We start from the raw sequence: 72089 nt of genomic DNA on the forward strand, positions 1-72089 counted from the left end.
TAGGAGAACCTCAACCGATTATTATTTATTATTATAGCGCCATTTATTCCATGGCGCTTTACATGTGAAAAGGGGTATACATAGCAAAAACAATTACAATAATCTTGAACACAATGTGACAGCGACTGGTACAGGAGGAGCGAGGACCCTGCCCGCGAGGGCTCACAATCTACAAGGGATGGGTGAGGATACAGTAGGTGAGGGTAGAGTTGGTCGTGCAGCGGTATGGTGGAGCGGTGGTTACTGCAGGTTGTAGGCTTGTTGGAAGAGGTGGAACAGATGATCGAGCTGTTACTGAAAAAAATCTCTACACAAAGTCCAACACTGATATTACCGCCATTTGGTGACATATGGTGGTAGATACCTGTGCTGCAGAACAGGTAAGAGATTATAGTACAGTTACAGATAGAACATCAGCTGTAAGTCACTTTCTGATGGAGTCATTCACTTTTCCCATCTTTTCCACTGGCCCAGACCTCCATGACAACTTCTCCCAGCCAGGACTCGTCTGCAGAGATTACAACAAAGACACATATCAGGCACTGTCTCCATCTATCCCCAACCTGCACAAACTCCTTATCCTGCTGATACCCCAATGCTGATCCACTGCTGCCACATGTGTCCCTATTACTGCACCTACAGTGTGCACTCTAATTTTCCTCCTACTGGAGCCCTAGATTCCCCTTTCATTGCACTCGTAAAAGTATGATGTCAACAAAAGTGCCCCACAAACACTAAGATACCTCTACAGTGAATTCCTCCACACGCACAGTATGATGACCCTACTGTACCCCACTCCTCAACTGCCCCAGAAAAGTATGATCCCCCAACTGTGACCCACACGGCCCTCCATGCAGTATAATGCACCTACATAAAATATAATAGCCCCACACCTCTCCACACTGTATAATGGCCCCCACACAGCCCTCTACACAGTATGATGGACCCCACACAGACCTTCACACGATATAATTGCTTGCATACAGTTTAAATGCTCCCACATAGCCCTCCAAAATTATAATAGCCCCCATATAGTCGACTATACAGCATGATGCACCCCATAGTCTGAACAGCATAATGCACCCCATAATCCGTACAGCATAATGCACTCAACAGTCCATACAGCATAATGCACTCAACAGTCCATACAGCATAGTGCATCACATAGTCCTCAATACAGTTTTATAGTCACAACATTGTTCGAAAAAAAAAAAAAATACAATACTCACCTCTCCTCCTCGTTCCCCACTGCTCCGGTCTCCGCAGCTTGTCTTGTGAAGCGTCGCACATCTCAGCATAGAGGATGCCATGTAGTGATGTCATTGCACCGAGATGTCAGACGCCGAGGAAGAATGATGGGAGAGGAAGCGTCAGCTGATGCTCCTTCCTCCATCGCTTTCAACTGTATCGGCAGTACTTGTGGGGGGGTAGGAGAGAGGGGCTGGTGCCGGTGCTGGCCCCCCCATCCACCCAGCTCACAGGCCCCATAGTGGCAGTGCAGGGAGATTGTGTCTCCCTGCTCTGCCGCAGAGTTTAACTGTATCGGCACATGCTGATACAGTTAGAAGTAGCGTAACGCCGGGTGGGCCCCTCAGAGCATGGGGCAGTGGCGGCTGCATTCTCTGCCCCCCTGGTAGCTACTGGTCCCATCATATGACCACCATTGAACAACCGTCATACAAAGGCTGACTATTACCACCATACTGTGACTGAATAACATGACCAAACACAGACTAAATAATACCGCCATATGGTTGCCAAATAAAAAAAAAATCCTATGGGAATCCTGACAATGCAGGAAATGTTACCAAGGGCTCTGTGCACAACATCTTTTCAGGCAGATTTCACAGCAGAAACTGCCTGAAAAACCTTTCAAAAACTGTTCAAAACAGTGACCATATTCATTGCTATGTAAAGCTCCTCGTTTGGCTCATGTTCAGGCTTTTGAACATCTTTTAACCACTTCAAATTTCTAAAAATGCCAAGAACATAAAAGAAGTGACCTGAGCGTTGTTCTGGAGTTTGCAGCTGGGAACACGCTCTGTTACTTTACAATACAAATCAATGCTTGGAAGACAATCGGACGTTTTTTTGGAGAGTCTGTTGTCGTTTTTACTGATTGTAATTTATCATTGTCACAATAATTTGCAGAAATTTACCATTTAACTCAGTCAGTGTAAGGAAAGGATTTAAGCTTTTTTTTTTTTTTTTTCTTTTCCAGAAAAGAAATAAATAAATTTGATTAGTACAGAATACTGGACAACCAATAGAGTCTAAGACCAATTTATTTATCAACATGACCGAGGTTAATCAATCCATCCAATAAATGCCTCCCACCATTGAAAAAAAAATACACAAAACCCCAAATATAAAAAAATGTAAAGTGAGGAAATGGTTGCACCAATCCGTTAACATGCTGCATGTTATAATAGACTATGGCTCTGAAAATAATCCACACTTACATAATGAGGTACAGGAGTCTGGACATGGCGTCTCTTCTACAGCCATGCTGTATGCAATAACGAGGGATCATAGTTGTGCGCACATTACAGGGATGCTGCACATTTGAGCCATCTACTAAATGGGAAATTTAAAGGGGTATTCTCAAGTTTGGACGTTATTACCCATCTGTGGGATAAGGGGATAACTTCCCGATCTCTGAGGGTCAAGCCACCGGGACCCCCACCGATCGAAGAGACGGGACTCTGAAGAGCCCGATATGAATGGAGCGGTGGATGATTAAGCACACTGCCGCTCCATTAATAGAACCGCTCAGCTATCTCCGGCAGTCCCATTAAGAATGAAGGAGCGGCAATGCGCATGATCAACCACTGCTGTTCTTACATGGCTTTAGAGCCTCAGTTCCTAGGATCAGTGGTAGTCCCAGTAGTCAGACCCCAGCTGGATAGGGGATAACGTCCAAACTTGAGAATACCCCTTTTAAGGGTATACTCAAAACATGGTGTGTTCAGGTTTTGGCAAAATAACTATTTTGTGTTTCATGAAAAATTGCTGCAAAAAAATACATTTTAAGTGCATTTTACCCACATTTTAACATGCTTTTGTCCAAGTCTTAATTCACATGGCAGAACTATATCCAACCCAGTCTCCGAGTCCACACTACAGTCCATAGGTACTCTGTATGCCACCATGTGGTGCCTCCATACTGTTACTTATTATTGACAAGTTTTCCCACAGAACTAATGTATCAAGGAGAGAGTGGGTTTGTAAGAAGACTTCCAAGACCTACAGCAGTACAGGAAGATCACATACAGTCCTATAGGTATTGTATTATGGCTCCATACAACTCTAAGGGTGCATTAAACCAAAATACAGCCATGTGCATGAAGCCTTATCCAATAATAAATGGTGCAATAAAGTTACCAGGTATTCATAGAATTGTCATACTAGCAAAGTCTAATATCAATTTGCTTGCAAAACGCTAATTTCTTTGGAGGAAATTGTAAATCAGCAGATTATGTGATTGCGCTTAGTAACAATCAGTTTTTCACTAGCTCTACCAGCCATTATTCAGCACCTCAAATGTTTTGTAATTGTCATGATTTCCACCGGCAAAACCACGATGAGTAAAAAGTGAAATTTTAAGATTTTATAAGAAGGGGAACCCATGTGCTACCTACACGGGGCTTCTTCCAGATTGGTATTATCACCATTTTAATGAGTGAACACTGTTCTCTACAAGAGCAGAGCTAGCAAGCCAGGGAGTGGGAATGTATGTAAAAAGGTTATCCCGAGCTAGTAAAACATGGCTGCTTTCTTACAAAAACAGCGCTACCATTGACCACAGGTTGTGTTTGGTATTGCAGCTGATCTCCATTTACTTCAAAAGTACAGAGCTAACGACAGACACGACCTGTGGGTAGGCATGGTGCTATTTTGGTTCTTTTAAGTTCCTTTAAGTAGGAACTGTACTTTCAACAAACTTTTCCTAAACAAACAGTACAAGTGACTAAGTGCTGTGAAGTCGGAATCAAATGGACTGACTCCTAAAATATATAATAAATTGGGTTCTGTAGTACAATGCAGGATGTGCTGTAAATGTTTTCATAATAATTTGGGAAAGTTATGAAATGTCCTATAAATGTCTGTTCTATTCCTGAGCTAAGGATCTCGCCTTTTGGTTGAGATGAATCCGTGCTGAACTTTATGTACACACTCAGTAGTGAAGCTCCTCTATAGATCAGACTAAAAAGGCAGAAAAAGGCACCTGGAATGAATGCCTGCACTCATCTCAGAACTGCTAGAATGAACAGGAAATAGCTTGATTATTGTATCATAATGGTGATGAAAAGCCTGATGTTACCATTTTACTACAGTAAATGTATCACTTAAACATGAGCCATGTATGAATGAAAAACAGCTGTGCGCAGTCATTCTTAAGCCAGGATGGACTGCCAGCACAGTGAGGGATCAGATTACACCTCTTATTATACTCTATGGAGATGAGAGGGGAAGAAAGACTTACATATTTACATAGTACAGTTGAAAAAAAAAAGACAAATGTCCATCAAGATCAACCATGGGAGTAGACAAAAGGAAGGGGTATAGGTACAATCACAAAGCATGATCCAGTCTGCTCTGAAAGAGAAAAGGTTTCCGTCCTGATCCCGAGTGCAATCAACATTTAGAACAAGAATTTTACACACATAAGTATGTTATTTTCTTCTCAAAAACCATCTAAGCCTCTTTTAAAAAAAATAATAATAATGACAGTTACCATTGTGACCAGCTGTTGAGGTAGACTATTCCACAGATTAATAGTTCTTATAGTAAAGAAGACCTGTCTCCTCTGGAGACTGAACCTTTCTTTCGCCAGACAAAGGGAGTGTCCTCTTATCTATGGACATGAAAATCATGTACTCCCCAAGACTAAATAAATTTAATTCTCATAATCTTTCCTTATAAAAGTAAGAGCCTTCATGCCGTTTATCAGTTTTGCGGCTCTTCTTTTCTAACTTCCTTTCTATGAACTGGTGACCAGAACGGAACTGCATATTCCAGATAAGTGGCAGTATTATGTCCCTGTCCCATGAGTTCACACCTTTTTTAATTCATGATAATATCCTGCAGGCTTTAGAAGCTGCTGATTATATAACAGAATGCCGTGTTAGTCTGATCTACAAGTACACAGAGATCCTTCTCTATAAGTAAGGCTATGTGCCCACGTGGCAGATTTGATGCAGAGCGTTTTTACCTATAGATTTACATGCGTTTTTTCTGACAGATAGGAACCGTTTTTAAATGCGTTTTTCCATGCGTTTTTTTCAAGCACTTTTCCAAACGATTTTGAGCATCACTTGGAAAAGTCCTCGACAAGTTGGTCACACAATATAAATCCATGCAACTGGCATGGATTTATATTGTGTGACCAACTTAGATGCATTAAATGCAGCATCTATAGTAAAAAAACAAAAAACAAAACCTGTATATTCACCTCTCCGGCGGCCTCCGGTCTGCTCCCGGCGGCGTCCTCTCTCCTTGGCGTCCCGCGGTGTACTGGCAGGACCTGCTGTGACGTCATTTAGTCAGCTGATGGTCAGCGGTCAGGTGATGGTCACGTGACCATCAGCTGACTAAATGACGTCACAGCAGGTCCTGCCAGTACACCGCGGGACGCCAAGGAGAGAGGACGCTGCCGGGAGCAGACCGGGGGCCGCCGGAGAGGTGAATATACAGGGGTTTTTTTTGTTTTTTTTTCACCGCATGGTAGCCGGGATGAAGAGGAGTTGTAGTCTCCTCTTCATCCTGGGTACCATACGCACCGCGATTACGCTGCAAATTCGCGGCCATTGAATTTAACTTGAAACGCAGCAAATCCACATATACAGTGCCTACAAGTAGTATTCAACCCCCTGCAGATTTAGCTGGTTGACACATGCGGAATTAACTTGGCATTGTGACATTTGTACTGTAGATCAGCCTGGAAGTGGGAAATGCACTGCAGCAAATTTTGTTTTTGTTTTTTTTTTGTTTTGTTTTTTTAAAACCTTAAAAGTTAATTCAGAGTGTCATTTATTATTCAACCCCTCAAACCACAAGAATTCTGTTTGGTCCCCCTAAAGTATTAAGAAGTAGTTCAGGCACCAAGAATAATGAGCTTCACATGTGTGGATTAAAGATCTCTTTTGCCAGCCTTTTCTGACTATTTAAGACCCTCCCCAAACTTGTGAACAGCACTCAGACATGGTCAACATGGGAAAGACAAAGGAGCATTCCAAGGCAATCAGAGACAAGATCGTGGAGGGTCACAAGGCTGGCAAGGGGTACAAAACCCTTTCCAAGGAGTTGGGCCTACCTGTCTCCACTGTTGGGAGCATCATCCGTAAGTGGAAGGCTTATGGAACTACTGTTAGCCTTCCACAGCCTGGACAGCCTTTGAAAGTGTCCTCCCGTGCCGAGGCCAGGCTTGTCAGAAGAGTCAAGGCTAACCCAAGGACAACAAGGAAGGAGCTCCGGGAAGATCTCATGGCAGTGGGAACATTGGTTTCAGTCAATACCATAAGTAACGTACTCCACCGCAATGGTCTCCGTTCCAGACGAGCCCCTTTACTTTCAAAGCGTCATGTCAAGGCTCGTCTACAGTTTGCTCATGATCACTTGGAGGACTCTGAGACAGACTGGTTCAAGGTTCTATGGTCTGATGAGACCAAGATCGAGATCTTTGGTGCCAACCACACACGTGGCGTTTGGAGACTTGATGGCACTGCATACGACCCCAAGAATACCATCCCTACAGTCAAGCATGGTGGTGGCAGCATCATGCTGTGGGGCTGTTTCTCAGCCAAGGGGCCTGGCCATCTGGTCCGCATCCATGGGAAGATGGATAGCACGGCCTACCTGGAGATTTTGGCCAAGAACCTCCACTCCTCCATCAAGGATCTTAAGATGGGTCATAATTTCATCTTCCAACAAGACAACGACCCAAAGCACACAGCCAAGAAAACCAAGGCCTGGTTCAAGAGGGAAAAAGTCAAGGTGTTGGAGTGGCCTAGTCAGTCTCCTGACCTTAACCCAATTGAAAACTTGTGGAAGGAGCTCAAGAATAAAGTCCACATGAGACACCCAAAGATCCTAGATAACTTGGAGAAGATCTGCATGGAGGAGTGGGCCAAGATAACTCCACAGACCTGTGCCGGCCTGATGAGGTCTTATAAAAGACGATTATTAGCTGTAATTGCAAACAAGGGTTATTCCACAAAATATTAAACATAGGGGTTGTATAATAATTGACCCACACTTTTATGTTTAAAATTTAATAAAATTCAACTGAGCAACATAACTTTTTGGTTTGTAAGATTTATGCTTATGTTCATAAAACCTACTATCGTTTGCAGTTTGAAGGCTCTAACTTATTTGCATCTTATCAAACCAGCTAAATCTTCAGGGGGTTGACTACTACTTGTAGGCACTGTACCTGCGGGTTTACTGCGTTTCAATGTTACTCAATGGCCGCGAATTTGCAGCGTAATCCCGGTAGAAAAGGTCATGCTGCGTTTTGCAACGCAATGCGAATTTGGCGCGCTAATTAGTGCATCATGTGCACAGCACATCCGAATTCACATTGCTTTGCGTGGCAGACTGTTTTACAAGCATTTTCGCGGCCGTAAAAACGCTACAAAAACGCTACGTGGGCACATGGCCTCACTCTCCAAGAACATATGACGCCCACAGGTTATTACTGCTCAGGTTCCTTCCATGCTGCGCCTGCTTCTCTGTGCATGTTAAGGTATAAGGAGCAGGAATCCCTCTCTGTGTACTGTGAATAGAAGACATCATAGTATAGCCAGTCGCCTTCCACCAGCTTAGAATAAACTGCATATTAGAGAAAGCCTGCAGCAGGGAAGACAGGTGAAAAGGCAGGTTACAATAGTGTGATTCCTCATGTACACACAGAGGAGAGCTTATTCTGAAAAGTTACACTCTTATAAAAGTCATAAAAATGAGAAGGGACATGAATCACTCCTGTCACAGGTGGTTGTATAAGTGCGGTGGTGTCAAATAGCTTCTAAAAGCAACATCATTTTTATCTTTCAGCGTCCTATTACTTTATTTATACCACACACACCACAAAAGCAAATTATTGCTAAATTGGACCCAAGGGTTTTGGGATCCAGTGTTCCAAACTAAACACTATGGTGCATATACCCCTTTCCCATTCACCTGTATAATGACGAGTCCTCCTCCGTGTATGGTTATCTAAAGCTTAAAAAGGTGTATTCCCATCTCCAAGATCCTATCCCAATATGTAGTAGGTGTAATAATAGCAAATACCTTCAATTAGAAACGTAGTATAGTTCTTCTGATTAGCTACGTCGCTAGCCTCATGTGCAGGGCATTGCAGTAGCTTAGGTATCCGTGGTTACGACCACGAACAACTATCTGTCATTATATGAGTGGTCGTAACCACGGATACCTAAGCTACTGCAATGCCCTGCACGTGGGTTATGCAGCATAGCTAATAAGAAGAACTGTACTACATTTCTAATTTGAGTTACTTGCTATTATTACACCAACTAAATATTGGGATAGGAACGTGAAGATGGGAATACTACTTTAATGGGAGGTCAAGAAGCTTTGGTTTTCATCACAGAACCCTAGTGGTTACAGTCTGAATGATTAGGACTCAATTACAAGCAAAAACAGAGGAAAATGTAAAAAAATGTCTCCAAAACACAACTGTGTAATCCAAAAATTGTGATTTCAGCACTTTTGCTTGGGAGAGATTAAAACAAGGCTTTTCTGTAGACATTTAGCACTGCTACATAGTGTGCTTTGTATTAGTACCCTCCCCTATGGACATGGCCATTCCTTCATCCTCAGGACAAGACGATATAAAGTCATTAGAAGAACTTATAATATCACACAAACCCAACAAATGTAAACTCTAATAGATCACTCCCAAGGTACAGCTATCAGGCCAATAGAAAAAGAGTTTTAGCTCTCGAAAATGATCCCATATGTAAAAGGGTTGTCCAGAACTAGAAAATGAAGGTATCAGCTTCTTTTAAATCATCGACGCCATACCTGTCCGCAGGCTTCATCTGGTATTGCAGTATCCAAGTAAATGGTGCCGAGCTGCAATACCAGACACAAACCCTGGACTGGAGTGGTGCCGTTTCAGGAACAGAAGTAGAACACTTTTTTATAATTCTGCAACCACCTTTAAGGAAATCATTTTACTTTGTCAAAGATAATCTTTAAAATTCATCTTTGATCTTAAAGTGTGGTTGATCCTCAGGTTTAAAGCTCGAGTTGGGACTGCCATCTTTATTCAGGATCCGCTGGTCAGTATACCCGACAATTGGGTATTTTTTCTTATACACGCTCTCAAAAATGTCATCAAGAGACTTCAGCTGTTCACCAGTGAGGCCGGTCTGAAGAAAACAAGAGAAAATACAAGATTAGTGCCTCACAATTAATTGCCAAACTCCAGAGCTGCACTCACTATTCTGCTGGTGCAGTCACTGTGTACATACATTACATTACTGATCCTGAGTTACATCCTGTATTATAGTCCAGAGCTGCACTCACTATTCTGCTGGTGCAGTCACTGTGTACATACATTACATTACTGATCCTGAATTACCGTACATCCTGTATTATACTCCAGAGCTGCACTCACTATTCTGCTATTGTCTATATACAAAGCATTACTTGTACTGGTCTGGAGTGAAGGCCCATATACTGGAGAGATGTAAGTAGGCTGAATCCAATAATCTTGGCACAACCAGTCTACCATAAAATGTGTTTGGGGGCCCAAGAAACGATGTCAGGGGAAAGAATTATCTGGTATATTGAATTATAGCATCCAATCTTTTGATAAGTCGCCTCCAGAGGTGTCTGACAGACACAAACTCCACTCTCCCCATTGGAAACTCAAGAATGCTCAGCTGAGTGTTGCATTAATCTCCTGATTTATGTTTTGCTTATCGCTCACATTACTTATCTTACCGTGTCAGCAATAAGATCTTCTGGTTCCAGAGACATCTTGGCCACAGCCCGTGTAGAGTCTTTTCCTGCGAGTGCATTATAAGGGGCTCCTTTCCCATAGAACTCTGTAAAACATATGTCACCATTAATCACCAAGATCGGACCACAATACACGGACTTAAGCTACAACGCTCAGGTCGGGAGACCCTCCAGACAGTCAGTGCATTGCAGTCCAATCTCTATCCAGTTTATATCATCGTCTGACTGTGCCATAGAAGAGTTTGAAGAAATATAATTACTTCCTTCCAGAAAGAGCGCCACCCTGGTCCATGGTTGTGTGTGGTATTGCAGCTCACCCTATTTCCCTTATAGCAGCCCAATGTAGAAGGTTAGTGTTGTTTTTGGAAGGAAGTCGCCATACTTTGACTTCAGCATTCATCCAAGGATGCACACAGAATAGAAAAGATTTCATAAAAGAATAAACATCACCTTTTCCAGCTGAAACATCAAAGACGGCTCCTTTTACTGCCATATATATGGGCTGATCCTCCTGTGGAGAAGATGATAAATCTGTCATAATGGTAATATAGAACCAGACAGTACAAGTGGATCTGACAATAAAATAATCATATTAAGTATAGGGAGAGCTCTAGGCGAGTGTCACACATGTTGACCTTTGCTTAAGAGAATGTGAATGCAGCTCTGTTTTGTAGACTTTATGTATCTAACGGCCTTCGGCTCGTTCTTGAGCCATGGCGACACGAGCGATGAGCGATCTGTAGGAAGATTGATCTTGTGCAAGCCTAGATAGGTCCACCAGGGTCTTCTCTGCCGTTATCATGATTGTATGAAGCCATCGGGTTGCTGGTCTTCCTCTTCGCCTTGTTCCTTCTATTCTTCCAACCATGATGTCCTTCTCCAGTGATTGTTCTCTTCGTATGATGTGTGCACAGTGGGCAAGTCGTAGCTTGGTGATCCTTGCTTCCAGTGACCTGTCTTGTTTGGTTTGTTCTAAAATTGATTTGTTCGTTCTTGCCATCCATGGTATTGATAGCATCCTTCTCCAGAACCACATTTTGATGGCGTCAATTCTTCTTCTGTCTAGTTTCTTTAATCACCCAGGTTTCTCATTCGTATGCTACTACAGAAAAGACCAAACTACGTATTTTCTTCATCTTCAGTGAAATGTTCCTCGATTTGAAGACCTTGTCCAAAGACTTCATTGTTGATTTTCCTGTAACTTTTCTCCTATTGACTTCCGGTGTCGTCGCTGCATCTTGAGGGATCATTGATCCGAGTAGGTTGAAGATCTTTCCAACTTCCAGTTCATTGCCATCCATCTCAAATGTATCCAGGTCTTACCTCTCAGTAGTCAATATCTTTGTCTTCTTTGTGTTGAGTAGCAGTCCCATGTTCCAGCTTTCCATCTTGACACTCTGTAATAAGTCCTCCTTTCCACCTATGCTTCTTGCTCTCAATGTTGTATCGTCTACGTATTTAAGATGGTTGATGATTCGTCCAATTTTTATTTCTTATTTTTCAGCAAGTCCAGCCTTCCGGAATGTATGGAGCTGTTATTTCGTCACCATATGATGCCATTACTTTGATTAGGTGGCAATTGAACTTGTAGGATATTGGAATATGGATGCCAATGCTTTCCTCAAAATACCATTGCTACAGAGAGATAGCACCCACATTAATGCCATTTTGGAAGGACTTGGGTGCAGAGAGGAATGTAGCGGGAAGATAGGAGGCTGAGAGGGGTTGGAGGTCGATGCTACATGTGTTGTGGTTGGGATCTCCATGGGTGGGTGGAGGAAAGGAGATTCCCTTCCACAAAGGCTAGCTGCTGTCTGGTCCTGGAGGATTTACACCCTGGGCTTGTTCCTCATCCCCTAGAGACAGAGCTGCCGAAAAAAATGCCATTCTTTACAGTGCCTCATTGTTTTCTGATAAGTTGTTAGGTTGCTGCAACTTTCAAGACTACCTCCGACTATCATTATTTCTTTCCCCTCCCAACAGCTTGCAATTGTCTGTGTTACATTGTATCATGTCAGGAATAGGTTACTATTCTTCATAAACCAGGAAATAGTTGTCAACATTAGTTTAGAATAAAGTCAAATGCTGAATTTCAGGTTTTACCAACACAAAGGAAAAAAAGTTTCAAGCGGAGCCGGGACAAGGCTTGGAAGAGTAAATCGCCACCTGGGGTGAATTTACCAATTCAGTAAGTGACATGTCACTTATTATTGTTTGGAAACTGCACCCTTCAGAACAATGGGAACTGATTTGTAGCCACTTTTAACTCGGATTTTGTTCCAAAATCTGAATTAAAAGAGTCAGCATACCTGTGTGATATCGGACAGGTGCAAAAGCTGCCTGCATTTACGTGCACCAGTCCAATAATCGCACGCTGGACTGGCGGCCCTTGTGAAAACTCACTAGTGTGCACAAGCACATCCATTATTATTGGATTCAGCATGCTGTTTGTTGAGCACACCGACAATACTGAAAATATGGTGGTCTGAACCCGGTCTAAGTTCTCACGTTCAGAATTTGGTTTGGATTTTTGACGTGGATTCTGTGCAGAAAAGCCACCATGTAATGTAGTGCCGGCTAATCTTATCTTCAGGTTGCTGAAAATATCTGTGCAGAAATTGACCTCATTTTAAAATCTGCAGCATTTCTATGTATTGAAGAGTGAAACCTGCACCAAACACGTTTAACACATGGATTTTGCTGAAGATTCTGCTCCAGGTACGCTGCAGAAATCCATAACAAATACAAAGTGTGAACTTACTCTAGATACATGTAATGAAAAATATATTGTAGATTCTGTCATGGATTTTGATGGGGAATCTTCAAAAAAATCCAATTCAGATTTGCTGTTGAATTCACCCTGTGCATTGCAATATGTGAAATCTGCAGGGAAAATCTACAGAAAAAAAATTCCTTGCATGAAAATTTTGCAAGGAAAGTTTTTCACACCAGGTGTATGAGATTTCTTAACACCTCATCCACTTTGCTGCAACTGTAATTCGCTGTGCATTTCACGTTCCAAAATCTGCAGCATAGCCGCTGCATGTGAACATACGCTAAGATTGAGCAGAATGATTTGTAAAATTTCTCTCATTAAAACAAATACGTTTTATATGTTTGTTTTAGGTTAGGTTCACACTAGCGATCGGCATTCTGTTCCATTATAAAAAGAGAAAAACGGAACTCCTGAAAAACACAACCGTCCTATGACAGATACCAATAATGCCAGACGGACCCCACTCACTATAATGTTACCATTTGGGAGGACGTCTTCGACATCAGTGTGAACCTAGCTGTACAGGCCACTAATCCAAAATATCTGATGCCATATTACCGGAATGGAAACATATAGTAAACCATCGATGCATTTATGTAACGCACCAGCAAGCGGATCAGTAGGAGGATAGTTACCTGTTCCCCATTATACCTGGCCAGGTCCTCATCAGTGAAGAGTCTGACCGGCTTATGCTGATGGCTCGTGCCGCGTCCATCGGGGTCCTCATTCGTATAGCAGAGAATGACAGCACCCAGGAACAGCACAGACTGACACACAGCTCTGCTGCATGGCGACATATTGAGCACAACTTCCTAGAGAGGGCGGGGAGCAGGGATCCATACAAACTACAAGCTCAACCCACAGATAACCCTTACCCTGCCGGAGCTCTAGTTGCAGTTTTCTGAGCCCTAATCACACATGCAGATTTTGATGCAGCTTTTGTGAACCGTCACCAAGCGTGCAAATGGAACAGGAAGCAACTGTCGTGAGAATTTTATATTTCCATAAATCAATCGTATATGTGAAAATAAGAAACTTTGTTAGTAGACAAATCCGCTTCTGTTAGGGTACGTTCACATGTGGCATTTAAAAAAAAAACGCTGCGTTTTCCAGTACCAGCAAAGCGAATGACATTTCTGAAACCTCATGCGCATGCTGATTTTTTTTCCGGGTGGATTTGAACCGTCAAAGTGTTTTTTTCAAATTTGCAGCGTGACAATTTTTACAGCGTTTTTGAAGTGTTTTTCACCCTTTCAAATGAATGGGGGGAAAAAAACACAAAAACGCATGCAAAAATGCGAGTGTGAACACACCCTGTCGTTTCTGGAGGACTTGCAGAAGAATGTCTGTCTTCCTCCGTCTTTCTCCCTCCATAGAATATTAAATGCACCTTCTATCATCTCTAGGGCCTCATTCAGAAGTCTGAAATTTTTCACGAATGCAAAAAAACAATCCGAGTGTTTTGGACCCGTGTTTCAGCAGTGCTTGGTCAGTGATTTTTATGTATGGATAAATAAATAAATTAGAAATCTTCTCCTATACTTTGCAATGGTAATCACGGACAGCACATGGTCTGTACACTGACACCGTCTATGTGTTGTCCGTGATTTTCAACGACCCATAGATTCGTATTGGTATTTTTCATCTGTGATGCTGATAAAAAACAGACATATCTCTATGCATAATTTTTGCACGGACACACGGTCCACAAAAAACATAGACATGTGAATAGCCCCATAGACTAGAATGGGTACTTGTTACATCTGTGAAAATGTGATTCCTGCCGTTCAAGAACATTCCTGCGTAATTTTTGCAAAGCACGAGATTTCATAAAATCTCCCACACAGCACTGCTATGGTATTAGTGGATATTCCACATGCAAATCCCCATAGGAACATATCCTTAGGCAATGATCACATCGAGTCTTTTTAGGCATTCAAAAACTAGCAGTTTTGAAAATTTTCAGAATTATTTTTCATTTCCCTGAACCGTTTTTATTGCAGCATTTTGACTGGACAGTGCATAATTTGGACCGGAGTCCATCAGGATCTGCTTCAATGTACAGACAGGCACTTTTTTTTCCAACAGGCGGTTTTAAAAAAAAAAATAATAATAATTAAAAAAAACACTCAAAAACTCATCACATGAATAGCAAAGTAGATTTCCCAAAAAGAAATGAATAGGAAGAGTTTTCAAGGCATTTTTTAGGAGGTTATTGGAGCAAAACCACTCCAAAAAATCCTCAAAAACTCTGGCTTTGATCTCACATACTTAATTCAGAATTATTTTTTTGAAAAAGATCCAATCCAAAATGCTCCTAAAAAAACTTGTTTTTGTTTATTTCTATGGGAAATCCACTTTGCTGTTCATATGATGTGTTGTTTTTTTTTCCTGAAGTTTTGAAAAATGCCTGGTGGAAAAAAGAAAGCGCATGTCTATTCATTGAAGCAGATCCTGGAATCCACTCTAAACTGGGCACTGTCCAATGAAGAGGCTGCTAAGGACGCAATAAGTAAAAAAAAAAAACTTTTCAAAACTGACTCAGGAACAGAAAAAATCCCCAAAAAGCTATGTGCGCACAGCGTCTTTTTGAGGTGGATTCTGACTGAAATCCGCCTGAAAAAGCACTGAAAAACTGCTGGAAAAAATGGACATAATTCATAGCAATGTAAGAAACTGCATCACTGTGCACTTGTTCAGTATTTTGTTACTTCTTTTTACTGCTTCAGAGTTCGAAAACCCTGCAGCGGCTAAAAGAAGCAAAATGTCTATTCTTCAGGCGGCTTCTGGAAGCTCCCGCCTCTCTTAATGAAGATATAGGGGAAAATACGCTGGCAGCTGAGCCGCCGTGAAACATATGGAAAAACCGGAGCCACTTCAGGAAAACAGCCACTGGATTTTTCCTGAAACGGCTTTTCCTGGGAAAACTCGGCGGCTGAAAGACTCTGTGTGCACAGAGGCAAACAACATTTCCTTGAAAACTTTTTGATTTTTAAACACCTCAAAAATCCCCATGTGAATTATTTTTTCCAAGGTGAGTTATTAAAAATGTTAAAAAAAAACCCTCTAAAAATCCTCGCTATATAAACAGCAACGTGAATGTTCCTATTAAATAAGTGAGAAAACTTTTTAAAGCTATTTATGTTGGGGTTTTTTAATGGGGATCTTGGAACGGATTTACTTCAAAATCCTCCTCACTAAACTCTATGAACATCTGCAGCATTTTTTTGACCAAGAAAAAAAAAGAACAGGAAGAAATGGTGTTTTCCATAATATTGTAACTGGTGTGGATTTACATGTATACTATGCCCAAAAAATCCCCACATATGACCCTCCTCTGGGTGACACCTCATTTACAGTAGGTGGGCGTAAGAAACAACAAAACATGGTCTCTTTATTAGCCTTTATTACAACCGAGATAAAAACGCTTTCATTGTTGTCCATAGCAACCAATCACAGCCCTGCTTTCTTTTCTTCCACACCTGTGGAAAAATGTAAGCTGCGCAGTGATTGGCTGCTTTTGATAAAAAGATGCCATTTGATTGTTCAGTCTCTACTACCCGCTGTCAGGCGTTTATAAATAGTGCCGCCATGTTTGACAACTTGCAATAAAGTTGTATCATCTTGGCACAGTTCTTTGGTGGCTAGTACAGCAGTACTACAGTTCAACTTTTAGTTTGGATGGAGTTATTAAAAGAACCTCCCGGAACTACAGAACCCATAATTCCGTGCAGCTTGTACGGAAGACTACGGACTACATTTCCCATCAGCCCCCAGGGCAGAGCGTACTGCGCATGCCTGATGCCTTTCCAGGGACTGTAGTGAGAGAGGAGGCAGCATCCTGTGCCCAGACCGTCACTCTGGATTCCCTGCCCAGTGCCATGATCAGGAAGGAGATCTCCAGATCCTACCAGGAGGTAATCTACTGATCCAGCTTGCGTGATCTTAGCAGGTTCGCATCCCTGCACAGCTGTGCAACTACAACTCCCAGCATGTCCTGCTTGTTAGGGTCCCATAGCTGTTAGTCAAGCTGCTCTGAAACTACAACTCCCAGCATGTCGTGCTTGTTAGGGTCCCATAGCTGTTAGTCAAGCTGCTCTGAAACTACAACTCCCAGCATGTCCTTGCACCCAGCTGTTCTAAAAGTTCAGCAGTCAGGACATATGCTGGGATGTATGCTAAGGGTTGTAAATTCAGGGCATGCTGGGAATTGTAGTTCCACAGCAACCTGATGTCAGATTTGTTCTTTTTCCGCCCCAGTGCACACAATGGCCCAGATTCATTATTTGCATTTGCAACTTTTTTTCTGCCTAATTTTTTTTTTTTTTTTTTTTGCCTCTTTTTCATTTGCGACTTTTTTCAAAGTCTATTTTATTTCTTTACTTGTTTTGGTGTTTCTTAGTTGCTGTTTTTTATGTTCACCATTGTGTGCAGAGTTTGGCGTTTCCTGACATTTTCTGCTGCTTCATCAATTTCGACTATTTGAAAAGTCACCAAAACTTTGCATAAACAAACTCCAGTCTGGTCCTGAAGTGATGTTGTTCTCTACTATCTGTGTAATATTTTAGCAGAATATTTATCTTTTTCTTTTTTTTTTTTTGTGCTAGAAAGTCACAAAATTACCTTTTTATTTTGCTCAAAATTCATGAACCGCTTTGTAATGGCGAGTCATATGCAACATGTGACGAAAAAAGAAAAAATTGCCCCCAAAAAATGGTCATGCGCCATTCACAGGTCAGGTGTCACCCTTCACTAGTCCATGAGGTTAATACATTATTTATTGCTAAATCCCAGGTCATATAACTTTTGTCGCTTTTATATTAACACATTCCTTGCTGACGTCTGTTTCAGTAGTTTCAAATCCTGTGTAATAGCCAATATGGCAGAAATTACATCTCCCACAGGGGCTGACACCGAAATATGGACATTTCGGAAGATGCTGACTCCAGGACTCCATGCTTTCTTTAAATCAGTGACACTGGGATGGACGGAAGGATGTTTGCAAGGAAGTTACAAGATATGGGAACAGGATGTTAATGTGCTGATTCAGTTGTTAAAGGGTTACTCCAGTCTTCATAGATGGATATTGTCAGATTGAGCTTGTAAACAAAAATACTTACTTTTCCAATTGACTGCTTGTTAAAATTTGCAGCCTTTTTTTTAGATATTAACACATCTTTTTTTTTTTTTCATTTAAATATCATCACCTTGGAGACCGACCACCGCTGCTGTCCAGCTTGTAAGCACTGAGCTGAAGCTGGCCGGGATCAGGAGGTAACGGCGCATGCCAGGCTTCAAAACAATAGAATCAGAAAAGAGCTTGAAAGCACTGTACATGATAGCTAGCAGAGGTGGCTGGTCTCCAAGGCAACACGCTGTAGAGAAACATGTTGATATCATAAGAACGGCTGCAAATTTTAATAAGCAGTAAATTGCAAAAGTGTTTGTATTTACACGTGCTATCCAATAATATCCATCTATGAAGATGAGAAGAACCCTTCAGAGGGTTTCTGTCAAGCTGTTCAAAGGGATTTGAGGTGCATATGCTCGACCTCTGCTCCATTCCTGGGATCATGGGGAGGTCCAACAATTGAGAAATTATGCCCGACTCTTTCTTATGGATTGGGGGTAATGTTCAAACTTAGCAAAGACCCTTTAAGCCTTCTAAACACTTTGGATACCTGTCAAAAAAAGGCTCCTTCAGTTCCTCCCGACCCCATACAAGTGCGTGCTCGAAGTGTTTTTTCTCAGATGAGGAGAAGATGGAGGGAAAAAAATGTCTCCCTCTTCTCCATTGTGTCAGTCTTTGAAAATTGGACTGCACTTGAATGTCATCTGTGTGCAGTCTGATTCACCCCCCCCCCCCCAATATCGGATGCAAATTGTGCATGTTGCAAATTATTTTGTTTTTTCCTTGGACAGATTTGGTCCAAGGAAAATACCTGACATGTGCACGGCTCCTTAGAATAACATTGTCGAGTACGATCTGATGTTTTAACGGATTGCACTGGGACCAAAAATTCGATCGTCGGCACGAACCCTAACAAGGGGTTGAGCAGGTAGAAATCCATGATCCACAGCCATATTATGGGTCTGTATCATGTGCCCATAGTCTGCGATGGCTCCTACTGCACTTTAACATGCCTGATCATTAAGAAAAAAAAATGTATTGGTTGGGTGTGAAGTCATACTATGGAGGTATTGCACCCTAGAACATAGGGACCCCCTCTAGGACTATGTACAGGCCTCTTAAATCATAAATAATACATCCAAACATACAAAGAGGATTAATAGATGATAATTTAGCATTTTACAGGAACATATCTGTAGGAAGGCCCGAATAAATGAGGACATCTGTAATAAAGCCCCTTGAATGCTATCTGGGGCACCAATATAGAGTCGCACACTAGTGAGGGAGCACTGAGCCTTCCCAGATAGTCTGCAGCAACAATCCATCGTGTGTGTATATAGTTTAATATACCCCAGTCCTATATTTGCTACTGCTAGGTCATTTTTCAATGGGCATCTTGTGAGAGATTCTTGAATATTGTCTGAGACTCATTGGGTGTATGATTCTTCTTAAAAAAGAAAAAGAAAAAAACAGCGCCTCATTACCCAGTCGTGGTTAGAGGTACTGCAGCTCACTTCAACAGATCTATGCCGCTATTGGAGACAACTCATAGACAGGCAAAGACTGATGCCTTGTTTTTCTACTTTTGTACAATCCCTTTAAATAATGCCTTTAATTAGGCCTGCCGGAATCAGGATGGCCTCGTTTCCCCTGTATGTGATGTCCGGCGCTCCTCCTTTCTAGATGCTTTGTAGCCCCCAGCAGGTGCCAGCTCCCAGGTTGGTGAGTTATTTCCCATGTTACATACAGGAGATCAGTGGCGCCTTTATCTCCACCGCTTATCACTTTCCACCCTCATCTGTGAGGCCCCAGCGCAGATCTCATTGTGCCATGAAGTGATACATGATCTCGGGATATTGCCGTCCTCCGCACAATGCACTTGCAGCTTCCGACACTATGAAATTTCATCCTCCGGTGCAGCGCTCCTTTATGACAATTACTTGTCCTGCAGAGAAACTTTTCATGATTCTTACAGAGCTGCGTTTTCTGAATACATTTTTTCAAATATAGAAATTTACCAACTGAGCAAACTAACATCCTGGTTAGTCCGAGCGCAGAGTCGCCTCCAACTGGAGGACTTTGCAGAATCGTATTAATAATTAATTGTCGCTAGTGTTGAGCGATACCTTCCGATATCAGGAAATATCGTATCGGATTGGATCGGGCCGATACCTAAAAAGTATCGGATATCGCCGATTCCGATACCGGAAACCAATGCAACACAAATATCGGAATGAAAATAAACCCTTTCTTTCCTTGTAGGTTAATTCTACATGAAGGAAAACAACTAACAATAATGTAGAATGTATTGGGGGAGGTGGTTGCCCAAATCTATGGGAACAGTGCTCACAGTGAAACATGAAGAGCCGGCAATTCAGCAGCGGCATACACCGGTACCCGACACTTTAGAACAGAAAGAATAAAGTATCACACATAGATTAGATAGATAGAAACATGTCAGTCACATATATATGAAGTACAGTGACAGTGTTGGTTACTGTACTTGTCATTTAGTGTAAAGGATTTATTTAAAAAAATAATAGTGTTTTCGTGCACCGTCTCTTTAAAAAAGCCGGCCGGCAATTCAGCGTCTGTACCCGACAATTTAGAATAGAAAGAATAGAGAATCATACATAGATTAGATACATAGAAACATGTCAGTCACATATATATGAAGTACAGTGACAGTGTTGGTTACTATACTTGTCATTTAGTGTTAAAATAAAGGATTTATTAAAAAAAAAATTGGCGTGGGGTTCCCCGTAATTTTAGTCTCTAGCGGAGGTTAAGCAGACGGCTGGGGCAGATGTTTGAAGCCTGGGAAGGGGGTAATACCCACGGAGCTTCCCAGACTACTAATATCAGCCCCCAGCGGAATACCTAGCCTTTACTAGCTATTAAAATGGGAGACCCCCCCCCCAAAAAATGACGTGGGGTCCCCCCTATTTTAATAGTTAGCAAAGGCTAGGCAGACAGCTGGGGGCTAATATTAATAGCCCAGGAAGGGTGCCATGAATATTGGCCCCCTCCCAGGCTAGAAACACCAGCCGTCAGCCGCCCCAGAAATGGCGCATACATAGGATGCGCCAATTCTGGCACTTAGCCTCGCTCTTCCACGCTACCCTGATGCGGTGGCAGGGGGTAATAGGGTTGGGGTTCATGTCAGCGCCAGCTGCCATGAAGCCCAGGTTAGTAATGATGGGCGTCTATAAGACACCCCATTACTAACCTACAAAGTGTTAAAAAGAAAAAACACACACTACACCAAGAAAAAAATAATTTATTTGAAATAAAACACACCATTTTATTTAATTCTTAGTTTAGTAAAAAAAAATAGTTACCTGTCTACGTTCCTGCGCTGATCTCCCATGCACAGCTGTCACATCTGGAGGTGGTGACAGCTGTACATGGCTGCTGTAAGCTCACACTGCCGGGAACACGTCCGCTCCCGGCAGCGGGAGCCACTGACTGAGGTCACCGGAGTGCATTCAGTCAGCGCTGCTCCGGAGACCTCCTTTACGGCCCTGCTGTACCGTGGGAATTTCTCACGGTACAGCAGGGCCGTAAAGGAGCTAACCGGAGCAGCGCTGCCTGAACTCCGGCGAACCCGCTTATGCTGTCATTCTAGCGGCAGCAGCGGTTCAGAGCGGTCACATTCTATGTGGCTGCTCTAAACTGGAGATCATCGTGGGACACTCGTGGACTACTACGGAGGGGTAAGGATAAGGTTGTGGTTTATTATTTTATATTTTATTACAGGAGATCGATGGCTTCGGGGAATTAGGTGTCTAGGTGAGTATAGGTGTAGTTTTTTATTTTTTACTTTATTTTAGGTGGCGATCGGCGGGGACAGGTAATGTATGAACTAATTTATTTTAGGTAACCACTGGCCACCAATGAAATGTATTTAAAATTTATTGGGGACCAAAAACAAATATATATGGGGGCCTAAAAAAACACGTATAGGGGCAAAAATAACACATGGGGCAGTTTAAATAGCAGGATCAGGCTGATGGGAACTACTGCTCCCATCAAGCTGATCCTGCTGGCACGAGTGGACGGGGGACAGACATAGGCCGATGGGAGTAGTAGTGTCACATCGGCCTATGTCTGCCTGTACGCAGACACCCGCAGACATCGCACAGACACCGCGCACACCCGCATACATCGCACACACCCGCAGACATCGCACAGACACCGCGCACACCCGCATACATCGCACACACCCGCAGACATCGCGCAGACACCCACACCCACCAATCATGATGGGTCTGATGGTCTGGGAGGTGAGGCTGACCTGTGCGGCCGTGGCAAAGTTCATGTGAGTTCATGCAGTCAAGCATGAACTCACATGAACCCTCTGAGGGCACCGCGGCGACTTCAAATGAACAGCTGATCGGCATCACCTGATACCTCAGCTGTTCATTTGAAATAACCGGCGGGAAAGCGCAGCACAGAACGGGAAAGCCCGCAGTGAAGTCTTTTCACTGCCTGCTTCCCCGCCCGGGTCCTTCGCTCCCCGCTCCTTGGTGCTGCGCTCCCCGCCCGGTCCTAACTTACCATCGGGATGGGAGGTGGCGAGGGGAGCGGAGGATCTGGATGGGAGGCTGCGGGGAAGCAGTATGGGGCTGTGTGATTGTTTAAAAGCCGGCGGCTTTTTACCGCCCGCCGGCTTTTAAACAATCAGGAGAATTCTCTCACGCTGGGATGGCATTCTGATGACAGGCTGGATCGCAGCTGAGCGCTGCCATCCAGCTTGTCATCCTTCAGAGACACTGCAGAGCGCAGGCATTATGGGAACTTCCGATTCCGGTATTCGATATTCTAAAAGTATCGGAATTAAGTATCGGAATTCCGATACCGCGAATATCGGCCGATGCCCGATATTTCAGTATCGGAATGCTCAACACTACTACTCACTGAAGAGGACAGACCTCTATTGCCGTCTTGCTCTCTGCACCATGATGGCCTTCGAGAGCCCAGGCGTGAGATAATGAAGAGGCCGAGGCCTTCACGAGAGAGCATCACACTGGTCCTACTCCCAAGATTATGGTGTGAGGTGGCCTAAACGCGCTACCATGGCTGCAGAGTCTCCGGACTTGTCTCCGTCATTGGTCGGTGATTACACAGGAGGTGTAAGTGGCGGGATTTCTGCACGTGGCTCATAATCCAGATGTTTTGAAAATTATGTTTCCGTTTTTTTCGCTATTTGCAGATCAGTAGTAGCCTGTCTATCATCCCGTGATTTCCATCTTTCTACACCTTTCCTTCTCGGTGTTACGTTTCCATAGTTGAGTGTACCGCCCTGGTATCCTGTTCTTACAGCTGTGTCATCCCGAAGTCTTGTGGGAGAGGAAGGAAACATTTCAGGAATTTTTTTTTTCTCTCCCTCCCTTTGTAAACCTTCTCTCTGGGTGGTTGATGTACATCAGATCTATGTATTGTGTAACTCCGATGTCGAGATGTGAGTGGTGCTGGTAAAAGCTGTGACATCTACTACATGCTGGGAAGGATTAAAAGGGGTTGAAAAATTATAGAACAAAATGCATATTTTTGATCAATATTATGGATCTGTATAAAAATTGAATGGGTCTTTACTGTACTTGCAAGTGCCGCCATGCTGTGCTGTATCGTGCAGTGCCAGGGTCACTAATAATCTGTACACAGTTCTGTGCATTTACCAGAAGACTGAGGACATAGCTGTTCCAGAATTTTTTTAAAAATTTTTTTTGCATTTCTAATTTGTGAAAAAATTTGCAGCTTTATTTAAATTTCTTCTACTCTCGGCATTTAAAAAAATAAATAAATGGCTGGTGCTAGGAAAAGGGGGCTGACATTTTTATTACCGTATATTCCGGCGTATAAGACGACCTGGTGTATAAGACGACCCCCCTACTTTCCTGTTAAAATATAGAGTTTAGGATATATTCACCGTATAAGACTACCCCTTTTCCAACGCATACCAAACACCGGTAAAAATTTAAAAAAAACAGATTTGAATTTAACATGGTCCTTTTTTAATTTAAATTCTTATGACATGCAGGTATATAGCAGGAAAACTGTCACTCATAAACATATTAAAATAGGGGGGACCCCACGTCATTTTTTGGGGGGGTCCCCCATTCTAATAGCTAGTAAAGGCTAGGTATTCAGCTGGGGGCTGATATTAGTAGCCTGGGAAGCTCCATGGGTATTACCCCCTTCCCAGACTTCAAACATCTGCCCCAGCCGTCTGCTTAACCTCCGCTAGAGACTATAATGATGGTGGATCCCACGCCAATTTTCTTTTTAAAAAATCCTTTATTTTAACACTAAATGACAATTGAGGGGTTAATAAAGATGCAGTCCCTAAATTATTAATTTTGTAATTAATTTTTCCCAAAAATGTTGACGTGGGGCTTCGCCATATTTTTGTGTCCAGCCAGGTACAGCAGGCAGGAACGGGCTGCCCCCAACCACCAGCTGCCTATTTGTACCTGGCCGGACACAACAATTTAGGGAAGCCCTTTTTTTTTTAATTATTTCATGAAATAATTAAAAAAAAAAATACGTGGGGCTTCGCCCTATTTTTGTGTCCAGCCAGGTACAACTAGGCAGCTGGGGGCTGGAATCCGCAGCGCAGGGAGGCCCAAGCTTTCTGGGCCCCACCCGCTGCAAATTGCAGTCCGCAGCCACCCCGGAAAATGGCGCGTTCATAGAAGCGCCATCTTCTGGCGCTGTACCCAACTCATCCAGGGCCCTGGTGCGGTGGCTCACTGGGTAATAAAGGGGTTAAGGCCAGCTTGGCATTATCAGCTGGCCCTAAGCCCGAAATTCATGGGGTCACGCCAATATTAGACATGACCACCATGAATTTCTAGTAAAGTAATTAAAAAAAACACAACACCCAGAATAAAGTCCTTTAATTGAAATAAAGACACAATTTTTTAATGTTCTAAATTAAACCATACTTACAGTCACGCCCATTCCAGCTGAAGCCAACGATCTCCTGCAATAAAAGTAAAATAATAAAGCAACCTCATCCTTACCTTTCCATGGTTCCCAGGACCGGTCCAGCTCTGCTACATCGAGATGACAGGCTGGACCGCAGCAGAACGCTGCCGTTCAGCTTGCCATGCGGCAGACACTGAGAAGCGCAGGCATGCTTGTGCTCCTCAGTGTCTGACTGTGACGGCATCCAGATGAGCCGAGATCATGTCCAATGAACTCGGCTCACCTCATGCACGTCACTGACAGCGTGGGAAAATTCTCCTGCTCCCCGCATGCGCAGTAGAAGTTTCCCACGCTGTCAGTGACGGACGTGCATGAGGTGAGCTGAGTTCATTGTCGGCTCATCTGGATGCCGTCACAGCCAGACACTGAGGAGCGCAAGCATGCCTGCGCTTCTCAGTGTCTGCGGGATGACAGGCTGGATGGCAGCGTTCTGCTGCGGTCCAGCCTGTCATCTCGATGTAGCAGAGCTGAAGCTGTCGTGGGAACCATGGAGAGGTAAGGATGAGGTTGCTTTATTATTTTACTTTTATTGCAGGAGATCGTTGGCTTCAGCTGGAATGGGCGTGATGGTAAGTATGGTTTAATTTAGAACAATAAAGGATTGTGTCTTTATTTCAATTAAAGGACTTTATTCTGGGTGTTTGTGTTTTTTTTAACTTTGACTATGGGGTTAGTAATGGGGGTGTCTTATAGACGCCTCTCCATTACTAACCTGGGCTTGATGTCAGCTGGCATTATAAGCTGACATCAACCCCAGCCCTATTACCCCACTGCCACCGCTACAGGGCAGTGGGAAGAGCGAGGCTAAGTGCCAGATTTGGCGCATCCTATGGATGCGCCATTTCTGGGGCGGCTGACGGCTGGTGTTTCTAGCCTGGGAGGGGGCCAATATTCATGGCACCCTTCCTGGGCTATTAATATCAGCCTCCAGCTGTCTGCCTAGCCTTTGCTAGCTATTAAAATAGGGGGGACCCCACGTCATTTTTTTGGGATCCCCCATTTTAATAGCTAGTAAAGGCTAGGTATTCAGCTGGGGGCTGATATTAGTAGCCTGGGAAGCTCCGTGGGTATTACCCCCTTCCCAGGCTTCAAACATTTGCCCCAGCTGTCTGCTTAACCTCCGCTAGAGACTAAAATTAAGGGGAACCCCACGCCAATTTTTTTTTTAATAAATCCGTTATTTTAACACTAGATGACAAGTACAGTAACCAGCACTGTCACTGTACTTCATATATATGTGACTGACATGTTTCTATCTATCTAATCTATGTGTGAAGCTCTATTCTGTCTGTTATAAATTGTCGGGTACAGATGCTGAATTGCCGGCCGGCTTTTTTAAAGAGACGGTGCACGAAAACACTAATATTTGTTTTAATAAATCCTTTACACTAAATGACAAGTACAGTAACCAACACTGTCACTGTACTTCATATATATGTGACTGACATGTTTCTATCTATCTAATCTATGTGTGAAGCTCTATTCTTTCTATTCTAAATTGTCGGGTGCCGGCTTATGCCACTGCTGAATTGCCGGCTTTTCATATATTGTCACAGAAGCGATGCGAACTTCCCAGCTCCGGACACAGCGCAGCGCTTCTGTGACAAGTGAAAGCTGTCGGCACAGAAGCCCTGCGCTGTGTCCGGAGCTGGGAATACGCAGCGATGTGTCCGTTTCAGCACAGAAGCGCTGACCGTCTGGACCTACCGCCACCGTATTTTAACTCCCTCCACCTTATATTAACTCCGACATGGCAGGGATACGGCCACGGCAGCTTATTAACACCCCCAGAGTATCCCCGCATGTAAATTTCTGAAAGTTCAAAAGCATTACCGGCGTATAAGACGACCCCACACTAGACAGAAGATTTTTCAGTCTTCAAAAGTCGTCTTATACGCCGGAATATACGGTATAATTTTATGTAAAAAATTTGCAAACATCTAGTGCTCCAGAACATAGATTTGACTTTCAGGTGCTACCAGAAATTCACAAATTTATTAAGAGGCCTGTGTCACGTTATCACTTTGCCGATTCTTACTCCGATGCACATTAGGTTAAGACCTAAAGAGTCTTAAGACAGAAACAGATATCAAAAGACTGAATGTCACTTCCAAACAGAATACTGGTCTGAACAGGTGCATACTAAGAGTAGCCTTTTCCATACATAACTAACAAATAAAGTTGCACTCTGTGATGCTATAGCATGAAAACATGAACTTGGAAGAGCATTACTGCTCTAGAAAATAGGAAAAAACAAAGATACTTAGCACCTAATTTGCCAATTCATGCATGCCCAGCAGCCGTGGAAAAGCGATCTTCTTATGCTGGGAACCTGTCCTAATGTGATTCCTTTCCTGAGCGGATAGCCTACCCATAATAATGTAGGCCATCAGCCCTGGAGAGGATTCACATTAGGATAGGTCCCCAGCAAAAGAAGATCACCTTGCCGTGGCTGCTGGGCATGCATGAATTGGCCAAATTATGTGCTAAGTATCTTTGTTTTTTCCTATTTTCTAGAGCAGTAATGCAGTTACAATTTCACGTTTACATGTTATAGCGTTAGAGTGCGACTTTATTTGTGAGTTGAGACCAAGGCAGGGTTGAGACCGAGGCAGAGTTGAGACATTCCTCCCATTTGTGGATTCACTTTTCCCTCAGCTATTACTAATGACCACATTGGTGATCCTGCCTATCTAGTCTCCAGCAATTTAATACATGACAGGAGTCATTATAACTTGGGTAATAGTTGTGACCTTTTTATTATTAAGGGAGATTTACCAAAATGTAAGTTATACCTCGATTGCTGGGGGTCCGATCACTTAGATCTTAATCGATCCTGAGAAGGGGGCTCTGGAGCGACAAAGTAGCTAACATAAGTTTAGGTGATACCCTTTGTCTTGGTGCAACTCTTTTAAATAAAATAGTTGTGGTCAGCTTCTTCTGGTTTGTGTATCTGGTCATTGTAATAGCCGCACTACTTCATATTGTGTTTATATGGATGGTGACTAGGACATGTGATTTTTGTTTTTTCTCAGTTAAGTGAAGAGTTAGAGCAACCTCCGGAGGATGCGGAGATCCTGGAGGACATGGATGAAGAAGAGGATGACCAGGAGGATCCTAACTCCAATACTCTGCCAGGTGATCTTCTATCTCACCACTAGAATACCCATCAGACAGCTTAGCCAGATATATGGGAATATAATGGTGAAGTTAAAGGGTTACTCCATATCAGGAGGTGATTGGGTCGGTGACTTAAAAATGAAAGTGTGAACACTAGCATAGACTGATCCCGCATGTAGGAGAAACATTTAACTAATGGGAATATACACAGTTAAAATTCTTTAATCCGACATCCAATAATCCAGAGTCTCATGCTCCAGCGCTTATTTTTGGCACAACACTGCAATATAATGGGACATTTCAAAAGGCTTTTCCAATTTAAAAAAAATTGGAAGAGTGTTTCAAGTGGGGTACCACAAGACTCTGTCCAGTGTTGTTCAACATTTTAATAAATGATCTAGATAAGGGAACTGAAGATAAACTAATCAAATTTGCAGACGATGCAAAGCTAGGAGGGATAGCTAACACTAGAGAAGGCAGAGAAAGAATTCAGAAGGATCTAAATAAGCTTGAACAATGGGCAGTGACTAATAGAATGGTATTTAACAGGGAGAAATGAAAGATTATACATCTGGGCAAGAAAAACGAAAATTACATCTACAGAATGGGAGGAATAGTACTAAGCAACAGCACATGTGAAAAAGACTTAGGTATACTAATAGATCATAGACTGAACATGAGTCAACAGTGTGATGCAGCAGCAAAAAAGGCAAATACAGTTCTGGGATGTATTAAGAGAAGCATACAGTCTAGATCACGTGAAGTAATTGTCCCCCTCTACTCCTCCTTGGTCAGGCCCCATCTGGAATACTGTGTCCAGTTCTGGGCACCACATCTTAAAAAAGACATTGAAAAACTGGAGCAAGTTCAGAGAAGAGCGACCAGGATGGCGAACGGTCTGCAAACCATGTCCTGCGAGGAACAGTTACAGGATCTGGGAATGTTTAGCTTGCAAAAAAGAAGACTGAGAGGAGACTTAATAACTGTCTACAAATATCTGAAGGGCTGTCACAGTGTAGAGGGATCATTCTTATTCTCATTTGCACATGGAAACACGAGAAGCAATGGGATAAAACTGAAAGGGAGAAGACACAGATAAGATATTAGAAAAAACTTTTTGACAGTGAGGGTGATTAATGAGTGGAACAGGCGGCCACGAGAGGTGGTGAGTTCTCCTTCAATGGAAGTCTTCACAGAGCGGCTGGACAGACATCTGTCTTGAGATGATTTAGTGAATCCAGCATTGAGCAGGGGGTTGGACATGATGACCTTGGAGTACCCTTCCAACTATAACATTCTAGGATTCTATGACTGACAAAAATGTTCCTTTGGAAAACTTTAAAGAGTAACCGCCGGTTTACAGCTTTCTTCATAAATTAATAATAGACGTGACAATAAGAATGTTGTGTTATATCTTTTGTTTTTCCGACACCACCTTTTAAAGATTATTTATTTATTTATTTATTTATTTATTTATATATATATATATATAAAAAATCTCAAAAGAATGCAGCAGCACTCCAACTTAACTTTTTGTTAACACATGTGGAATTATATACTTAATTCATGGTTTTGATGCCTTCAGTGTGAATGTACAATTTTCATAGTCAAGAAAATACAGAAAAATCTTTAACTGAGAAGGTGTCCAAACTTTTGGTCTGTACTGTATATATGTATGTGTGTGTGTGTGTGTGTGTGTGTGTGTGTGTGTGTGTGTGTGTGTATATATATATATATATATATATATATATATATATATATATATATATATATTGCAACATGTTTCAAATTTAGTCTGTTTTAATCTGACGAATTTACCATGGAAACAATTAAACTACAGTAATAACATTAATACTTAGCGTCTTTGTATGACGTACAGGAACGGCCATTCACATACATACAAAATCCTCTTTGTCATCAGTTCATGGACAGATTATTAGAGTCATATGCCAGGATGTCCCCGCGCGCACAGCAGACGCCAGTCACACCAGTTTATTCTAGTTGCTGGGCTGGGTATTATGCAAAAGCTAATACTTTAGCTTCAGGTATCACAAAATTCCATTTTGGCTGTGTGCCCACGTAGCATTTTTCAAGCGTATATGCTGCGGAATTTCCGCAGCGTAAACGCTTGAAAAACGCATGTATATCCGCACCCCATGGTCCCCAATGGGATTCCGCAAGTTCTATGCACATGCTGCGGATTTTTCCGCAGCGTTTATGCCGCGTTCAAAAATCCGCAGCATGTCAATTAATTTTGCGTTTCCGCAAGCGGAATTGCCTTTGTCCAATGCATAAAAAACGCAAGGCAATTCCGCATGTGGAAAACGCGCGAAAAATGCGCGATAAACGCGTGTGGAATTCCGCATGCGTTTTTCCGGGAGAGGACTTGCATTTATGCAGCAGAAATTTTCTGCTTCATAAATGCAACGTGGGCACATAGCCTTTCAAAGGGAATTTCATTATAAAATAGTAGCATTGCTAAGCAGAGGGACAATCGAAGTCTCCAGGTGATGTCCCCGGCTTCCATAATGTTGCAGTTGTACCTTTCCGACCTGCATATCTAGGTAATATTAATATTTGGCAGCCTGAGAAGGATCAGAGACTTCCCCCTTTGGAGCCATAACTCCGTGTTCACACATAGCATGCACATAGAACATGGCCTTTTTTTTTTTTTGCATTTAACAGTTCAAGCAAAATGGAGGTGATTTCATGATTACTTTTGCCCACTGTGCATTTAACTATGCAATTTTTGGTGTGATTTCCCCCTTCCTCCTATATAATCCTATGGGGAGGCTGAAAAAATGCATGTAAAAACATGATTGCATAAAAAAAACATTCAAAACCCTGCTTCAAATCTGCACCAAAAATGCATAAAAAAAACAAACCAGGATAATGAGAGCAGATGCTATTGCATATTTTGGTGCAAAAAAGAAGCAATGTTTTCATACGTGAGTTTAAAAAAATGTTTTGTTTTTTTACCTCCACCTTAACAAAGCCAATAGAGCACACTGCACTGGTTCACTTGGTAGGGCTGGACCAGCTGGCAGCTATTCCTCCCATCCCATGTACACGTGCAGTTTAGCCGAGTGTGCATGTGAAAGCTTTTCTTGTAGAAACTAAAGGATGGGGCTTTGGAATTCAACATGCCTGATCCTTCCTTCAAATGGCCCTGTACACATTAGATGGTCAGCAGGTTCTGCAGAAATCTGTGGGTTTGGGCAAGATTCATTAAAGGATCCTTACAAACGTACGGGAACCTGGAGGGGTCCTCTTTGACCTGATGTTTCCTGCAGGTGAACTTTATGGGTTCTCCTCTTTGCCGTGTCTTGTGCAGACATTTATGGCCCAGTGAAGGGACGTCCTCCAGAATGTTTTTCAGACCTGGATCGAGCAGGAAATCTCCCTCTTCCTTAGACCTCCTGAGTTCCTTCAGTCCTGTCCTTTGCCTTTTCTAGCTGCCTCCCTTAAAGGGGTTGCCTGGGCATGTAATATACTGACCCATCATCCGTAGATCAATGGGGTTCTGACACCCGGCTCCACTGCCATAAGCTGCAGCTCTGCTCCTATTTTCTTGCATTAATTTAATAATCAACATTTTATGACACCTTTTTGTTTTCCATTCAGCAGAGCGGGATTTGGACAGGAGCAGCCCCTCTGTGCGATTCAGCAGGACATGTCTGAAGAACGTCTTCTCTGTGCTGCTCATCTTCGTCTATCTGCTGCTGATGGCGGTGGCAGTCTTCCTCGTCTATCAGACCATAACGGACTTCAGGGATAAGCTAAAACACCCGGTCATGTCTGTGTCGTACAAAGAGGTGGATATTTACGAGGCTCCGGGTGAGTGTGCCCCTCTGGTGTATTTATCTGGTGAGTGTGCCCCTCTGGTGTATTAGCTGCACAACCTGGGAACCCTGTAGCAGAGCAAATGGTTAAATGGGCATCCAATCTCTTATATTTAGAGTAAGCCATCACTGTATTGTGAGTGTTGATGTTTGCATCTATCTCCAGTAAAGGGCCCATCACATGCGGAGAGGGTGACGAAATGGCACAAAAATGAATAGAAATTCCGACCACTGACAGCAGCGCGTCACAGGGCCCATCCTCAAGACAGATGGAGGTCCTGTTAGTGGGAACCACATCTACTGTACATATATGGGAAATCCTGTGGATAAGCCATAAATGGTTACCATGAGAATACCCCTTGAATAGATTCTGTTGTGGAAGAATTGTTTTTAAAGACGATGCTCTGCAGCTGATGTGTGTATTATGAGGTTCTGCGGCAGCTCAGGCTGGTATTGATGCTTACAATGAATACTTTATTGGTTTCGTTCTTCCCCCTTATTTTCCTTTGTCTGATACTTCAGGAGATTGGAGGGGCGGCCTCGTGCTCGGCCGATGCTTTATCTGTTTGTTCTTAGTGGCTTTGTAGACGGGCAGACACCGTCCAGTACAGTGGGAACCTCGCTGAATAATTGACACTTCTGTTGGAGATAGCGGCTCTGCAGGTTTCCACAATCACCTGTCATACCACATGTCTGTTTTATTAAATGCTTTCTCACAAAATACCAATTCTGAATCCTCTTTTCTTATATCTGTTAGTCGTTCCTCTGTTATTCCTCCTGGAAATGTATGAGTAAATTGACAACCATTCCCGTTTGCCAGAGGGCTGTTATCCCTGTACAGTCCGGTGATGGCAGCACAGATTAGACACTGGCAGACCGTGCAGAGACACAACCATGCTGGTAACGCCCCCTTTTCAATTTATTTATACATTTCCAGGAGGAATAACGGAGGAACGGCACAATGCTGAACGCTAAGGATCGATGGTGTAGAATTTGCGTTTCAGATAAATTGCACGGATTTAGTAAGACATAATCAAATGGATTATTAGAAAAGTTACTGCGACTTTGGTGAAGGAACCAGATTGGCGGTGGTGTGAACGAGGCCTCTTATCTCTGCATTGTTGTGTTGCAGGGATAGCCATCTATCCGGGGAAGGCTCGGCTTCTGAGCTGTGAGCATCACCTGTACGACCACATCCCACCACTGCGGAGTCCCGGTCAGCCGGGGAAGAACCAGTGCGTCACCCAGACCATGAACTACACCGACCCCTTCACCAACCAGACAGTGGTAAGCCTGCCCCACTATCTCCTAACATTAAAGGGGTTGGCTAAATTTCTAAACTTCTATGCACCTCAGTGGATGGTCCGCTCTGATGGAATACTGAAGGCTGCAGCCGATTACCCGTTAACGATTGGTTGCAGTGGTCACACGACATAACAGTGTAACAGTGCCGACACTGGAGACTTCATACTGGTCCAGTAGGTAAGTATAGCATTTTTTTATTTCTTGGGGAGATTCAGAATAGGTTGTCCAGTAGTGGACAATCCCTTTTAAGTTTTCGTCTCCATTCACATACATTGTATAAATCAGGTTTTTGGTTGTTTTTTTTGTCTGGCAAGACATACAGGTGCATCTCACAAAATTAGAATATCATCAAAAAGTTAATTTATTTCAGTTCACTCGTATATTATATAGAGTCATTACAAACAGAGTGATCTATTTCACGGGTTTATTTCTGTTAATGTTGATGATTATGGCTTACAGCCAATGAAAACACAAAAGTCATTATCTCAGTAAATTAGAATACTTTATAACAACAGCTTCAAAAATGTTTTTAATATCCGAAATGTTGTCCTGCTGAAATGTATGTTCAGTAAATGCCCTCAATACTTGGTCGGGGCTTCTTTTGCATCGATTACTGCATCAATGCGGCAATGTGGCATGGAGGTGATCAGCCTGTGGCACTGCTGAGGTGTTATGGAAGCCCAGGTTGCTTTGATAGCCGCCTTCAGCTCGTCTGCATTGTTGGGTCTGGTGTCTCATCTTCCTCTTGACAATACCCCATAGATTCTCTATAATAGATTCTCTATGGGGTTAAGGTCAGGCGAGTTTGCTACCAATCAAGCACAGTGATACTGTGGTTTGTAAACCAGGTATTGGTACTTTTGGCAGTGTGGACAGGGGCCAAGTCCTGCTGGAGAATGACATTTCCATCTCCATAAAGCTTGTCGGCAGAGGGAAGCGTGAAGTGCTCTAAAATTTCCTGGTAGACGGCTGTGCTGACTTTGGTCTTGACAAAACACAGTGGACCTACACCAGCAGATGACATGGCTCCCCAAACCATCACTGATTGTGGAGACTTCACACTAGACCTCAAGCAGCTTGGATTGTGGCCTCTCCACTCTTCCTCCAGACTCTGGGACCTTGACTGAGCAACAGTCCAGGTGTTTTTCTCCTTGCCCAGGTAAGACGCTTCTGGAGTTGTCTATTGGTCATGAGTGACTTGACACAAGGAATGTGACACTTGTAGCCCATGTTCTGGATACGTCTGTGTGTGGTGGCTCTTGAAGCAATGACTCCAGCAGCAGTCCACTCCTTGTGAATCTCCCCCATATTTTTGAATGGCCTTCTCTTAACGATCCTTTCAAGGCTGCGGTTATCCCGGTTGCTTGTGCACCTTTTTCTACCACACTTTTTTCCTTCCACTCACCTTTCCATTAATATGCTTGGATACAGCACTCTGTGAACAGCCAGCTTCTTTAGCAATGACCATTTGTGGCTTACCCTCCTTGTGGAATGTGTCAGTGACTGCCTTCTGGACATCTGTCAAGTCAGCAGTCTTCCCCATGATTGTGGAGCCTACTGAAATAGACTTAGGGACCTTTTTAAATGCGTAGGAAGCCTCTGCAGGTGTTTTTTGTTAATTATTCTAATTTACTGAGATAATGACTTTTGTGTTGTCATTGGCTGTAAGCCACAATCATCAACATTAACAGAAATAAACCCGTGAAATAGATCACTCTTGTTTATAATGGCTCTATAGAATATGTGAGTTTCACTTTTTGAATTGAAGAACTGAAATAAATTAACTTTTTGATATTCTAATTTTGTGAGAAGCACCTGTATAACTAAAAATAGTTCTCTGGGTTAAATACAATCTTCACTGGGTGCTTGAAGTCTCTCAAAATGACATAACAAGCCTTTCTGACCCGCTGTCACCACCATGGATTCAGCGCAAGCTGCTCTGAGGTCTGCGCTGATGCCAGGAGTCGTGACGTCACTGCAGGCTGTGATTGGTTGCAGCAGTCAGGTGACTTGCAGAGCGGGTGATCTGATGATGCACTGTTCGAGTCATCTGACAGCTGCAGCCAGTCACAGGTCACAGTGGCCCTGTGAGGTTATCACTTCTGGTGCCTGAGCAGACCCCAGAGCAGCTTGCGCTGGAGTCACAGGTGACAGTGGGTGAGTATGGCACATTTTGTTATTTTCAGAGACGGGGCAAGATTTTTTTTAGTCTGGTACACTATGAGAACCATTTACAGGTCCGTTTTGAATGACCTTCTAATATATCTTTAGATCCATTAAAGCTCGGATTTATAAATGCTGAGCACTAGATTCCCGTGTAGACATAAATCTGGATGATGATAATATTGCAGCCGCCACTAGAGGGAGCTCATGGCACACTTATACATTGAGATCAACAATAACACCGTATTCAGTGAGCTCCCCCTAGTGGTGTCTGCATGTTTTCATTTAAATCTATGATAAAATTTGCAAGGTTCTCTTTAAAGGGAATATGCCAGTATGATCAAGTCTCCGAAGCCATATATAGTACGGACCAAAAGTTTGGACACACCTTCTCATTTAAAGATTTTTCTGTATTTTCATGACTATGAAAATTGTACATTCACACTGAAGGCATCAAAACTATGAATTAACACATGTGGAATTATATACTTAACAAAAAAGTGTGAAACAACTGAAAATATGTCTTATATTCTAGGTTCTTCAAAGTAGCCACCTTTTGCTTTGATGACTGCTTTGCACACTCTTGGCATTCTCTTGATGAGCTTCAAGAGGTAGTCACCAGGTAGTCACTCATAGCGTGTGAGTCCTTCATGTGTTTTTGAGCAAACTCTATGCGGGCTTTCATATGTCTTGCACTGAGGAGAGGCTTCCATTGGGCCACTCTGCCATAAAGGCCCGACTGGTGGAGGGCTGCAGTGATTGGAGAAAGTTCCACAAAGTCAACTATCTCCTCACTGCATCTCTGGAGCTCAGCCACCGTGATCTTGGGGTTCTTCTTTACCTCGCTCACCAAGGCTCTTCTCCCACAATTGCTCAGTTTGGCTGGACGGCCCAGTCTAGGAAGACTTCTGGTGGTCCCAAACGTCTTCCATTTAAGGATTATGGGGGCCATTGTGCTCTTAGGAACCTTGAGTAATGCAGAAATTCTTTTGTAACCTTGGCCAGATCTGTGCCTTGCCACAATTTTGTCTCTGAGCTCCTTGGGCAGTTCCTTTGAGCTCATGATTCTCATTTGGTCTGACATGCACTGTGAGCTGTGAGGTCTTATATAGACAGGTGTGCGCCTTTCCAAATCAACTCCTATCAGCTGGACACCAATGAAGGAGTAGAACCATCTCAAGGAGGATCACAAGGAAATGGACAGCATGTGACTTAAATATGAGTGTCTGAGCAGAGGGTCTGAATACTTATGACTAGTGTTGAGCGAGTATGTTCTGTTAACCCTTTAGCCGAGTATGCTCGGGCCGAGCTCCGAGTATTTACAGCTGCTCGGTGATCTGTATGAATCACTCCCGTGTGCATGATTTGCAACTGTTTGACAGCTTTATTACATGTGAGGAATGTCTATTTCTTACACATTCCTCACATGTAATAAAGCTGTCAAACAGTCACAAATCATGCACACGGAAGCGATTCAAACATATCACCGAGCAGCTGTAAATACTCGGAGCTCGGCCTGAGCATACTCGGCGAAAGGGTTAACAGAACATTCTCGCTCATCACTACTTATGACCATGTGATATTTCAGTTTTTCTTTTTTAATAAATTTGCAAAAATTTCTACATTTCTGTTTTCTCCAATAACCCCCCACGACCGCAGCAAAGGAGGATGTCACCCCACCCTAAAAGGGACAGAAAACACAAAGAGGTCAAATAGCCACTCACTCCAGTGTTTTTTTTCCTGTCCCTATTGGGATGAAGAGGTCATCCAGGGTGGTCTGTGCTTGCGGCAGACACCTAGCATACCTTTTAAGCTGGGACCAAGCGGTATTCTCCTCCTCCCCGTATGCTGCTCCCGCCTCCAACGGGGCTCGGGACCCCCATCCCCACCGAGTCCGCGCCTGTGGGTAAGATCTAGTGGGAGTCGGGCTGGAGACCTCCTTGAGCTCTCCAGCCCAGCTCCACCTCAGGCGATCTCCATAGCAGGGGAGACGCGCGCCAGATCCCGGAAGTGACACGGACCGCTGGATTACGTCACTTCCGGTCTGCGTTCCACCCTGGAACGCAGGAGCCTAGAAACGGCCGGAAAGTGACGTGGGACGCCGAAACAGGGTCCCTTAGGTTATGTAACGGGTCTGGGAGGCGGAACCTCTGAGCAACTTATACAAGGGGGTGGTCCTTGTAAGGAAGCGGGTGGCGACCAGGGAAGACAGGCAGGCAGTCACAGCAGGTGACCGGGACAGTCTCTGGGTAAACGGGCAGGAGGTCACGGCAAGTGACCGGGACAGTCTCTGGGTAAACGGGCAGGAGGTCACAGCAAGTGACCGGGACAGTCTCTGGGTAAACGGGCAGGAGGTCACAGCAAGTGACCGGGACAGTCTCTGGGTAAACGCGCAGGAGGTCACGGCAAGTGACCGGGGCAGTCTCTGGGTAAACGGGCAGGAGGTCACAGCAAGTGACCGGGACAGTCTCTGGGTAAACGGGCAGGTACGACCTGTAACGGCTGAGCCTCCAGGTAGGCTAGCAGGCAGATGGCAGATGAGTGCTCCCAGGTGAGCAGGCGAGAGTCTCAGGATAAGCAGGTGGTCACAGCATGTGACGGCGGAGCCTCCAGGTAGGCTAACAGGCAGGTAGCAGATGAGCTCTCCCAGGTGAGCAGGCAAGAGTCTCTGGACTGGCAGGTGGTCACAGCACGTGACGGCGGAGCCTCCAGGTAGGCTAGCAGACAGGTAGCAGGTGAGCGCTCCCAGGTGAGCGGGCAAGCTGGTTCATAGACAGACTGACAGGTGTCGGAAGGCAGACCGTCGGACCTCAGGCTAGCAAGCAGGTAAGCGCATGACAGGCAGGCAACTGGCAGGCAACAGGCAGGTAACAGGCAACGGGACCTGAGGGCTGAAGCAGAGTAGTGAACAGTGCAACAACATTGCTCGGGCACCTCCATTTTGGAGGAGGTGCCTTATATATGGAGGGATCCTCCGGCCATTGGCCGGGGACTCCTTAGGGCGACGCGCGCGGCCCTTTTAAGAGAGGGGGAGCGCGCGCACCCTAAGCATAGTGACCGGGGGAGAGCGGGCGCTGCAAGCAGAGCGGGAGGAAGCCGCCGGGCACGGAGCAGAGAGGTGAGGGGAACAGCGTCCCTGCCTAGCAGGAGGCAGGGACGCCGACGCTACAGTCCCCCCCCCCCCCTTTAGGCCCCCCCTTTTTTATTCCAGACAGAAATTTAGCAAGGATGAGAGGGGCATGGATGTTCTCCCGGGGCTCCCATGTTCTCTCCTCAGGACCAAACCCTTCCAATCCACTAGAAAAAAGGTCTTTCCTCTTACCCTTTTGGTGGCCAGAATGTTCTCTACCTCAAACTCGTCTTCAGCAGAAACCGGAGCAGGAGGCGTACCTGTAGACTTGGAAAAGGAGTTAAGTACCACGGGTTTGAGAAGAGATACATGGAAGGAGTTAGGGATCCGTAAGTTGGCCGGGAGTTTCAATTTATAGGCCACCGGGTTGATCTGTTTGATAACCTCCAGTGGGCCGATGAACCGAGGCCCTAACTTATAGGAAGGAATCTTGAGCCAGACATATTTGGATGAGAGCCAGACTTTATCTCCGGGATGAAATTGTGGGGAATCCAGGCGTTTTTTGTCGGCATGTCTCTTCATCCGCTCGGACGACTGAAGGAGTGCGGATCGGGTACTCTCCCAAATGGAGGAAAATTTGCTAACGAGAGATTCCGCGGCCGGGTTGTCCACAGAGGTGGAGACAGGAAAAGGGATCTGAGGATGCTGACCGAAGACTACAAAAAACGGGGATTTAGAAGATTCGCTCTCGTGATTGTTGTAAGAGAACTCGGCCCATGGTAGGAGATCCACCCAGTCTGAATGGTGGGCATTAACGAAGTGCCGGAGGTAACTGGTCAAATTCTGATTGATCCGCTCCACTTGACCATTGGACTGTGGGTGGTAAGCGGAGGAGAAGTCCAGGGTGACGTCGAGCAGTTTACATGTGGCTCTCCAGAAGCGTGAGGTGAACTGAACCCCACGATCCGACACGATGTGGAGAGGCAGACCATGGAGACGGAAGATGTGGCGGATAAAGTCTTTAGCTAGCTCGGGAGCAGACGGGAGGCCTGGCAGGGGAATAAAATGAGCCATTTTGGAAAAGCGGTCAGCGACCACCCAAATGACCGTACAACCGGCAGAGACGGGGAGATCTGTTATGAAGTCCATAGCTATATGTTGCCACAGGGCAGCAGGCACAGGCAGAGGAAGAAGGCGGCCGGCAGGCAGGTGTCTCGGAACTTTGTTGCGGGCGCAGGACACACAGGCAGAAACAAAGTCAATTACATCCTTGTGCAGGGTAGGCCACCAGTAGTGCCGGGTAATAAGCTGGAGGGTCTTTTTCTGACCGGCGTGCCCAGTTAGCTTAGACGAGTGACCCCAGTGTAGAATCTTCTCCCGATCAGACTCCGTTACGAACGTCTTACCGGGAGGGAGACTATTTAGGCCCACGGGGGCTACCTGCATTACTCTGGCGGGATCGATGATGTGTTTAGGCTCCTCCTCAAGATCAGACACCAGAAAGGATCGGGACAGGGCGTCAGCTTTGATGTTTTTGTCAGCCGGACGAAAATGAAGAATGAAATCAAAGCGGGCAAAAAACAAAGACCACCGGGCTTGGCGCGGGTTAAGTCTCTGGGCGCTCTGGAGATATGCCAAGTTCTTGTGGTCAGTGTAAATTATTACCGGGTGGAGAGCCCCCTCGAGCAGGTAACGCCACTCCTCCAGTGCCATCTTAATGGCCAACAATTCTCGGTCTCCTATAGAATAATTGCGCTCAGAAGAGGAGAAAAGTTTGGAGAAAAAGCCGCAGGTTACCTTTCTTCCGGAAGAAGATTTTTGGGTAAGTACCGCCCCAGCTCCGGAGGAGGAGGCGTCAACTTCTAGGAAGAATTGTTTGTTGCCGTCCGGACGATGCAGCACCGAGGCGGAGAGGAAGGCCTGTTTTAAGGAAAGCAATGCCTCCTCTGCTTCGGGCGGCCATTCTCTGGGGTTCGTACCTTTACGGGTGAGAGCAGAGATAGGGGCAGTCCGGGAAGAGAAGTGCGGTATGAACAGGCGGTAATAGTTGGCGAAGCCCAGGAACCGCTGAATAGCCTTCAACCACTCTGGTCGGGGCCACTTCTGGATGGAAGACAGTTTCTCAGGATCCATTTGTAGACCGGTCTGAGAGATTATGTAGCCCAGAAATGGAAGAGAGGTCTGCTCAAAGATGCACTTCTCATATTTAGCGTAGAGGTGGTTCTGCCTGAGCCTGAGCAGGACCTGACGAACGTCCCTCCGGTGAGTAGGAAGATCCGGAGAGAAGACCAAGATATCGTCCAGGTACACCACCACGCAGGAGTAGAGAAGATCACGGAAGATGTCATTGACCAACTCTTGAAAGACGGCAGGAGCGTTACAGAGACCGAAGGGCATCACAAGGTACTCATAGTGGCCGTCCCGGGTATTGAATGCCGTCTTCCACTCATCCCCCTGACGGATACGGACCAGGTTATACGCCCCACGGAGATCCAGTTTGGTGAAGATTCTTGCCCCCCTCAGATGGTCAAATAATTCAGGAATAAGCGGAAGGGGGTATTTATTCTTCACAGTAATCTGTTTTAGGCCTCTATAGTCTATACATGGACGGAGTGAGCCGTCCTTCTTTTTGACAAAGAAGAAGCCTGCTCCCGCCGGGGAGGTAGATTTCCGGATAAATCCCCGGGCCAGGTTCTCCTCAATATATTCAGACATGGACCGGGTTTCAGCAGCGGACAAAGGGTAGATTCGCCCACGGGGAGGAGTAGAGCCAGGCATCAGGTCGATTGGGCAGTCGTATGGTCTATGAGGAGGTAAAGTCTCTGCCTCTTTTTTATTGAAGACATCCGCATAAGACCAATAGGGAACCGGAAGACCGGGCAGATTGGCTGGGGTAGGAGAAGGACGGGCAGGACGAACGGGAACTAGACAAGTCTTATGGCAGTCCTGTCCCCAGCGAAGGACCTCTCCGGTCTGCCAGTCAAGCACGGGTGCATGTTTCTGGAGCCAAGGCAGGCCAAGCAATAGTGCGTGAGAGAGTCCAGGCAGAACATGAAAGGAGATGCTCTCAGAATGCAGCATTCCCACCTGTAGAGTCAGAGATTCGGTGATGAGTTGGATGGGATGTGGTAAGAGACCCCCATCCACGGCGCCGACAGATAAAGGTACGGCCAGAGGTTTGGTGGGAATGTGGTATTTTTCTACCAGGGATTGAGAGATGAGATTTCCAGCAGCTCCAGAGTCAAGTTGAGCCAGTTCAAAATAGCGGTTCTCTCCGCAGAAGATAGAAACAGACAGCATCAGGGATGGAGAGGGTTTAATTTTGTCTAGGGCGACCTCTCTGAGCGATCCTAGACACAGGCGTTTCCCGACCTCTCAGGGCAGGAACGGATCCGGTGCTCCTTACTGCCACAGTAGAAACAGCTCCCCTCGGCACGACGTAAGTCTTGACGGGTCTTGACCATCTTGGTCTGGTCGACCTGCATAGGCTCAGGTGAGTGTGCCTGGGGAGTAACAGAGGGAGTGACGGGTCTCTGGAAGGTAGGGACTAGACGTGGAATCCTCCTCTCACGGGTGACCTCCCTAGCGTGCTCCTGGAACCGGATGTCAATCCGGGTGGCAAGTGTAATCAAGTCGTCGAGAGTGGTAGGAATGTCCCGACCGGCGAGTTCATCTTTAATACGGCCGGACAGACCCTCCCAGAAGACGGACACCAGGGCGTCGTTATCCCAGGCCAGCTCCGAAGCAAGGGTACGGAACCGTATGGCTTATTGGCCCACGGTGAGACTCCCTTGACGGAGACGTAGCAGAGATGAGGCGGATGAGGTCTTCCGTCCGGGTTCGTCGAAGACCTTCCGGAAAGCCGTGAGAAAGGCTGGCAGGTCGGACACCAGAGGGTCTCCTCTCTCCCATAGAGGATTTAGCCAAGCCAGTGCCTCTCCCGTGAGATGGGACATGATGAAGGCTACTTTGGCCCGGTCGGAATTAAACTGGTGGGACTGGTGTTCAAAGTGCAGGGTGCACTGGTTAATGAAGCCCCGAGCTTGAGCGGAGTCGCCTCCGAAGCGAGGAGGTGCAGAAAGCCGGATTCCAGAGCAGGATACTATGGTATTGGTGGGCAGCCGGGCTGCGAGTCAAGACACTAGCGGTGGTTGCTGGTGGGGCAGTCAAAGTGTCCAGGCGAGTATTGACATTCCGCAGGTGACCCAGGATGGACTCCTGTTGGGACCTCTGTCGGGACAGTTCATGACAAAGGTCCGAGAGCGAGGGAGCTTGGGTGCCACCGGGTTCCATGGCCCGAGCAAACTGTAACTTGTCTGGGAGGCGGAACCTCTGAGCAACTTATACAAGGGGGTGGTCCTTGTAAGGAAGCGGGTGGCGACCAGGGAAGACAGGCAGGCAGTCACAGCAGGTGACCGGGACAGTCTCTGGGTAAACGGGCAGGAGGTCACGGCAAGTGACCGGGGCAGTCTCTGGGTAAACGGGCAGGAGTTCACAGCAAGTGACCGGGACAGTCTCTGGGTAAACGGGCAGGTACGACCTGTGACGGCTGAGCCTCCAGGTAGGCTAGCAGGCAGATGAGTGCTCCCAGGTGAGCAGGCGAGAGTCTCAGGATAAGCAGGTGGTCACAGCATGTGACGTCGGAGCCTCCAGGTAGGCTAACAGGCAGGTAGCAGATGAGCGCTCCCAGGTGAGCGGGCAAGAGTCTCTGGACTGGCAGGTGGTCACGGCACGTGACGGCGGAGCCTCCAGGTAGGCTAACAGGCAGGTAGCAGATGAGCGCTCCCAGGTGAGCGGGCAAGAGTCTCTGGACTGGCTGGTGGTCACAGCACGTGACGGCGGAGCCTCCAGGTAGGCTAACAGGCAGGTAGCAGATGAGCGCTCCCAGGTGAGCAGGCAAGAGTCTCTGGACTGGCAGGTGGTCACAGCATGTGACGGCGGAGCCTCCAGGTGGGCTAGCAGACAGGTAGCAGGTGAGCGCTCCCAGGTGAGCGGGCAAGCTGGTCCATAGACAGACTGACAGGTGTCGGAAGGCAGACCGTCGGACCTCAGGCTAGCAAGCAGGAAAGCGGATGACAGGCAGGAATCAGGCAGGAAACTGGCAGGCAACAGGCAGGTAACAGGCAACGGGACCTGAGGGCTGAAGCAGAGTAGTGAACAGTGCAACAACATTGCTCGGGCACCTCCATTTTGGAGGAGGTGCCTTATATATGGAGGCTTATATATGGAGGGATCCTCCGGCCATTGGCCGGGGACTCCTTAGGGCGACGCGCGCGGCCCCTTTGAGAGAGGGGGAGCGCGCGCGCCCTAAGCACAGTGACCGGGGGAGAGCAAGCGCTGCAAGCAGAGCGGGAGGAAGCCGCCGGGCACGGAGCAGAGAGGTGAGGGGAACAGCGTCCCTGCCTAGCAGGAGGCAGGGACGCCGACGCTACAGGCTACTTCCGGTCCGTTTATGGCACGCATGCACACAATGGAGATAATGGGAAAAAAAAAAAAACTGCAGGTGATCGCAGGTGTTCCTGCTTCACACTTGGACCAAGGGGGAGGAGCTTTCCAACCCCCCTCCCCAGGGAGAGGGAGAGTGCTGAGTCCAGTCGCCTATATAAGAGCCCGGGACAGAAGACATCTTAAGGTAGGACCTAATCCGTTTTTGTATTTTATACACTGGATGGTCAAGAATCTATCTTCTCTATGTCTGTGGAGCCCAGCGCAATTCCAGTCCCAGTAAGTCTGGCACTGGGGGTCCTTTCCTAGGTGCAGGTTAGAATTGATACATTAATTTCCCTTCTCCCTCTTTTTTAGGGGGACAAGGATCCTGCACCAGGAAATAAGTCTAGCCGGAAATGTGCTATATGTGCAAAAATGCTATCTTCTTCAAACAAAAAATATTTATGCCAAAAATGTACGGAGAAAGTTATTAGGGAAGAGCAGCCGTCCCTCATATACAAAATCAAGGGGATAGTCCGTCAAGAGGTTCCAACTTCATTGGCCTCCTTTTCCCGATCCACTTCGGATTCACCTCCAAAGGCTAAGAAGAGGAAGATTTCCCTGGAAGAAAAAAGAGACTCTGACTCCCAGGACGAGATATCCTTTCCAGAAGACCTCATAGAGGAAGGTGAACTCAGCCCAGCAGAGGAAGGTCTGGAAAATAATTAATATTATTTCTCAACAGAATTTATGGAAGACCTCCTCACAGCAGTAAGAAGAACGATGGAGGTGGAAGAAGAGAAACCCACTAGATCAGTCCCAAGAAGAGATGTTCGGTGGTCTCCGTTCAAAGTAAAAGATGGTGTTCCCAATACATAAGAACATTCAGGACTTAATCCTGGACGAATGGGAGAATCCCGAAAGACGACTGAATACACCAACAGAATTGAAAGACAGGTTTCTGGTAGATGAAGAAACCTCAAAATGTTGGACCGAGATACCTAAGGTCGATATGCAGGTGGCAAGAGTCGCTAAAAAGACAATATTGCCATTCAAGGATTCGTCGCAACTTAAGGATCCTCTGGACCGCAAGATAGAAATCCTGGGAAACCTCAGCAGCCCTTCTGAACACTAAAGTAGTCTCCACGTGTGTTACACGATCCGTGTCGAGATGGCTCAACCAACTTGAAGAGCATCTGGCTATGGGCACATCCAGAGAAGAGATACAAGCTTCCTTACCTTTACTGCAGGAAGCCACTGACTTCCTGGCGGATGCTTCAGCGGAATCTGTGAGGGTAACCGCCAGGGCAGCAGTCCTATCAATCTCCACAAGGCAAGCACTATGGCTGAAATCGTGGAACGGTGATGTGGCCTCTAAAATAAAACTCTGTTCCATTCCCTTCTGGGGAGAATATATGTTTGGCCAGGCCCTTGACAACCTCCTGGAGAAGGCGGCTGATAAAAAGAAATCCATGCCAGAACGCAGACACTACAAAAAGACCCGCTTTCGCCCCCCTTGGGAGCAGAATCCTCAGTACAAGAGGGAAAGGGAAGCTCGATGGAGCTACCCCAAAGGAGGGAAAGATAGGAATATGTTTTTCTCAAAAGGACAGCGACAACAAAAGCTGTGACGCCAGAGCAGTAGGGGGACGAATCACGAAATACCTTCCCCAATGGCAAAAGATTTGCTCCAGTCAATGGGTCTTGAAAGCAATTCAAGAAAGGGTGAAGATCGAATTCTCCTCATATCCACCAAGAAAAGTAAGAATAACTCGTCTAACCTCCCCGAGATTAAAAACCACCCTGATGTCCGGCCTAAGAAACCTGCTATCCTTGGGGGCAATTTCACCGGTCCCAAAAACAGAAAGACACACAGGCCACTATTCATGCCTGTTTATGATAAAAAACAAAAACAAACTGCACCTACAGAATAATAATAAATCTGAAAGCCTTAAATCGATACATCATCTACCGAAGATTCAAAATGGAATCCATCAAATCAGCAGTTCCTTTGATAGGACAAGAATATGTGATGGCAACCATCGACTTACAGGACGCATACTACCACATCCCTATACATCCAACATACCGAAAATTTCTACGATTTGCGGTGGTCCAAGAGGATCAGACGATACACTCCAATTCAATGTATTGCCGTTCGGAATATCCTCAGCACCAAGAATTTTTACCAAAATTATGTCAAAGGTAGTGGCTTCTATCAGAAAGGAGGAAATCAGCATCATTCCCTACCTCAACGACTTCTTACTAGTAGGTCCCTCGGTGGAATCACTCCAGGGAGATCTGCAAAGGACAATCCAAATCCTGACCACTCTAGGGTGGCTGATAAATCATCAAAAGTCAGAACTGGTCCCTGCCACAGAAAAAACGTTCCTGGGTGTTCTATTAGACTCCGCCAGACAAACCTCCTTCCTACCAAGGGACAAGCAGATACTTTTGAGATCCAAGATAACGAATCTGAAGACCCGGAACAAGGTGTCCCTAAGATTTGCCATGTCAGCCCTCGGCTCCATGACAGCCTGCATCCAATCCGTAGCCTGAGCTCAAGCTCACACCAGGGTATTGCAAACCTATATTCTCGCACAGTGGGACAGAAAGTCTCAAAAGGTACCATCGCTACTTGGATCAAGAAAGCAATTGTAGAATCATATCAGATCCAAAATCTCTCACCGCCAGAGAAACTAAAAGCACAATCTACTAGAGCCATGTCCGTCTCCTGGGCAGAGAAGGCTAACGCTTCCCTCGAGCAGATATGTAGAGCAGCTACATGGTCCTCGGTCCATACCTTCACCAAGCATTACAAACTTAATTTAATGTCCATTAAAGACTTGGCCTTTGGGCGGAAAGTACTTCTGGCCATTGTCCCTCCCTAAACATGAGTCTTTGGTACTCTTCCTTTGGTGCTGTCGTGGGGGATTATTGGAGAAAATCGAATTAGACTTACCAGTAATTCGGTTTCTAATAGCCCTCCACGACAGCACTGGTAATTCCCTCCCTGGCTTGGTTAGCCAAAAAATCATTTAATTTGAATAAGCATAAATATAATTTGAAGCATCCATCCTTGTGTGGTCCTTTATAAAAACACTGGAGGGAGGATGAGTGAGTGGCTATTTGACCTCTTTGTGTTTCCTGTCCCTATTAGGGTGGGGTGACATCCTCCTTTGGTGCTGTCGTGGAGGGTTATTAGACACCGAATTACCGGTAAGTCTAATTCCATTTTTTTTTTCAGTCAAGATGGGGTGCAGAGTGTACTTTAGTGAGAGAAAAAAAATGAACTTTTTAGAATTTACCAAATGGCTGCAATGAAAAAAAGAGTGAAAAATTTAAAGGGGTCTGAATACTTTCCGTACCTTCTGTATGTTTGGGGTCATTATCCTGCTGGAAGACCCATGACATAGGATGCAAACTCAGTTTTCTGACACTGGGCACTACATTACAACCCAAAATCCTTTGGTAATCTTCAGATTTTATGATGCCTTGCACACAGTCAAGGCACCCAGTGCCAGAGGCAGCAAAACAACCCCAAAACATCTTTGAACCTCCACCATATTTGACTGTGGGTACTGTTATTTGCTTTGTAGGCTTCATTCCGTTTTTGGTAAACAGTAGAATGATGTGCTTTACCAAAAAGCTCAATTTTGGTCTCATTTGTCCATAAGACGCTTTCCCAGAAGGATTTTGGCTTAGTCATGTACATTTTTGCAAACTGCAGTATAGCTTTTTTATGTCTGCATCAGCAGTGGGGTCCTCCTGGATCTCTCACACAAAGGATAATTTTCTGGGAGACATACTTTGTTCCAGAAAATGATTTCAAGGGTGCCAACACTTTCGTCCATGACTGTATGTCTGGCCCATAGATCTTAACAGCTCATTTACGTATTAAGAAAAATGTGAGCAAGGAATACTATTCTGAATTAAAGCACTGTAATACCAGGTAAGTAATGTGTAAGGCAGTATAGCTATTGGGCTTAATTATGAAATGATACAGTATGTAATAACTGAAATAGCTGTGTATCAATTAAAATTTAACTTTTAATCAAAGGCTTATAAAATAAGGTGCAAATGCTCACAGACTGACATATACACAATAAAAGAGTGATCCACTCATACACTCCTTTTCTCTAGTTATCACACCCAATAACATCAGGTGTTCACATGACCTTTCACCTGTATAAATGGTTACCCCACCTGTACTCAATGCAGAAAAATGTCCCCAGAAAGATCCTGCTCAGATGCAATAATGGTCATACAACAAACAGCATCTAATGGTACACTTCAGTGACCATCTTATTACTAACTAGATAAGGGTCAATGTAAAAGATATATTGAAAGATGCTTGTTGGATAGGAGAAAATATAAGGTAACATATTTATTTACCCATAAAGCAGCAATTTATAGTGTTAGAGTCTTCCCAAAATAAATAACCCTCTTTCATGGTTATGATACTTAAATTGTACACATACACCAAGGGCCAGGGACAGGACTCGCTTAATTTCTAACCCTATACCACATATCCTCAGTTTAAATAGTGCTGCAGCGCAAACTAAGGAAACTTTTTCCCCTGAAAGGAAACTTTTGAACCTCTGTTCCCCCTGAAGACTCAATTTGAAGAAACGCGTCGGGGTGGTTCGTATTATGATGATGCTCACCTCAATGAGAATGAATAATAGAAGTCTCTAAGATTTATGGGTGAGATCATTCCTTTTCTCTTTTCCAGGTCTATTTAAACTGAGGATATGTGGTATAGGGTTAGAAATTAAGCGAGTCCTGTCCCTGGCCCTTGGTGTATGTGTACAATTTAAGTATCATAACCATGAAAGAGGGTTATTTATTTTGGGAAGACTCTAACACTATAAATTGCTGCTTTATGGGTAAATAAATATGTTACTTTATATTTTCTCCTATCCAACAAGCATCTTTCAATATATCTTTTACACTGACCCTTATCTAGTTAGTAATAAGATGGTCACTGAAGTGTACCATTAGATGCTGTTTGTTGTATGACCATTATTGCATCTGAGCAGGATCTTTCTGGGGACATTTTTCTGCATTGAGTACAGGTGGGGTAACCATTTATACAGGTGAAAGGTCATGTGAACACCTGATGTTATTGGGTGTGATAACTAGAGAAAAGGAGTGTATGAGTGGATCACTCTTTTATTGTGTATATGTCAGTCTGTGAGCATTTGCACCTTATTTTATAAGCCTTTGATTAAAAGTTAAATTTTAATTGATACTCAGCTATTTCAGTCAAGTAATGTGTAAGGATCTGCAATATAGCTCAACATTATATGTACAATTAACATACAGAAAAAGTGGAAAATGTTCTAAGGTAACAACGTACACTGTACAATATCTGTCCATGTCAATTACAATCGACAACCACTAGAGGGCATCACGGACACAGTAATGGATACAGAACGTAGGATAAAAGCTTTACCTCCGGTATCGGTGCAGCGCCTCACTTTTTAAAACAAAAAAAAATGTATTGTATTTATTTCCCAATGACCGGATTTCACTTACTTTTCACTATGAAGGGTGACTCATTGAACATGAAAAAAAAATCCATGGTAAGGGTGGGTGGGGTGTGACTACTTTTTTTTTTTTAGTTTTCTCCGTAACCTTTGCTGTCTCGCTTTTGCAGAAGCACGCCCTCCTAGTTAAGGGGCCGTGTGAAGTGAGGAAGAGAGAGCTGGTCTTCCTGCAGTTCCATCTGAATGAAACAGAACAAGACTTCAGCGCCATCGACTATCTGATCTTCGCTTCTTACAAGAACTTCCTCGCCAGGTGCGTGGTGTGTCCCTCTGATAAACCCTACGGCCACAACCATCGCACATTATCAGTATGCCAGCCTAACCCTCTGCAGACCTGTGGGGGGAGACAGGGAGCCCCCTTATGCTTTCATGCTCACAATTGCCCACTGCATATAAAAGTTTAAATGGCCGGGATGGGAGTCCTCTCTGATCCTGGACACAGCGAGCGCAGCTGCATGGGAGTTCTAAGTCTATATAGGACATATGGTCACCATAAAGGGAGGTCTATACACCCCACTAGGACACATCGGCCCTGGATAGGCGCCTCCCTTTCTGCTGGAGTCGCTCCATCCTTGGTTCAGACGCTCTGTCAATTGCCGCCAAGTAAAGTCACGTTGGCTGTGGCGTTCACTGGCAAAATCAACTATTTGCTTGGAGTGTCAGGAAGCAGCGAATTGCCCCGGGAGGGGGGGGGACTGTAGTCTGAATTGCCCCGGGATGGGGTGGGGGGGGTCTGTAGTCTGAATTGCCCCGGGGGGGGGGGGGGGTCTGTAGTCTGAATTGCCCCGGGAGGGGGGGGTCTGTAGTCTGAATTGCCCCCGGGAGGGGGGGGGTCTGTAGTCTGAATTGCCCCGGGAGGGAAGGGGGGTCTGTAGTCTGTTGGTTTCTCTTTTGATAACGCGCCCCCCCCTTACATTGCTGCTGGTTATATCTTTTATGTATTCTGAGTTTCAGGTTTTCAGTGCGGATATTTCACAACCTGCCGTCCCAGTGTCTGGATCAGGATAATGATCCGGAGGAGACAATGTTGCCTTCTGTGCAGACACATCTGAATCAGTCCTTTGTTCGGAGGTCTCGCAGGTTCTTTGTCGGAGGCATCAGGTCATTGACGTGATGAGTGAGATAACAGCGGGATATTGTCCCCGGACATTTACCGATGTCTTTGTAAACATTTCCACGTGTGTGAACACGACAGCAGGAGAAGTCCGTGAGATCATTGCGCCAAAGAAAGGCTAATTGTCCGGTTAGGAGAACTTCGTATGGACAGGACCCTCATCCTTGCCTTACCTTCGATTTTTCTCCCACAAATTGCCCCTTTTAACCTCATGTATCTATGGTCAAACCGTGAGGGTGAAACCATGTTCCCTAATGTAAAGAATCGTCCTGCTGTTAAATCCTAGGAACAACCCCTTTCAGGTACCCATAAACCCTTGATAACTGTCAGGCTAACGCTTAGCTGAACAAGAACGATCTTTCTCCACCCCAAACACATGGACGCTCAGTTTAGCAGAGCAAGGAAGTGTTCTCATTAGGGCGAGAGCGGTAAACTTGTTTCCCACACCTCTGGTGGCGACTCGTCATCCAGGAGAAGAAAAAGGATCAGCCATTCAATTTCATCGTGCCCAAATCTTTGAAATTTGGGAAGCGAATTGGGCTGACTTTCCTTTAAAGGGTTTGTCTGTGTTTATTGTATAGTGTGAATGGAAATCTGAGCAATGTTGAAGGGCTTTGGGTGACCTAAAGTTATAAGAAGCTCCAGGTACATGAGATTCCCTGCTGTGATCTTCAGGTGGATTTCTGGGATGGGCAAGTAGGTAAAGTTTGGGCAGTTTTCCCCTTGAAGAGCAGTTGGTCCAGTGCCTTAAAGGGGGGTTGCCTTGTATACATCTGACACCCTAAAGCTGCTCATACGTTGTATATACATAATTATAGGTAGAGGGGAATCAGCGGCTGCCGGATACCACATCTCCTGGGGAAACTGATGTTCTCCACTTCGAACCAGTAGCATGCCACCATCTTTTTTGTATTGGACAGAAAGTTGAGGTGTCGTACTCGCCTCGTGATCTATTATACAAGCCATATTAAGGCTCCGTACATAATACTGTCTTTTGGATTTTTTTCATGAATCGGGTGGCTCTGGATATGCACAGCGGCTGCTATCCCTGCGGCCGTCTACTGGAGCACCTTAATAAAGGTTAACTAGCCGAGACAATTTCCTTTCCGAACGGCCGACTAATATTTATAGAACCGTGACTATATATATATATATATATATATATATATATATATATATATATATATATATATATATATATATATATATATATATATATATATATATATATATATATATATATATATATATACGGTCGTTCTCGCTAATCATAAGTTAAATAATTATCCGCGTTCCAGAGCTCAGAACAGTTAGTTCTGCTCTAATTACAGGCCGTCCCGAACTTCATAGTTTTCTTCAAATAGATCGAAACCAGAGAGACACGTATGAAGTCACTGGTGGGTGACGTCCCTTTATCTGCATCTTCTCAGTCGTCTTGATACAGAAGGGGAACCGGTGCAGCTGCTGGAAATTTTTAGTCTCTATAAATTGTCACCTATCCACTTGATAGATGATACTTGTTGGATTGGTTTGGGTCTCCCCAATTAATGTGTTCTCATTGTTACACTACACTGTGTTCCAAATTATTATGCAAATAATATTTTCTCAGATTTTCCGAAATTACCTATATGAATTGCAGTCATGCCCCGTCTCATGCTGCGCATAACACATCTGCATCTCTGGCTGCTATGGGCATAAAAGGGGACAAACTTATGGTGTGGCCCCCATGCTCCCCTGACCTCAACCCCATTGAGAACCTCTGGAGCATCATCAAAAGGAGTGTCTATGATGGCGGGAGGCAGTTCACATCTAAGCAACAGCTCTGGGAGGGTATTCTGTCCTTATGCAAAACAATTAAAGCAGAAACCATCCAAAACCTGACAAATTCAATGGACGAGAGAGTTCAGAAGCTCCTTTCGAACAAGGGGTCCTATGTGCAAATGTAACATCACCTAGAATAAAGTTTTGAGTTGAAAACTGTTTGATTTCAGTTTGTAATAACCTGCTAATGCTTATAATTTCAAAAATGACCATTTTTTTGTTCTTTATTAAAATGAAAAGGTTGAAAACTCTGCTGTGCATAATAATTTGGAACATGTATTTTGAGTGCAGTTTGAGTGTTTTATTTTTTTAAAAATATACTGTTATCATAGGCAGTTTGTACAAAAACCTTTCAGTTGTACTCTAATAGTTATTTGACTGGAAAATTACAATGACTGCAATTCATATAGATAATTTGGGAAAATCTGAGAAAATATTATTTACATAATAATTTGGAACACAGTGTAGTTCAATCCAGGCCGCAAGATAGGAGGAGTTTTGATTGAGGCTGCAGGTCGCACTTGCATCCTGCTGCACAATTGTAATTCTATTCTCGACCTACTCCTGAATGGAGTATTCAGCTCTTCACAGCTGGTATTTTTGAGTTCTCACTCATCCAGTGAATAGTTGATCATTTTTGGAGACCAGAATAACCCTTTTAGTTTATTACCTCTACTCCACCTTCCCCCCTCCATGTGTGGCTATATGCCACTATTTACAGAGCGCCTCCTAGTGGTGGCAACAGAACGTAAAGGTATATCACTCAGAAGTAGGGGGTAATGTCTGCGGGATCAGACTACACCATGTTTATTTGTAGTCTGAGATGCATAGGAGCTGCAGACACAAAATTACTTTTATGAAGACTATTTTCAAAGTTGCTTTAAAGGGTTAGAAAAACGTGGCTTATTTTTCCAAAAACAGAGCCGTACTAGTGTAGTTGATTTGTCCGGTATTGCAGCATTCAATTCAATGGAGCTGAGTTGCAATACCGTAAACAACCTGTAGAAAGGGTGGCACTGTTTTTGTTTTCTAAATTTTTTTTTTTTTTTAAAGAAAGTAGCCATGTTTTTATAATACTTTTAAGGATTTATTTTAGATCCTTTAGAGCACCAGAAAGTGGTTACAAAAAATGTATGTACCTACATAATAGGTATACGACCAATCGAGAGATGTTTTTATTTTTTTTTTCTAGTGACAACAAGACTAAATTCATGCAGGACTGTGAAAGCTCCTTCTCCAGCTGGAAATTCTCTGGGGGCTTTCGGACTTGGGTGAAAATGTCCTTAGTAAAGACGACCGAGGAAGACGGGCGACAATACGTGGAGTTCAGACAAGAGGTTGGTTGGAGAGAGGATGCAAAAAAAGTGACTTCAGTGTTACCCTATGGGAAAAAAAAAAGTTGTAAGTGACATGGCCGCATGTGTGCAGCGGCCACAAGGTCAGGAAGAACTTTTTTTTTTTTTCAATAGGGAAACACTAAAGACGCCGTGGCGGTAATTCCTTTTGTCCCTGGAAATCGCCATCCAAATGGATCCTTGACCCAATGGCTAAAAATCCCCAATTCTTGGTACTGACGTCCGTTCTCATCACAGACCAGCGTCGTCAACTACATCGATCGGAGGCAGGCGACAGAGAAGGGAGACCAGTTATTCTTTGTGGTCTTTGAATGGAAGGATCCGTACATCCAAGAGATTCAAGACGTGAGTATCCGGAGGAGAACATTCACATTAGGAGGCTTTTTGTAGGGTATAGTGTGGAGCAACAATAACCTGACCGAATGGGAACTGAAGCCTTAAAAGGGCAAACGTATCATTAATGTCAGATCAGTGGGGGTCGGACATTCGGCACAGCCACCGATCAGCTGTTTTCAGCAGGATGCAAACAATAAACATGGGCTGAACAGCACAGCGCCATTCACTGTGTAGTGGACGTTTCCAGTTACTGCGGCTCAGCTCCTATGCACTTCAATAGAAGCTGAGCTGCAGTACCTGAGAACGGCCACTACAGTGAATGGCGCTGTGCTGTTCAGCCCATGTTCACAGTTTACATCCTGCTGATGTTGCGTCCGACCCCCACTGATCTGATATTGCTGATCTATTTAATTGATTTCTTATTAATTACCCCTCTGACTATCACTAATAGTTGAAGTCCATTTGGCACCACTCCTGATACTGAGGACTGCAAGTCTTTCACAATGAAGGTTTTTTTTTTTTAATCCAATATCATCAGGAAGAAACACCAGACAGAAAAATGGCGCCATCCCAGAATGTACATGATAATCCCGCGCTGCTGGCACATGTTGTCCCCGGCATGTGCCAGTGCTCTGGCGTCAGTACATCAGTGACACTTGGCCATATAAATGTGGAATGTGAGACTTAACCATTAATATTCCAGGATCAGGCAACTATAGGAACAGGAAATATAGGAATGCAGTAAGATGGGAAATCTTACATCCTAATATCGCAGATGTGAAGTGGTCAGAAATTTACTTTAACCAGTTCAAGACCGGGTCATTTACTCCCATCCTTGACCAGGTATATTTTTGGGGGATTTTTGTACATGCGGTTTAAAGAGCTGTAAGAAAAAAGAAAAAAAATGTCTGTCTATTCAAGTAATTTTTGCTTCTGTTTTTATTTTTTCGTGAAACGTTTCTTTTATTTTTTTTTTTCAGCAGGTGGCAGGGCTAGTAAAAGCTATTTGGATTGATAGTGACTTTTTTACTTTATTTTGTTTTTCACTTGATGGTTTTCATTCATAAAATACCTTTAGGAGCATTTAATTATAGAAATATTTTTATTTTCATCTTCTTTCCCTTGTAACTGGGATCGGTATATAAGCCCCAAGTTACAGGGGAAATGCAGCCTCCTGGCTGAATAGCAGAGCTGTCTGAGTCTCCTGCTCCCTTTCTAGTCACAGCGATCATATAACTGCTATGTATGAAGGAGGAGGCTTCATCAGCGCTTCCTATTACTTTGTATACAGCGCTTGTTTAGCGTTGTGTATACAGTGATAGAGAAGGCAGAGATGGTAATAAACCGTCTCTGCCTTCTCCATGGGGACTTTGCCTGTGTCTGACAGCCGACTCCCTGCTCGCTGAGCTACACGATTGCATGTAACTGCGATGCCATGCAGACACGTTTTAGAATATCCCTGTAGAGTAGGAGCCGGACCGCCCAGATTTTTAAAGTTTATGGGTGGTTCGAAAGTAATTTAAAACTCTGCATTATTGACCTATCCATAGGAAATGCCATAAATGTCATTTATATTGCCTATATTTTGTCGTTGGCCTGCAGATCATCACTGCCAACCCCTGGAGCATGATCGCGCTGCTCTGCGGAGTGTTCCTGGTTTTATTCAAAGCCGCAGACTTTGCCAAACTCAGCGTCAAGTGGATGATCAAAATCCGCAAGCGGCATCTGAAGAAGCGGGCGCGGGAGCTGAACCACATAAGCTGAAGCAGGACATCTCGCCACCAGCTTACAACCTTGACCTATCACTTGGGCGTTAGTGGAGCTGCTGGACCAGCGCCTGAACGGGACCCAAAACCTTTTCTTAGTCTTGATTTAATATAGGAGTAGCACTGGGTGGCCTGTGCCGCCAGTAATCCATGACTGTGAACAATAGGACTGTTTTGTACATTTACTTCCGGCATCGGACCGCCACAGAGGAAGACTATGAAGATGTGATTTACTGCCAGAGAATATTTAAAGGGGCTGACCTTATCAGGACAACCCCTTTTTATATGCCTATATGGGCATCTTCGATGTTATATTTTAGGAAATTCCTTAATCAGCACTCCCCTCGTATAAACCAGTTACAAGAATTTAGTTATGGGCAGACATCTAGATTTTCTTAGTGGAGGAAAAGATAATTTTAGGGCCCAAAGCTCCAAAACTCCTGCATTATGCAGCCATGGAGCTAAATGCTAAAATTCTGGAAGTCTGCAGCCAACACTAGGGGGAGCTCAGTGAAGGTTTGTGAGCTGTGTACATCTCTTACTAGAACTTTAACCTATTTTTCCCAGTGACTTGGTGTCGCTCTCCGGAGCACCGTTACTTACCTTTCGCTACTACCACAGACAGTATTGTATTTAAGCATTGTATAGATATATATTTATGGATACTTGTGGATTTACTGTTAAATCTATTTGCAGTACTGAGTCAGGACAGGCAACACTGGAATTTTACAGGGAAAGACCAATAAAGGGGAATTTTAAAAGGGGAATTTTTTTAAGCTTTATTTTCAATTATCATATGTAAAATCATCAAAGGATTATGGATAGAAAGTCTCAAGCCGAACATAGACGTAACAATTCGCTCCAAGTGCCGCTGGTGTGTTATGTGCTAATATAAGGGACGGCCGACTGTTATAACGGACCGTAAATCATTGATGCATAAAACAGAGTACGGACCCCAATTTACAAGCTGGCTGCAGTTCTCCCAACCCGAATTCAATAGTCGCAGGAGACCCTCTATTTTTTACTGGTTACCGGCCACCGCTGCAGTGTATTGGTGGTGGTCTGTCATCTAGGCAAGTAGCTCCTCGCTTACAAGTAGGGATGAACGGACCCGTGGAAGTTCGGGTTCTGGTATCAGACTCAAACTTTATTCCAATGTTTAGTTTGGGCACCGGAACGCTACCCGAAGTTGAACCAGACTCTCTCTCTGTTACCCTCCTTCCCCCTGAAACTCTAAACATTGCAGCGGACTCCACCCCCCCCCCCAAACTCTGATCATTGCAGTGGACTCCACCCCCCCCCCCCCCAAACTCTGATCATTGCAGTGGACTCCACCCCCCCCCCAAACTCTGATCATTGCAGCGGACTCCACCCCACCCCCCCAAACTCTGAACATTGCAGCGGACTCCACCCCACCCCCCCAAACTCTGAACATTGCAGCGGACTCCACCCCACCCCCCCAAACTCTGAACATTGCAGCGGACTCCACCCCACCCCCCCAAACTCTGAACATTGCAGCGGACTCCACCCCACCCCCCCAAACTCTGAACATTGCAGCGGACTCCACCCCACCCCCCCAAACTCTGAACATTGCAGCGGACTCCACCCCACCCCCCCAAACTCTGAACATTGCAGCGGACTCCACCCCACCCCCCCAAACTCTGAACATTGCAGCGGACTCCACCCCACCCCCCCAAACTCTGAACATTGCAGCGGACTCCACCCCACCCCCCCAAACTCTGAACATTGCAGCGGACTCCACCCCACCCCCCCCAGAACTCCGAGCATCGCAGCGGACTTCCGGGAGAAGTCTGTGTTCAGCGTTTAGCACTAAACACTAAACGTCCGCTACAAATGCCACACTTTTAAGCTCGGTGCTCATCTCTCCTTCCAACCTCTTCTATGGAGGTTCCCAGGGTTTTTCTGATCACTGGGTCTGGCCGGCTTCACTGCCCCGTCGCTCGGCCAATGCTGCAGAGGCCGTCAGGGAGCCTGGAGGCTGGGAGAACCTGGAGGCTGGGAGAACCTGGAGGCTGGGAGAACCTGGAGGCTGGGAGAACCTGGAGGCTGGGAGAGCCTGGAGGCAGGGAGCCATGTGCTATAGAAAAGGAGAATAATCCTTTAAGTCAGAAATTAGTGCACTGATAAGGGGATGAATTTCCCTGGGGAAAAATCATTCCCACCACTGAAAATATAACTTTTCACATTGGGGGTGTAAAGAGAATTTTACCCAATTACACAGATTGTTGGAAACCACAAATTAGTTTTTTTCCCCAATTTCTGAATAATTTTTTGACTATATATATTTGAGTGCTGGAGAATCTATTAATCTTGTATTAGTATTTTTTGTAATTGTATATAAAAAGTCTCTTATATCTGCTCGTTGTCGGTGAATATTTTGGGCACTATTTCCAATGCTGCTCTCTGCTGGTTGAAAGTGGTGTTACATAAAGAAATACAGAAGCCAAATCTGCAAATTCTCTTTTAATACTTTTTAAACCACATATTGATTTCTGCTCATTTCTTCTTGGATTCATGTGACCTGACAGCCAATACCGTCTGTCTTCTGAGCTCCCACAATGCAATGCTGTGTAGTAACAGGAAACCTTCAGAATTCTGAATTTAAAGGGGTTGTCCAAAATTATATTAACTTGGCTGATTTCTTTAAAAAAAAAAAACACAGCACCACTTCTTTCTATGTATTATGCCTGGTACTGCAGCGCTGTTAATCTGAACTCAATGTGGATGAGCTGCAATACCTCACATAGGCTATGTAGAAGGGTGGCGCTGTTTCCGGATGACACTTTATTTTCTGTATGTACAGAGAATAAAACATTTGTATGATAAAAATCAACACTGGATAATTAAAGCAAAGTATCTGAAAACATATTCAACATTTGTATGTCATTTTAGATGTATACTTGTGTTCCTTTAAATCTTGCCCTACTTCTTCCACTGATCAATGTACTATGTCCCATCCTGCAGCATTAAGGAGGGGAAGGTGAGCTGTGACATTTCCTATTATGATTGGTGGATCCTGTGTCATCACTTCTGTATAGAGGTGTTGACTTTCATTTTAATCCAGCCTCTGATGATAATGAATCTGCTGAAAACTCTTCCTGAAAAGACTGGAGAAAAAAAGACTAAAAAAAAAGCCTCAGTGGCCATTTTAAAAACTGCAAAATTACTATTATTTTTTTTTAAATGAAGATCAATATGGAAAAATTGCCCAAAAATATATATATTTTTTTTTAGAAATCCATTTAAAAAAGAAAGTAAAAAGTTCATAAAAATGGTATAAACAGAAAAAAAGTCAAAAATTGGAATCACCCCTCCTTTTTTTTCCCATCCAAAAAATAAAATAAGCATATTCGGTATTGCGGTGTCCGTAAAAGTCCAATCTAATAAAATATTGAACCCATGAGATAAATGCTCTAAAGAAAGGGGCGGAAAAATCAGAATGTCAGAATTGCTGTTTGTTTTGTTTGCTGCACTAAGAAATGCAGTAAGCGAGCTAAAAATCTGCTTTATATACAAATTATATCAGAGATGTAGATTGCCCCCCAATGAATTATTAACACCCGCACAGTGGATGCATTCATAGAAACGTCATGTGGAATTGTGCTCAGTCCTCTCTCGGGGGATGGACCGGTGTCAAAAATACTCATGATTGTCAGGAGGAAGGAATTCTTTTCTGTTTGCTGAAATGTCGTGCGAGGTCACATCAGATGGTGCCCACGTGATATTGACCATGTCAGACTCTGCCCTCATAGGACACAATAGAGGCATTGTTCCCGTACCTGCTGTTTAGTGATACAAGTGCCAGTATCCTCATAATAGACTCTGAAGAACAGCCATGGGGTAAAGCAACTTTGTAAAAAAAAAAATGCACTTTTTGTTATATTACCCAAACTATACACACTCCTCAACATAGAAATTACAACACCTAGAAGGAAAAGTTGTGGCATGATGGAAATCACAGGATGATGGACATGTTACTGATCTGTAAAAAATGGAAACAAAACTTTAAAAACAGCTGGATTTATTCAGTCTGGAGTACGAGCACCACGTGCGGAAATCCCGGCACCTCCAGCCTCAGCTGCTATCACTGAGGTCATTAATGGTCATCTGAGGGAGGTTCTAGGCGCTGAATGAACTTGAGGAAATCATCAAGATCCGCTGCTGGCAGCTCCCATGTAATCACTGACCAATGATGTCACAGATGTGCTCGATGGGAGAAAAGTCTGGAGACGCTGCAGCCATGGTAGCACGTTTAGGCCACGCAGGCTGCTCACAGTAACACAAGAACCATGCGGTCTGGCGTTATGCTGATAGACAGCTCCAGGGACACTTTGGAGAAAAGGCCGCAGCACTGGCTCCCAGATTGATCCATTTTGTACTGCAAGTGATACACGAACCTTTAGACATTAGGTTACAAGCCAGAAGTCCAGCTAAAGGTGTTGGTGTTGCATTGACCTCACTCCACCACTCTACACCGCGTGCAGAATTATTAGGTAAATGAGTATTTTGATCACATGATACTTTTTATACATGTTGTCCTACTCCAAGCTGCATAGACTTGAGAGCCAACTACCAATTAAGTAAATCTGGTGATGTGCATCTCTGTAATGAGGAGGGGTGTTGACTAATGACATCAACACCCTATATAAGGTGTACTTAATTATTAGGCAACTTCCTTTCCTTTGGCAAAATGGGTCAGAAGAGCGATTTGATGGGCTCTGAAAAGTCCAAAATTGTGGGATGTCTTGCAGAGGGATGCAGCAGTCTTGAAATTTCCAAACTTTTGAAGCGTGATCACCGAACAATCAAGTGTTTCATGGCAAATAGCCAACAGGGTCGCAAGAAGCGTGTTGGCCAAAAAAGGAGCAAAATAACTGTCCATGAATTGAGGAAAATCAAGCGTGAAGCTGCCAAGATGCCATTCGCCACCAGTTTTGCCATATTTCAGAGCTGAAACGTTACTGGAGAATCAAAAAGCACAAGGTGTGCGATACTCAGGGACATGGCCAAGGTAAGGAAGGCTGAAAAACGACCACCCTTGAACAAGAAACATAAGATAAAACGCCAAGAATGGGCCAAGAAATATCTTAAGACTGATTTTTCAAAGGTTTTATGGACTGATGAAATGAGAGTGACGATGGATGGGCCAGATGGATGGGCCAGAGGCTGGATCAGAAAAGGGCAGAGATCTCCACTCCGACTCAGACGCCAGCAAGGCGGAGGTGGGGTACTGGTATGGGCTGGTATCATCAAAGATGAACTTGTGGGACCTTTTCGGGTTGAGGATGGAGTGAAGCTCAACTCCCAGACCTACTGCCAGTTTCTGGAAGACAACTTCTTCAAGCAGTGGTACAGGAAGAAGTCGGTATCGTTCAAGAAAAACATGATTTTCATGCAGGACAATGCTCCATCACATGCATCCAACTACTCCACAGCGTGGCTGGCCAGTAAAGGTCTAAAAGAAGAAAAAATAATGACATGGCCCCCTTGTTCACCTGATCTGAACCCCATAGAGAACCTGTGGTCCATCATAAAATGTGAGATCTACAGGGAGGGAAAACAGTACACCTCTTGGAACAGTGTCTGGGAGGCTGTGGTGGCTGCTGCCCGCAATGTTGATCGAAAACAGATCAAGCAACTGACAATTTATGGATGGAAGGCTGTTGAGTGTCATCATAAAGAAAGGTGGCTATACTGATCACTAATTTTTGGGGATTTTGTTTTTGCATATCAGAAATGTTTATTTCTAAATTTTGTGCACTGATATTGGTTTACCTGGTGAAAATAAACAAGTGAGATGGGATTATACAGTATTTGTTTTTTATTAAGTTGCCTAATAATTCGGCACAGTAATAGTTACCTGCACAAACAGATATCCTCCTAAGATAGCCAAATCTAAAAAAAAAAACACTCCAACTTCCAAAAATATTAAGCTTGGATATTTATGAGTCTTTTGGGTTGATTGAGAACATAGTTGTTGATCAATAATAAAAATATTCCTCTAAAATACAACTTGCCTAATAATTCTGCACGCAGTGTAAAAGGCCTATCATGTTGCAGATGAAGCCGTCAACTGTGGCTGAAGTGGAGGTCTATCCTTTTGAGTGAGGAGTCTCGCTTTTTTCCTTTGGTGCAGTGATAGATGGAGATGTGTCTAGAGAACACTTGGCCAATGCTATGAAGATGCCTTCATGATGAAATGTTACACCGGTCTTATTCCCAGGAATATGGTGTGCCATAATGTATGATGGACGGATCCCTCTGGTCTTCACTCCAGGTGCCCTAACATCTCGGCGTTACATGGAACCAGTGGTGCGGCCATTTCTCCAAAGTGTCACAGTAACAGTTTTCCACCATGACACCAGGCTGCATGTTGCTCGTGCTACTATGAGCTGCCTGCGTGGCCAAAACGTGCTCCCATGGCCTGCAGCCTCTCCAGACTTGTCTCCCATTGAGCACAACTGGTACATTGGTTGGCAATTACACAGGCGCTGCCAGCAGTGGATCTTGATGACTTGCTTGAGTTCAGAGCGTGAGAACATTCCTCAGACGACCATTAATAACAGAGATTGTAAATGCCGGGATTTCTGTACATGGTGCTCATAGACCATACTGAATAAATTCTTCTGAAAAGGTTTCCATTTTTTCACAATTTGCAGATCAGCAACATGTCTCTCCTGTGATTTCCATAATTGCACAATATCTCCTTCTTGGTGTTGCAATTTTAATGTTGGAGTGTAGCCTAAGGTATATTTTATACAAGATTAAAATGTACCCCCTGGTGTGACTGATAAGGATATTCGAAAGCATCAAGGAGACCAGTGACCATAAAGAAAAAAATCAGAAAAAGCTGCAATGCTTTATTAGACAATGGAATGATACAACCTCAGATGCTGTAGAACCTCTTTTGTGAAGGAAGCAGGATCTTTAAATCAGCTTTGACAATAGAGCATTTTTACTCTGGACTTTAAGCTAGGAAAGTCGGGTGTGTATTCCAGTAAAGGTTTAGAAAATTGCAGACAAACCTGAAGCAAGATCTGCGCAAATTGGCCATCGCTGTGGATTTGGAACTCACATGTCCATTTATACTGCAGACTCTGTCCCAAATTTCCCCCTCCTAAGACCAGGTTCAGACAGAGTATTTCACAGTCCCTATACAGATCACAAAGCCCGGACTGGCCGCAGATCTCCCAACCTGAACTTACAGCCTCATATGTTCAGGGGTGACGTCGAACCCAAAAGTCGCAAAATTTCAAACTGTTTTCCTGCAGAATTCCAGTAACTATTGTTTGATGAATCCTGGGACCAATATCTGTTTTTACAATTACAGAAATTTCTATGATTAAAAACCTGTATAACCGTGTGTAGAGAGGTCTACGGAGTCAGTTGTCAAAGTCATGAGGGCTATGGGCATTTAAAGCATTTTATTCAACTAAGGCCTTGTTCAGATGACTGCTTTCAAAAAGATCTTTTGCAAAGTTTATATGTGGAAGCTGCTTGGACATTTTATTTTTTAATTGTGTCAAAAATGGAGATATGGGTGTGAAAGGCTGTCAAATCACGTCCCACACGGATGAAAAATTGGCATTTTTTTTCTGGATGAAATACTGAATTTTTGCCCTCGTATGATCCCGGCCTCATTCCCAATGAATTGAACTGAACTTGAACTTGTACCAAAATATTTCTCTCTTCCCCGCTTTCCCCTGGAACTCCGCCGAACATTGCAGACAACTTTCCCCCCCTCCCCCTGACCTCCGAGCATTGAAGATGTGTGCACAAACCCTTAGAGGTTTCCTAATCAGATTTCCAGATGACCGGAACATGGAAAAGAAAACATGGCGGATCGATCTCCACCTCAAATCTGCAGTTTACTTGCTGGAATCATACGAGGGCAAAAATTCTGTACTTTCCAATACGGGTCAATGAGAAGGCGCAAAAGACGTCTGGGAGACACAAGGTGTACCATATACGCTAGCGTGAGTGAGCCCTAAATGTGCACCAATTTCAAGACCCTCTCGTCCGGCAGCTCCTGTTTAGTGTTGGTCTCATCACAGCGCAGAGCTTCTGACCACGGCTTGTACATAAAGGGGGCTGGCTGAATAAATAGTGTCAAAGCGGTAAATCAGCAGTGATGAAGATCTGGGCTGGCTCAGCTACTGAAGTAAGCCCATCAAATGACCAGTCCCCTCCTACTACAGACAGGACAGCGGGGAGAGGCTCCTGCCGCAGACAGGACAGCGGGGAGAGGCTCCTGCCGCAGACAAGACAGAGGGGGGAGGGGCTCCTGCCGCAGACAAGACAGAGGGGAGAGGGGCTCCTGCCGCAGACAAGACAGAGGGGAGGAGGGGCTCCTGCCGCAGACAAGACAGAGGGGAGAGGGGCTCCTGCCGCAGACAAGACAGAGGGGAGAGGGGCTCCTGCCGCAGACAGGACAGAGGGGAGAGGGGATCCTGCCGCAGACAGGACAGAGGGGAGAGGGGATCCTGCCGCAGACAGGACAGAGGGGAGAGGGGATCCTGCCGCAGACAGGACAGAGGGGAGAGGGGATCCTGCCGCAGACAGGACAGAGGGGAGAGGGGATCCTGCCGCAGACAGGACAGAGGGGAGAGGGGATCCTGCCGCAGACAGGACAGAGGGGAGAGGGGATCCTGCCGCAGACAGGACAGAGGGGAGAGGGGATCCTGCCGCAGACAGGACAGAGGGGAGAGGGGCTCCTGCCGCAGACAGGACAGAGGGGAGAGGGGCTCCTGCCGCAGACAGGACAGAGGGGAGAGGGGCTCCTGCCGCAGACAGGACAGAGGGGAGAGGGGCTCCTGCCGCAGACAGGACAGAGGGGAGAGGCTCCTGCCGCAGACAGGACAGAGGGGAGAGGGGATCCTGCCGCAGACAGGACAGAGGGGAGAGGGGATCCTGCCGCAGACAGGACAGAGGGGAGAGGCTCCTGCCGCAGCGCCTACAGAGTCAGGAGAGTGAGGAAGAGAAGGGGAGAGGTGAATCTGGCTGATCTCCTGCGACAGAGAAGATTATTAATATATTTCTCAGTTTTTAATTGTAATAAGTCATAAAATAGGATCAAATGAAATAAGGAGATTTAAGGAAGGGTTTTGTTGGTTTTTTTTTTTGTTGTTTTTTTTTTGGGGGGGGGGGGGGGGGGTTTCTGTGACTTTGTTCCACAGAACCAAGATCACCAAGTCATGGACACTCCTGTTTCCAGTAGAGTTCATGTGAGTCAATTTGTAAGACCCAGTCATTAATTACATCAACATCCAGCCCTTCACCCCCAGTGTGTAACCTCCGGCCCCCTCGCCCCACCCCGGTGTGTAACCTCCGGCCCCCTCACCTCCCAGGGTGTAGCCTCCAACGCCCTTGCCCCCCCCCCCCTTGTGTAACCTCTGGCCCCCTTGACCCCCCTAGTGTGTAACCTCCTACCGCCTCCCTCCCGGTGTATAACCTTCGGCCCCCCGCCATGTCGTCTGCCTTTACTAACATGTGACAGATTGGCCGGTGGTGCAGAGCTCACCGATACCAGCGCGGTCCTGTAATAAGAGCCCCCCGGGTAACAAGTCCGTTCATGACATTTCTTCCCTTCTGAATCTTCCCCATCACCTGTGAGTGATATTACTGAGAAGTGTAAGGAACCGCAGCAACTCAGCCACAAAGTGAAGACCCCGTAACATTACAGAGCTGGGGGGTCGAGTGCTGAGGAGCAGAGGGCAGAAAAGTCACCAACGCTCTGCTGACTCCATAACTGCAGAGTACAGACATACTCTGGTATTAACATCAGCACAAACACTGCACCCCGCTGGGCGCTTCATGGCCGAGCAGCCTTACATCACCAAGCACAATGCCGAGCAGCGGATGGAGTGGTGTAAAGCCACAAACACTGGAAAACTGTATGCATCCACCTTTGTGGGAACAGTTTGGGGAAGGCTCTTTTCTGTTCCACGTGACTGTGCCCAGTGCAAAAGATTTCTAAAGGCATAGTTTGGTGGAAGAACATGAGCGGCCGCACAGAGCCCAGACCTCAACACCTTTGGGATGAACCAGAACGGAGACTGTGAGCCCGGTCTCTCCCCAATATCAGGGTGGGGGTCTGACCTCACAAATGATCTTCTGGATGAAGGGGCAAAAATTCCGATCGTGTAGAAGTCCTTTCCAGACCAGGAGATGTGTGCCTGCAAAGACTCAATGGATGAAGAATGGGGAGGTGAGAAAAGCTCCTGTAGGTGTAATGTGGAGGGTGCATATACTTTTGCACATATAGAGAATATTGATAACACACAGCACTATTTACAAACATAGAGAGTTTATTAAATGATGTTCCCCCGGGTGACTGCCTTTAAATTTACAAAACAGAATTCCACATAACCGCGAGTGATTGGAATGGTACTTCTAGAGAAATACAAGAGAATGGCGTTCAATGCATTCAGCTTTATACTTGAGAAATACTGCGTTTCTGTTACATAATACAAGGCATCATCATTATCTAAAGCCTACAAGATGGAGGACAGACAGTAATCATTGTACAGCAGGAGAATTCCTATATTCACATTCCAATACCTTATCATGAAACCCAAGGCTTTATGTCCAACGCATTTCGGTCCAAAAGTTAAGAAACGGCAAACAAAACAGGTTCTGCTGCCACTGCAGGTAATCTGACTGGGTACGATCGTAGACTCTAAAGCTTTATCTTATATAAATTCTGGTTTTTTTTATTTTTTCAGGAAAATGTTACATGAAATTTAAAAAATAGAAATATATAATATACTGTATTTGTCATTGAATATATCATTCTAGTATGAAAATAGTTATCCAGAGACAAAAACCTGGGGAAATGGATGGAGTCCTTCATTTCTGGTTCTTAAGAGCTCTTTAAAATAAGATAAATAGAATTTTATTTATTAAAAAAAAATATATGGAATTAAAAAAAAAAAAACACACTAATCCAAAAAACTACAAATACCCCTGTATTCAGTCCGATGAAACTTCCTCTTAGGCATAATTTTATATTTTATTCTTTTCTTTTTCTTACATTAAAAGTAGACGTTCCCTGAAAATAAATCTCCCTGAATTAAGGTTTTCGTTATTGCAGGTCCCTGGTTGGGGGAAATCAGTATTTTTGTAGGAGGTATATACACCAGTCATGGCTGGGGTTAAGAATGACGACAACTGCAGTGTATACGGCCATATGGGGTAAGCTTAGTCTTAGCATATCTATGGGATGATCAGACACTCAAGCATCGGCGATGGAAGGGAGTGAACGGGGTTGGACTTTCTCCAAAGACTTGGGCCTGGGAATACGGCAGACACCATACCAAACCTTTCAGCCACCACTGAGTAAAGACCCATTCACACGGACAGATAAATCTTCCTATAGCAAGCACTGATTGCCAAGGCATGTCGAGCAGAGCTTTTTTGCTTAATCATCAGTAGCATGCCATGCAAATGATCATTCGTATCATAAATGTGCATGATCGATTGAGCAATAACTAATTATTACGCGGATGAGCGAGCGAGCGATCACACATTAGTATGCGGATGATCGAGCGAGCGATCACACATTAGTATGCGGATGATCGAGCGAGCGATCACACATTAGTATGCGGATGATCGAGCGAGCACACTATGCGGATGAACGAGAGATCACACACACTATTATGCGGATGATCGAGAAAGTGATCACACTATGCAGATGACCAAGTGAGTGATCACGCAATGTTATGCGGATGATCGAGCAAGCGATCAGTTTCATTATAGTCAGCAGCACATGGAGGATGTGCTGCTGACAACCAGGATTTCTATCTCCAAGTAAAAGATGTGATCTATTGACAAGTATTTGCTCGTGTGATCGGCAGATTTTTTTTTTTTTTTTTTTTTTTTTTTAACACAGGACAATGATTGGGAACAAACATCCATTGGGTTGATTACTGCGTCATGTAAATGAGCCCTTAGACAATATTCATATCTATAGGGGCGGTGAGACGAGTTCGGGGAGGGTGTTCTCACTTTTCCCTTCGAATAGACCTTGCATGGTTTGGCGTCACTAGTCCTTGTAAATGGTCACTCACTAATCCCTACATAAGCCTGACAGCACTGCTCACGTCTGGCACACAGTTAGTAGTGTTTAATGGACCCCGAGCTTCGGAAAGAACAGAATAGACCACAGAAATAAAAGTCATCATAACATGGACCATGCTCAGCAGGGCGTCGTTCACATTGTAATCCAGATGACGGAATGTATCTCTCTCTCTACATTGTAGATAGTGGTAGATCGCAGCAGGGCGGACAGGGCAAAAAAAAATAAATAAATAAACATGGCTGCTGTCTTCCAAAAACAGCACCACCTTTGCCCGTAGGTGGTATTGCAATTAAATTTCATTCACTTCTATGGAGCCAGGACGCAAAACCAGACACAGGTGGGGCAACCTTTATGCAAGAAAGCAGCCATGTTGTTCAAGTCCAGGACAACTACTTTAAAAGCAAAAAAAAAAAAAAAAAAATGGTAGTCCTTATAGGAGAGGTCCTCAGATAATGGGATATTTTACGCTCCAGGTTTGGGAGGCTTTCTTATTATATAGACGGGATTTGAATGATGACAAAGAGTTAAACCCCACAGATCAAAGTTGGGGTGACTCTATACTATGCCTGATATTCAGCAGTATAAATGTGAAGGTGGAGGACTGCCTCTGGAATAGGATTGTGGGTGCACGGAAATTGTTGCAAAAATAAAAAAAAAATCTAGCTTTGAAAAATAAGTGACGGATCAGTGGAAAAATCCCTCGCGATTGTAAGGTTAGCCGTATGATCCGCGTGAGTGTAAGTCATATCTATTCCATGAGCCATTTCCACCAGAAAGGTATTGGCTGCCAACACGGCTATTGTGAGACGTCCGATGTCGCGAAATTTCATGGAGCAGGAATGACAAACACCAAATCTCTGCTAAATCTTATACGGATAATTATCTCCACTTCTCGCAGCCAAAGTAAAGCAACTGTGGTGCAGGGAGTTCTGGATCGCTGCACCGCTGATCTCCGGCACCCACAGACCTTCTTATAAAGCTATCATCTCATTACGGGAACACTGGGGGGGGGGACGTCCCTGACACCAGCACGGACATCCACGTCACTAATACTTCCTTGCCACTCACTAAACATTGTCTAATACTCATTGGAATGATTTGCATAGGTGACCACTACAACGTCGATGAATGGCAAGGCTACTCCATGTCCGTGTCTTAATCCCGGGAGGAGACGGGAAAGCAGCAACCTTATAGTCAACTTACCCAGTATATATATAAAAAAAAAATTATTTTAATGGGCCGTTTAGTCATGAAAGTACCTTCAGTAGAGCCAAGAGTTATAGTGACAATGATGTGTACCAGGCGTGGGGATAAATGGCATCTATGATGGGTTCGGCAAACCATAAATGAAGTCACGGCACCAGTTCCCGGCAGCATTTTTCATGGATACCGGTTCTGTCCATACATTGGTGACGGGCGCGCATTGAGAACCTCCAAACAGAGATATAGACACATGTAAAAATGCCAAAGGAAAACAAAAAATGTACATAGCAGACTAATACACCTATGTGCAACACAATCAAAAAATATATATATATATAATATTAAAGAATTCAAGTCATAATTCTCACCACCCCCAGAATTACCGCACTCAGATGAAAAGTTATAAAAAAACAAAAAAAAAAAAACAAACGTAATATTCTCCTCCCCAGTAATCATTGCTATAATGCTGTAACATAGAGCCGGCTAAGGTGCCCGCTGTCCGAGAGCTCAGCAACAAGTTGCCCTGCAATGTATCGCTGGCCCCCTCTTACAGCCGAGCAATTCTCAGGATTGGGAAATGCGCCCCACCCCACCAAAGAAAAAAAAAAAAAATTGGCTTTTATTTTACAATCTAAGGAGAAAACAAAACAAAAAAAAAAAAAAGGAAAAAAATATACAAAAGTATGCCTATGGGGCAGAGGTCGACGTGATGTGGTCTATTTGGCACTTGTATTATTCTGTACATTGAAAGCACTGTTCTGCTGCTCGGCCAGGGCCTTCTTCAGCTGCAGGTCGTCCAGCCGTCTCCACAACTCCTCCCGCTCCAGCTCCTTCTTCTTCTCCCTGGACGGTATGGACAACCAAGAATACATTTAGTAATTGTTCTAATTGCAAGTTATCACCTATTCCTAGGACACCGAGCCCCCGTATCCATCCCCAAAACATATACACAAACTTGTGGACAAAACTGTTGGAATCTTTTGCTAAAGATTGTTGGAGGATCTAGGACCTGTGACTCAGACTGAGCTTTCCAACACTTGGCAGCACATTTCGCTCCAGAATGCCTTTATAGTCTTGAGATTTCATTGTAGCCTGCAGAGACTTGAGACCCCCAATGCCAGATGCAGGAAAGCAGCCCCAGAACACCCCCGAGCTCCTCCATGTTCACAGGAGGTACAAGGTTCTTTCCTTCGTAGGATTCATTTTTGCGTCTGTGAACTTAGAGCTGATGTGACGCCAAAAAGCTCCAGTGTCGTCTCCTCCGTCCACAAGACGTTCTCCCAGAAGCTCTGTGGCTCGTCAATATGCATTTTGGCAAATTCCAATATTGCTTTTTCGTGATTTCCTTTCAGCAATGGTTTCCTCCTCGGTCGTCTTCTATGAAGTCCACTTTGGCCAAGACATTGATGGAAGGTGCGATCTGACACTGATGGACCTTCACATTGGAGGTCACCTCCGATCTCTTTGGAAGTCGTTCTGGGCTCTTCGGTTACCATTTGTATTATCAGTCTCTTTAATTTGTTTTCCTCTTGCGGCCGTATCCTGGGAAGTCAGCACAGTCCCATATGTGCGCGACTGTAGTAACAGGAAGATCAAGCTGTTTGGAGATGGTCTTATGGCCTTTTCCTTTAACACGTTTGTCTAGAATTTTCTTCCTAATATCCTGAGACAACTCTCCTTCACTTTCTTTGATCCATGTTCAGTGTAGTACACACAATGATCCCAAATAGCACAATGACTACTTTTCACCCTTCAAATACTGACTGACTACAAGTTTGTAGACACTTGTGATGCCATTTACAGGACACCCCTTAGTTTGTCAAATTATTTTCAGTCTTTTTCTAGGAAAACCATCATTTTTGTCCAGGCCATTTTCATTAGTTTGTTTTAATTTTTCTGATGAATGACAATCCACAAGCAAAGTCTGATTCTCATTAATTAATATTCAGTAAATGTAAATTGACTAACAATTTTGTCCACATGTGAATAAATACATACATCTCACATAGTTGTATGACTGTTAAGGTAAGCAATGTAAAATGGATTATTAGCGGGTCACTAAAAATAAATTGGGCATTTCACAAAGAGAAGCTGCAGAACATTAAATGTGTAAATTGTACCTTTGACGTTCCGCTTTATAGGAGCCCGTGAGCTCGTCAAAGAGTTTCCCGTTCATTTCCATTAATGTTTTCAGCACGTTGTATACCAGGGCTACAATTGTCCTGGAGGGGATATAAAATAAAAGGCAAAGCCGTCAGACGGCGACACGAGTATGATCACGATTCAGAGTCTCACTTGGTGACAATGATTTTGGGTGTTGGATATTTAGGTGGGTTTATGTAAAAAGCCCCTATAGAGATTAGACATGGATGTGTGATGGATGTGGGTCCAAACTCAGCACCAAACTAGAGAATGGGGGCAAGCGGACTCCATGACTCTCATAGCAGCATATAGAGACGTACGCATCCACCTCTGCCGTTATGAGGGACAGTTGGGACCCTCATCTATCAGACATTTATGGATATGATCCAATACCCCTTATAACTTAGCAGATATTTTGTGTCACTGATCTTGAGTTACAAGCCTTACTAAACCTCACAATTCTGCTGGAAATAGTCATGAACTTGTCCACAGACCTCCCCTTATCAGCAGTGATGGGCATTAGATCAAGTTCTTCTTCTGCAGATCAGGTCCATTGTATGTAACCTAGTGGCAGCCACTGCAGAGAGCCAGGATTACCACCGCCACCATTAATGAGGGGGACATTCTCCATGTCAGTAAGTGATCAGTGTAGACCTGGCCCGTCTTTGCTTTTACACTGATCCCTCTGATGGACGCATTTCCGTATACTCACGGGTTCCAGTGTTCTTTGGAGATTTTGTACAAGCTACCAAACATGATGGGCAGAACCTTCTCAATGTTCTCCTCTATCAGGCTGAGGATATACTCGTTGTTCCAGAAATAGAGGGCTCGCTCCGCCACCTGCACGAGAACCAGGGGGTAATGGTTACCACGCAACACTCCG

At 44.6% G+C, this 72089-nt stretch overlaps 3 protein-coding genes across 5 annotated transcripts in view; 1 reads left to right on the forward strand and 2 right to left on the reverse strand.

The window, feature by feature from the left end:
- Window positions 1–7236: 7236 nt before the first annotated feature.
- On the reverse strand, window positions 7237–13609 carry NENF (neudesin neurotrophic factor). The gene is made up of 4 exons (XM_073671979.1): window positions 13402–13609; window positions 10441–10501; window positions 9973–10076; window positions 7237–9395 (listed from the first exon to the last, which is right to left on the reverse strand). The coding sequence occupies exons 1-4, from the start codon at window positions 13561–13563 to the stop codon at window positions 9219–9221; spliced, it is 504 nt and encodes a 167-aa protein (XP_073528080.1). The 5' UTR covers window positions 13564–13609; the 3' UTR covers window positions 7237–9218.
- A 2939-nt stretch (window positions 13610–16548) lies between these two features.
- PACC1 (proton activated chloride channel 1) lies at window positions 16549–57053 on the forward strand. 3 transcript variants are annotated; one of them, XM_073673304.1, is made up of 8 exons: window positions 16549–16683; window positions 27926–28028; window positions 31635–31847; window positions 32985–33139; window positions 49480–49622; window positions 53497–53641; window positions 53897–54004; window positions 55598–57053. In XM_073673304.1, exons 1-8 carry the CDS (start codon window positions 16561–16563, stop codon window positions 55757–55759), a joined length of 1152 nt encoding a protein of 383 aa, XP_073529405.1. In that variant the 5' UTR covers window positions 16549–16560; the 3' UTR covers window positions 55760–57053. The 3 variants fall into 3 exon arrangements, with proteins under 3 accessions (XP_073529405.1, XP_073529407.1, XP_073529408.1); XM_073673306.1 differs by having other exon boundaries at window positions 31638–31847; XM_073673307.1 differs by lacking the exon at window positions 55598–57053 and having other exon boundaries at window positions 53774–53909.
- Window positions 57054–66071: 9018 nt separating this feature from the next.
- PPP2R5A (protein phosphatase 2 regulatory subunit B'alpha) overlaps window positions 66072–72089 on the reverse strand; it is a 59159-nt gene continuing 53141 nt past the window's right edge. Inside the window, 3 exon segments of the mRNA XM_073671980.1 lie at window positions 66072–69907; window positions 71185–71286; window positions 71919–72046. Coding sequence (XP_073528081.1) covers window positions 69781–69907; window positions 71185–71286; window positions 71919–72046 — 357 coding nt within the window. The 3' untranslated portion in view covers window positions 66072–69780.

Source organism: Phyllobates terribilis, unplaced genomic scaffold, assembly GCF_046119375.1.
Source record: "Phyllobates terribilis strain yellow unplaced genomic scaffold, ASM4611937v1 Scaffold_3__8_contigs__length_932513732, whole genome shotgun sequence".
Lineage (NCBI taxonomy): Eukaryota > Metazoa > Chordata > Amphibia > Anura > Dendrobatidae > Phyllobates > Phyllobates terribilis.

Coding starts and splice junctions, on each gene's coding strand:
- NENF (XM_073671979.1), bottom strand. CDS start 13,563: ATGTCGCCATGCAGCAGAGCTGTGTGTCAGTCTGTGCTGTTCCTGGGT. Junction 10,077..10,440: donor TGATGTTTCAGCTGGAAAAG/GTGATGTTTATT, acceptor TATGTTTTACAG/AGTTCTATGGGAAAGGAGCC. Junction 9,396..9,972: donor AAGATCTTATTGCTGACACG/GTAAGATAAGTA, acceptor TGTTTTCTTCAG/ACCGGCCTCACTGGTGAACA.
- PACC1 (XM_073673304.1), top strand. CDS start 16,561: ATGCCTGATGCCTTTCCAGGGACTGTAGTGAGAGAGGAGGCAGCATCC. Junction 28,029..31,634: donor TAACTCCAATACTCTGCCAG/GTGATCTTCTAT, acceptor TTTTCCATTCAG/CAGAGCGGGATTTGGACAGG. Junction 54,005..55,597: donor ACATCCAAGAGATTCAAGAC/GTGAGTATCCGG, acceptor GTTGGCCTGCAG/ATCATCACTGCCAACCCCTG.